This window comes from Vicugna pacos, chromosome 32 (genome assembly GCF_048564905.1).
Source record: "Vicugna pacos chromosome 32, VicPac4, whole genome shotgun sequence".
In the NCBI taxonomy this organism is placed as follows: domain Eukaryota; kingdom Metazoa; phylum Chordata; class Mammalia; order Artiodactyla; family Camelidae; genus Vicugna; species Vicugna pacos.
In genome coordinates, this window is record NC_133018.1 from 16138748 (window position 1) to 16201301 (window position 62554).

General features: G+C 49.6%; 2 protein-coding genes and 2 long non-coding RNA genes across 9 annotated transcripts; 3 read left to right on the top strand and 1 right to left on the bottom strand.

The window, feature by feature from the left end:
- The first annotated feature begins 8301 nt into the window (after positions 1-8301).
- Positions 8302-29926, top strand: CABP1 (calcium binding protein 1). 3 transcript variants are annotated; one of them, XM_006204816.4, is made up of 7 exons: positions 15172-16283; positions 20642-20818; positions 23594-23624; positions 23855-23998; positions 25761-25870; positions 26115-26262; positions 29473-29926. In XM_006204816.4, the coding sequence occupies exons 1-7, from the start codon at positions 16239-16241 to the stop codon at positions 29496-29498; spliced, it is 681 nt and encodes a 226-aa protein (XP_006204878.1). In that variant the 5' UTR covers positions 15172-16238; the 3' UTR covers positions 29499-29926. The 3 variants fall into 3 exon arrangements, with proteins under 3 accessions (XP_072809132.1, XP_006204878.1, XP_072809133.1); XM_072953031.1 differs by lacking the exons at positions 15172-16283; positions 20642-20818 and adding an exon at positions 8302-9027; XM_072953032.1 differs by lacking the exon at positions 15172-16283 and having other exon boundaries at positions 19627-20818.
- A 3258-nt stretch (positions 29927-33184) lies between these two features.
- On the top strand, positions 33185-36570 carry LOC140691025 (uncharacterized). Its single transcript, XR_012066477.1, has 3 exons — positions 33185-33434; positions 33793-33913; positions 36484-36570. It is a non-coding gene; the product is annotated as an uncharacterized lncRNA (long non-coding RNA).
- A 4535-nt stretch (positions 36571-41105) lies between these two features.
- On the bottom strand, positions 41106-43493 carry LOC140691022 (uncharacterized). Its single transcript, XR_012066472.1, has 2 exons — positions 41797-43493; positions 41106-41325 (listed from the first exon to the last, which is right to left on the bottom strand). It is a non-coding gene; the product is annotated as an uncharacterized lncRNA (long non-coding RNA).
- Positions 43247-57557, top strand: MLEC (malectin). 4 transcript variants are annotated; one of them, XM_072953637.1, is made up of 5 exons: positions 43247-43353; positions 49708-49886; positions 50449-50625; positions 50734-50791; positions 51953-57557. In XM_072953637.1, exons 2-5 carry the CDS (start codon positions 49722-49724, stop codon positions 52180-52182), a joined length of 630 nt encoding a protein of 209 aa, XP_072809738.1. In that variant the 5' UTR covers positions 43247-43353; positions 49708-49721; the 3' UTR covers positions 52183-57557. The 4 variants fall into 4 exon arrangements, with proteins under 4 accessions (XP_072809738.1, XP_072809739.1, XP_015095188.2 ...); XM_072953638.1 differs by lacking the exon at positions 43247-43353 and adding an exon at positions 43634-43654; XM_015239702.3 differs by lacking the exon at positions 43247-43353 and adding an exon at positions 43716-44126.
- Positions 57558-62554: the final 4997 nt, after the last annotated feature.

Consider the following 62554-nt stretch of genomic DNA (forward strand, 5'->3'; position numbering starts at 1 on the left):
ACAAACGCTACTGCACAATTATGTTGTAAGGAGGAATTAGGCCTTATCTCTGAGTTGTTATTATAGCCTTGTGAAAAGGTGAACAGTGAGAGTAACTATAAAGTAGTAGCATATTGTATTATTAATTTTGCTACTTTTTTTTTTTAACTGTGGTGCAGAGCCTGGAACAGACTGACACGTGGTAGGTGTATCAGTCAGGTTCTGTATAAGAAGCAGATGGCACATTCAAATTAGATCATGAGAGGAGGGTTTAATAAAGGGGCTTTTTACAAAGGTTTGGGTAGAGTGCAGGGAAACCACAGGGGGAGTGCCACACCAGGGGGCTGGGGATAGCTGGGGTCTTTACCATTCCTAGATCTGAAAGTTGAAGAGAGGGAGAAATTCCAGAACCCAGAGAATTGTGTGGAAAGGGCTGCTTGGAGAGGGAGCAGTGACCTTTTATTAAAAGACACAACCAACCTGAGGCAATCCGGCAGGGAGGGAGCCGGGGAATCAGTACTTCACCCTCACTCTCCTTCTGCCCTCCAATCTGCTGCTGCTGCCTCCCATGCGCGGTCCCCAAATGGAAGGGCCATGCATACAGGTGAGTGTCCCAGGCCAGAGAAGAAGGGCAAATGGAAACTAGCTGGTACCGTGGGCTTCCTTCCCAGGCTGAATAGTCAACATTTAAATCTTGGTGTTTTATGCAATGAAACCTTTAGGGATGGCCCTATGGCAGCAGGTTCAAGGTTATTATTCATTCATTCTTCAGATGCACTGAATATATTATAAAAAGTATTGTGCTGGGCATTTTGAGAGAAGTCCAGCGATGGCAAAGGAATTCCGGAAATGTAATGAATTCTCCTTCCTGATGTGAGTATTTTTAAGAACCCATCTGTCAAAGAAGCCCTTGTTTAGAGCTCTGAATAGTAAATATGACCCCACTGGTCTCAAAATTGGATGCTGCTTCCCCAGAAGCAAGAGGGTTCAATTCAGGCAAAGCACTGAGATTTAGAATCTTGTGGCTGGCAAGTGGCAGTTTTGATCCTTGTCATATTGGTACCTTTTAGGTAGTGGCTGAATGGTCATTTATCAGGCCAGGGGACCAGAAGAGGATGGATCAGTGCAACTCTGGACATTGGACTTGCTCTTATGAATGGAGTCGATTGTGGTCTCGCATTTTCTGAATCTGTGAAATCATCCCCCTCTTTAATGATGTCTTCTTGGAAGAGGAGGGAACGGGTCTCCTTTAGTGACATGACTCTGACAAGCAAATCAATTCGTTCCATTTGTTTCCTCTTTGAAAACAGCAATCCTCGAGCGTTACATAATCTAATCTTCATGCCTCGCTGGTTTGTTCTGTCCTCCCGAGGAATTGGCAGATGGTGCCAACGCTGAGACCCGCACACGCGCCTCGCAAGCCTCACGGTAGCAGGAGAGTTGCTCACGGTCTCTGTCCCTCTGCTGTGGGGTCCCTCGCTGGCATTTGTTTCCCTGGCTCCGTCTGCTCTTTAGCATTCCTCAGGCACCGCTGGCTTCTTGCCTCGGGCTCTCATTCCAAGATTAATTGGAAATACTGAAAGCAGATAAAAAGGGAACAGAAAGTGAAGTTGAAAGGGCAAAGAATTTGCCAGATCTCTCCTAAAAGCCCTCCTCCGTTAAACACTGAGCATCTTTGGTGATTTTAGTCCTGGACCTTCTTCATCCAGCCCGGTCCCCGTGTCCGTCCTTGTTGCTGGGTTACACAGAGCCTAGGGACAGGGCTGGCTGTGTCAGAGCTGGGAGAGAAGGGATCTGCTTGATAAGGTCTCTGAATTTCTCTCTCTCTCCTGTGAGTCACATACCTGCAGGAATGATTGTTCCCCAGATAGGGCAGTTGCCTGGAATCCACCTTCAGGTCAGTGATGTCATCCTTGCTTAAGGAAAATTATCTTAGCACTCTGTAAGGGGAGAAGCCTCCAGCAAGGCCCTGTCAGCCAGAACTGCAGTGTTTAGTTGTCCAGGCAAAGATGTTGCCTCTACATCTCAGCTAAAAACCCGAAAACAGCAGCTTCCAAGGAAGCGAAGGCTTCTTGGGCATCCTGTAGTGGGTAGAGCCCTACGGTTACTTAGGGCCGGAAATCAGCTGACATGCTCTGGTTGTGGAAATACTGAAATCCTTCCATATCAGCTGGTAAATAGTTACATCTTTGTGCTCCCAAGTGCCTCCCATCCTTCTGCTAATACAGACGTCAGCTGAGAGGCTCTTATTTTGAAGTAATTCCATGAGTAACTCTACCTCTCCCTGCAGCAGCGTAAACCTTCTTTGCCACTTCGTTTCCAGCCATGAGGTACCAGGAGGTCCGCATGGTGTAGGGCCAGGCACAACTCCAAGTGCCACAGATGTAACCGTCCTGCTCACAGCCTGCACTGTTGGCTGACTCTGATTTTGGATGGAAACTCCAGGCAATTAAAGCATAGAACCCTCCTGCCTGTGGCAAAAAACATGCCTGGTCCTTAAAGGTCACATGTACCTTGATGCTAGCTGGTCACTCAGGATTCAAGTTGTACATACATACGATGGAAACCAGCTGTCTGAAGGAGGAAAGCAAACCAAACCATGTAGAACCTTCTGTCAATTCCATTTCCCTTCAATGAGCACAAGCATAGGGGACTAATAGCTATAAAAACATTTAACGTTTTCTTCTTGCAATCTGTTACTAGTTCCCTAAATGTTAGGGTAGCACCTGCTGTGCTGTTATGTGTCAGTCACCTTGCTGGATGCTGGATATCCAGGGGTGAGTTAAACCCTGCTCTGCGTTCAAGGAACATACAGTCTAAGGGGGAAACAGATAATAAAGGAGGCTGTTGTGGTTTGGGCATCCTTAGGTCAACTGAACATGGGTTGCATTTCAGCTAATGGAAACTGTACGGATGTAGTGGTGACTTTCGGTGCGTGGTATACAGACTGTCTACATTGCCAGAGTCACAGGGGTGTGTGGCACTAGTATTAAAGGAGTAATACATGGCGGGGGGTTGGGGGGAGGAGAGGGGAGGGGTGACCACTTCCTGTATCCAGTCAAGATCTCACAGAGGCTGAGAACTGCTTTGGACGAACAGATGTATGTATGTGCATGACGGGGACATTGTGCTGTACACCAGAAACTGACACATTGTAACTGACTGTACTTCAAAAAAAAAAAAACAAAACAAAACCACGGGAAGGATGGTGATGATATGTTCTAATATTTGGATATCTGATATGTTTGTTTGTTTGTTTGTTTTATGAGGGGGAGGTAATTAGGTTTACTTATTTACTTATATTTGGAGGAGGTACAGGGGATTGAACCCAGGACGTCGTGCATGCTAGGCATGCGCTCTACCACTTGAGCTATACCCCTACCTCAAAACAGAGAAGTGCTGTTCTTAAAAGAAGATGGTAACTTCTGACCCATCAGTCATCTGTGGGGAATAGAATTTCCCTTATCTACGCTTTTTCTCTCCTTTGCCCCTGAAACCAGGGAACAAATAAATACAGAACTTTAAAAAAATAAATTAAAAAAAGTTTTTTTAAAAGAGCGGCAGGATATAGCTCAGGGTTAGAGTGCATGCTTAGCATGCACCAGGTCCTGGGTTCAATCTCCAGGACCTCCATTAAAAGTAAATAGATAACTAGAAACCTAATTACTTCCCCCCAAAATAAAAAAATGAATAAATAAAATTTTTTTTTAAATACAGAACTTGCTGGCTAGGAGGAGGGGTACAAACTGCACCCACAAAACCACAGGTGGCTAATAGCCTACATAGGAATCAGCTCGTGACAACCTTGGCCTCACTATCAGAGCCTCGTAGCAACTGAATTCAGTCGCCACTATTTTGAAAATCATAATTCATGTCCTCAAGACAGTCCAGTAGTTGGTTCTCCTTGGCGGTACTAATTATTTTTTGTTCTATCTGTCCTGCTTGTTTGATTTTTCTTTTTACTGAGTCTTAATTTATACACAGCAGGACATCCAGGCTCCAGGGTACAGTTCAGTTTTGACGCATGCATATATATTCTTGTAACCTACATCCCTTTTCATTTTATTTTAAAAATCTTAGAATCCTCTTAAAGTGATGAACATTCATGTCCAAAGGCAGACTTCTGGAAAAGAATCCCCTATTCAGTCCACTGACTGTACCCTCCCCGACCCTCAAAAAAAATTCTCATCCAATCCTTTCCTGAGTTCTCCAATCACCACAGAGGACTTAAAGCCTTAAGAACATTCTGTAATCCCAGCTTTCTGAAACCTAACAGAGAGATTTTGTCATCAGAAAACAAAGGGAGAGATTAAGTAAGGAATTTGATTCCGACAATGGCAGAAAGGAATCAACTAGACAAGAAACAACACGGAGAATTAATTCAAGCACCACGGTCCAAATGCTCCGCAACCTCTTCCGTGTCTCTAAGCATGACGTACAGTTCTGGTCAGGACAGAACACTTTTTAAAGGAGTTTGCTGCAGGGACATGACATCATCAGACTGAGATATTTTAAATGAGAGATCCGTGTACATTTTAAGAATTTTGCCCTTAACCCTGCCTTCTTCCTTCTGAATGGATGCTCTTAGAAATAAGACACAAAGACAGCTAAACACACTGTTCTCTCTGGACGAATGTCGCGGTCCCAGACCCGTCTTCTCTATTTAACTGCCCTTGTATGCCAGGGTGTCCTTCCAGCGTTCCAAAACAGCTCTTCTTTTGCATAACTTTCACCAAGGGTTATGCAGTCAAAAAGTATAACAACATGTAATTATTTAATAGTTACAATTTATATAATATTTAAAGGCAAGTGAGAGGCTTTATGTGAAAAGGCTTTTGAAGCTATAAAAGTATGTATGATCCAAAAGGATTATTTTAAAAATTATTTCTATGTGGCAGGATACTCTGCAGTAATATATACTCCCATGATAACTCACAGTCAGAGAGGCAAGCCAGTCTCATTTTCCCCATTCAGAACTTTCCATGTCTTACAGTTCCCATAATTTTTCTGAAATATTTCCTGAATCTGACCCAGCCTCTACGTCTGGTCATTACTACCTCCCCATCAGACTTAACAATTCATAAAAAGAGGCATGATGTTCATGTATTGACTGATCCCGAGGCCTAGCACATGGCGGGTGATCGAGCACGTTTGTTAAATGAATGAACCTAATTTCCCAGTTAGTCCTGCCTTCAGTGTGCTTTTAGACTACTCCGCAATGCATCAGCCTTCTCGTTAAAGACACAGTTCTACTTCTGTCCTGTATACACTCATAAAACCTTCAAGGACTCTCTATTGTCTATGGAATAAAGGACAGGCTCCTATCACATTCAAGCGCCTTTACAGACTGGTTCCAACCACCTTCCCAGGCCTGTCTTGCCGCCCTTATCCCCCGCCCCCTAATCCACTAGACAGTTCCCAGGCACCCTATGCAGGTGCAGAACTCTAAGCCTTCACCGAAGCTGTCCCCCCACCTGGAATGACCTTCCCTTTACCTGCCTTATTCACCTGCTGGACTTTCACTTCTTTAAAATAGAACTTAAAAGTCACTTTCTCTAATGCCTTCCCCAGCTGCCCTAATGGCTCTGCCTCCGTGCTCCCATATAACCTAGCTTCTCATTCCCTTACTGCGTCTTTCTCATTATATTACAGCGGGTTTTATCCTCTCTTTTTTATTTTTGTATTTTTTACAAATTCCTTGAGAGCAGGAACTGAATCTTACCGTGATTCTTTACACATCTCCCAAACCTGACCGCTCCTTCCCGCCTCCCCCACTGTCAGGCTAGTCCAAGCCACCATCCTCGCTCACCTGCTCCTGCGACAGCACCTGCGCCTAACCCGCTCCATGTTGCCACGGCGGACTTGCTGCAAAGCCGCCAGTCTCTCTGAGTGATGTAAACAACCATATGCTTCTCCTCTACCACAAACCTGCTAGAGGCTTCCCTTGACACCTAGAAAAAACCCAAAGCCCTGGACTCTCTGGCCCCCTGCCTTCCTCCCCGTTTCATCTCTCCCCCTCGCCCCCTTGCTCACCCAGCCCCACTTGTCTCTGTGCTTCTCCATGAAGGTGCCAAGCTGTCCCCTCCTCCAGACTTTCCAACTGTCTCCCCTCTGCCAGAAAAGCGCATCCCCCGGATACATGCATGGCTTGCTTCCTACTTCATTGTGATCTCTGCTCACACGTCCCCCACTCAGAAAGGCCCTCCCTCATCACTGTCTCAAATTAAGCCCTCCTCTCCTACCTGCTTTATATCCCTTCACGGCACAGAACGCAAGCATTTAGTCACCGTTAGTTATCTGTGCATCTATAGCTGTTCATTTGTTGCTGGGGATACATTCTTTGTTTTGTTCACTACCATGTCCCTGGTACCTAACAGACCGCCTGGCAAACGACAGGCACTCAAGTGTTTGTTGAACGAATAAATAAATCTTTGTACCCCTGGTATCTAACTCAGTGCCTGGTTCTGGAAGTATTTGTAAAGTAAATGACCAAATTAATAAATTTTACAAATGAAATGGAATCTTGGCGTACATCCAGGATTATCCAGGATCTGAATGCAAGTGTTTCATCTATTTTTTCCGTGAACATCATCTTTTTTTTCCTTCCATGAACATAATCTTGATTTGTTTTGTGGACTCTGACAGCATAAGTGATATAACCAAGTTCTTCACTTTTTCAGAAATGAGTCGCTGACAGAGGTCTTGCCCAAGAATATTTAGGGACGTGTAGAAAGCTGACCAAGAGTGGCACGGCAGGGCTTTAGAATACCGTTCAGCCCACGTCATACCTTCATCGGCTCCAGAGGGATTTGATAAGGTACTTTATCTCCTGTGATTTATCCAGAATGTACGTTTGTTGTTAATCCTGCCTAACACTGATTATGCTGAGGTTTGGAACAGGTGAGATGCTAGTGGACCTCAGACTCCGAGAGAGTGGACCCTTTACATCTTCCTATCCGAGTGGACATGGCAATGAGGTTTCAGGGCTGCTGCACCCCAGGCTGCCTCAGTATTTGTACTTTAGGAGGCCATTCAGGTCCTTTAGATGAGGTGAGCTGGGGACCAATTTGCTGGAGAACAAGGGGAACCTACCTGGTTCTCTTTGGCCTCTGGGCAGTTATTTTCCCCACCCATCCTGTTTTTCTTAATTCCTTGCATATGGAATTGTATGTCTGCATATGCAGACAATGCAGAGAAGGATGAACCCTTGGCATGACGGACGTGTAGCATACTGGCAATCTGTCCATCTGTCCTTCTATGGAAGCTAAGTGGTGACCAGACTTGCCCTATTCTCATGCATAGATAGCATCAGGCCAGAAACCAGGACAGGGAGAGCCTGGGAGGGTCACACCCCACCCTCTTCCAATCTCAAGTATCCTGTTAACTCGAGAGTGGTGAGTGGGGCCTTATGAGATGCAGAGGGAAGGGAAATGGCTAAACGGCACGAGTGCCCTATTGCCACCACTGGGCTAGGCCTCTTACGTGACGGTGTCCTCGGATGTTACCAAGAAGTTAGTTATGATTATAATCTGCATTTTACAGAAGAGGAAAACAAGGTTCAGAGAGGCTGATGACACTTGCCCAAGTTACCCAGATAATAAGTGGCAGAGCTGGGATTTGAGATTCAAACCAGGCCTGTGTGGCTCTCTGGCTGCCTACCAAGAGGAGGCATTTCTCTAACATCTTAGATGGGCATGAGGGTGAGGGGGGGACGAAAGGTGGAGGGGCAGCTAATGGGTCCTACCTGAGACTTGAGCATCGCCAGACCCTGCAATATCCAGGTTATGCCGATGCCACCTGGCTTCTCTTCTGTTCTGAGAACAGAAAATTCTGTGGCTGCTTTACTAGGGTCATCCTGGCCTCACTCCAGGGTACTGGGAGTGGATGAAGGGAGTGGAGCCTTTCCTTCCTTCAGTGTCCTGCCACGCCGTTTCGGCTCCGGCGTTTGTAATGACGGTGGCGTACGTAGCTTGCCTTCATCTGCTTTGGGTCTGAGTTTACTGCACCTCTCTCTCGTCCTCATTTCCAAAGTTGTACCCCCTAGGCAGTGTACCCCGCCAGCCTTTCTGGAGGTACCGGCTGTTCCGGGTCATTGGGAGCCTCCGGGCGTGTTAAGGGGTCACTGCCGGTGTCACCGAGGTCTGGGCATCTTTGGGGCCCTTCGCCAAGCCCCTTTACTTGCACTCGCGTCTCCGCGCCGCAGCGCCCCCTCGGCCGCCAGGGGCCGCCCGGAAGCGGGGCTCCTTGAGCGCGGGGCGGGGCAAGAGGCGGGGCGCCGCGGTACCTGGGCTGCCCGGGAGCCGGGGGTGGGCTCTTCGGGGACAGCCGGCGGCCCCCCCAGATCCGCACCGCCAGCCGCCGGGGAGCTCGGGGCTCCGGGCGTAGAAGCTGCGCTGTCACATGGGCGGCGGCGACGGGGCCGCATTTAAGCGGCCGGGGGACGGCGCCCGCCTCCAGCGCGTCCTCGGGCTCGGCTCCCGCCGGGCGCCCCGCTCTCTGCCCGCCGGGGGCCCCGCGCCGCGCCGCACCGCGCCGCCCCCGCCGGGCCATGCGAGCGCGGGCCCCGCCGCGATGAGCTCGCACATCGCCAAAAGCGAGTCCAAGACGTCGCTGCTGAAGGCGGCGGCGGCGAGCGGGGGCAGCCGGGCTCCCCGCCACGGCCCTGCCCGGGAGCCAGTGCTGCCCAGCCGCCGGCTGCCCGGCCCCTGTCCGGGCACGCCGCCGCCGTCCGGGGACCCCAGTTCGCGAAGGCCCCTGTGCCGGCCGGCGCCGCGAGAGGAGGGCGCGCGGGGGAGCCGGCGCGGGCTCCCCCAGGCGCACTGCAGGCCCCGGGAGGCGCCGCCGGCCGCGGCGTCCCGACCTTCGCCGCCGTCGCCGCTGCCGCCGGCCCGCGGGCGGGATGGGGAGGAACGGGGGCTGTCCCCGGCGCTCGGCCTCCGGGGCTCGCTGCGAGCCCCGGGTCGCGGGGACTCGTCTCCAGCCGCCGCGTCCGAGGCAGACCCGTTCCTCCACCAGCTGCGCCCCATGCTCAGCTCCGCCTTCGGCCAGGTAAGGGCCGCGCCTCCCGCCCGCTCCCGGAGAGGCGCTCGGGACCCTGCCGCGGCTGCGCGCCCACAGCCCTCCTCCCGCTGCCCGCGGCTCCCGGGGTCATGCTCCTCTGGTCCTTCGGCAGCCCGGCGCCCCGGCCCGCGCTCCTCCTCCCCCGTGCCTGATTCAGCACCCTGTGCGCTGTCCACGCTCCGGGCCTCTTCTGGGCAGGCACCGCCTAGCCTCCCTCCATGGGCCAGTATGGGCCAGCCCTGGAAGGGAGCGACCTCCACAAACCGCCAGAAGATTCGCAAGGGTCAAGGAGGGGTGCTCCGAGCAGGTGGCGCCAAACCCACTCCTCTGGCCTCCGGCCAAGACGGCCAGTGAGCGATCCCAAGAGAGCAATGGGTTTGGAGTCTAGGGGTCAAGAGTGGAGACCTCGGGGTACACGGCCTTACCTGGGGATTAGGAACCCTAGCCATTTCCTGTGTTGGTCCTAAAGACCTGGGAAAAGTTAGGCGAGCTAAAAATATGAGAAAAGAGAAGTAATGTCTGGACAGACATGGAAGGCTATGTGGAGCTGTGGTTCAACCTGGAACTTCGGGATGTTTGAAGGAGCTTGTCACTCCAGGGATGATGTTAGGATGGCAGTGGGCAGCTGTTGAGTTGTAGGACGTGCAATAACACCCAGAGACCTGAGTTGGTGTACATTCTAGGGTCAGAAAGGTCACTAAGGGTTCGCTAGTGGCTCATTTTGTTTCCTTTCTCTCAAGAGCCGCAGGCAGCTGAGTAGCTGCCCTTTAAAAATAGCCACATGGTGTGTAAGCCAGGTCTACAGTTTGGGAATGTGCTGCTGGGGAGAGAGGCTCAGCAGAAAGGAACCTGTGAACTTCTGAGCAAAGCTAAGATTTCCTCTAGTTCTGAGTCCATAATTAAGTCAAGCTCTTTGGCACAGCATGGAGACGGTTCTGCGGCAGCTGAGGAGGGATGTAATGCAGAGGTCTGATCAGAGTGTTTGCGTGATGTGTGGAAAAAGAGGGGGGGCCTGTGTGTATCTGCTAGGATATAGCGTAAAGAAGCCGTTTCAGGCTCCTGGCTTGCCATGCTGGATCAGAACTCCAAGGAGGCCGTGTGTGTTTTGCTTCAGATCTGCACGTTCCTTTTCAAAATACTACGCCGCAGCGGCTGATGCCTGTGGAGGTCTGACATGAAGGCAGCTGCACGTAGACTCGGGTTGCACGGGGCAGCTGTGGTGGTGTGATGGGGCAGCAGAGTGGCTTTGTTCCTGCGGGGAGCCCTCGTTAGCCGAGTTCACTGGAAACAGTTCTCCAGAGTCGAGATTTGGATGCAGAGCTGTGAGAGTTAGTGCGATGATGTGCTGAGGGACTTCACTGCAGTGGCTTCTGTATTAGTGAGGGGGTGTCGGGTGTCAGGGCAGGGGTGGTTTGTGAAGTAAGTGGGTTTGGGTTGCAAAAGGGATACTGTGTTGTTGAGTTGGTTACAGCTATTCGTCTGCTTAGCAAATATTTTTTGGTTGCCTACTTTGCCCGGGCATTTGCTGGGCACTACAGAGATGAAAGTGAACAGGGTAACCAGGATTCTGGCTACTTTGGAGCCTTCGGTCTAGCCATTTGGAAGGGTACAATCACATACTTTCTCATTACTGAGTTGGCTGGTGATCTGACTCGGTTGCTGGAAAAAGAGCCCGTTCTCTCTAGTCTTGTAGAATTTGCCTGCCTGGGCCCTTGGTGAGTTCAGGGCGTTTCAGCTCATGTGCGTCCTCCTTCTACCTTCTCAGTCATGAAATAAAGGCTGTTCTCCAGCCCCATGTTCTGAAATGTCACCAGGGTCACCTGATTCAGGAAGACCTAGAAGGTCCCATCAAATATTTACTCCCTCTGGACGCTCTTGCCTCTGGAGCAGCAGACTTTCTCTGTAAAGCTCGGTGCGCGCGGTTTGGGCTTCCCACTGACAGCTCGAAGGCATCTGCTCCAACCACAGTAAAGACAACCAGAGCCGGCCTGGGACTTCTGTGTCAGAGTCTCCAGGCTCCTCTGAGAATTAATCTTTCCATCCCTTCTCTCTGCATGGAGATTTCTGTCCTTGGAGACAGGGTCAAGACCAAGAGAAGGGAAATGAGGTTCTGAATATAGAAACTTCCAGATAGGATCTGCTTAGGGCAAAATATAGCCCTGGGGAAGTGTATTTTTCTTGTCTCCCAAGTTCCTATTTTTTTTTTTTTAGCCTTCGGTAAATCATTTAATCTCAGTAAGCCTGTGTTTCTTTATCTGCAAAATAGAATCATAGTATTTCAGTGGGTTGGGGGAAATTCAATGGGATATAGAGATATGTATAGAAACTAGCCCTGTGAGTGGCCCAGAGCAAGGGTCCATGGATGTTAGTTATTACTACTGATGTTGTTATTGTTTGTTAACCACCAAGGGCTGTGTCAGGACTTCTTTCCATTCATAATAGAGTCAGGGAGGGCCAGAGGCCGAAGTGACATTGAGGGTACCAAGACAGACTCCTGTGTGAGGGAGACAGAAATTAGGATTCTTCCAGTGACCTCACAGAGCAACCTTACTGCCTGCAGGGAGATGGTGTGGTTTCGAGGCTACAGCAGGGAATGGTGGCTTGGAAGAGAAGGAAGCTGCAGGTTCCAGTCCCAGCAATGTCACTTCCTATTGCTGTCACCGCAGGTCTGCTATTTCCTCTCTCTGGTCGGGTTTCTTCATCCAGAAATGAGATTGACAAAATATACCTTGCAGAGCTATTATGAGGGTTATACAGGATTAAGGATGTCAAATGGCCTGGCTCCAAGTAAGTGCTATAAAAAGGTTCAGCCTTCATTAATGTTGTTATTATTATTATTATTATTATTATTATTATTAATAGATTAATTGTCAGAATGAGGGCCTATGTAAGATGCTTTGAAAGCTATTTCTGAGCCAAGTGAGGAAGGCCATTAAAGGACGATGCTAAATGACAAAGGACCTCCCCTAGTACCCTCTGTGGCCAGCTAAGGTCAATCCACCCAGCTGCCTAGAAAGAAGATGTGGTATCAGAAATTAAATCAGAATAGGCATGACTTGGGGGCAACTCTTGGAAGACCCTTTTAAGAACAGTCTTCCCATTCCTTACCCCGAGCTTGGGAAGAAACACCTCTTGGATGGAGGCAAATGTGAATAAAACCCATAGCTCCACCCCATCCTTTCCCTTTCTCTAGCTATAGAGACATCTGTTCTGATTTGAGTAGGCTAGCCCAGTTCCCAAACTGCTTTGCACATAACAGAATTCAAGGTATGTAATGCATGAAAAACTGAATGACTGGTTATGTCCAGTCTTTGGACTTCAGAGTTTCTTAGTTCCTGTAGTTTAGATGAGAGAGGGAGACCACGATGGTTTGCCTCCTAGCAGCTAGAACGAGGGCTTCGATATGTTACCCATCCTGCCAGCCAAGGCGCTCCCTACTGCTCCCCGGGAGGGCTGGGAGCCCCTGTGGCTTTTCTCTGGGGCCTGGGGAAGGGGAAGAGAAGGTCAGTTGTGGTTAACATCAGTCACAGGTGATAGGAGTGACTTTGTATCAGTTCGTAGGTTTTGTGGAAGCAACACTGGTACTTGAGACCTCTGTCCAGAGCCCAGTAAGCGATGGACCAAATGTCATCTCATTACCTTATCTTCATAGCAACCTGTGAAAGTTAGCATTATGTTCTCCTATTTTAGAGATGAGGAAACAGGCTCAAGAGAGGGGCAGTGGCTTGTTCAAAGGTCATGGAGGAAGTAAATGGCAGGACTGTGATGTGGTGTGTCTCTCTCCAACCAACCTACCTGCCAGGGTCACGCCATGTCGGCTGGTGGAAAGTCACATACGTGTGTTTCCTATTTGTCAGAAGCATCCACAAAGCACCTCTCAGGTTACGACCCAGCTTTCCCAGAGTGCCTTAACGCTGGGCCACCATTCAAGTTCAAATGCTGGCGAGAGGACTGGTCAGGGCCCAAAGCCAGCCTGCCCCCTAATCAGGAATCATCAGCAATGGGTTTATCCTTCTCATCCCTCTGATCCTATTATCCCATTCCAGAACTCTTAAGTGTGGCTTCTGGAGGCCTGGGGGCTGCTGCCGCAGTGCATAGGGTTGGGGAGGTAGGGCCATGCGATGTGCTTTGCTCCTTAGGGAAACCCCCACCATTCAACCCTTCATAAAATTCCTGCTGAAGGTCGGGCCATCTGCCTGCTCAAGGTCAGTATTTACTCTGGTCCCTCAGAACGACCACCGCCCTATCTGACCAGCCCAAAACAGCGTAGGCAAGCTCTGGGTTTGAATCCCAAATCCCCTGCTGCCCTTAAGCCTCCAGCTAGTGTCAGAACCCTCTCCCTAAATAAGGGTGGGCTTTCTTCAAAGTGCATGACTTCTCCATAGGGGCCTGGTTTTGCTGTCTCCCGTTTCCAAGAACAGAGGCAAATCCAAGGTCGACAAATGGGTACTGTGCTCTGAGCTGGCCTGCAGGGGGCGGGAGTCACCAGGGCTGACCCAGTGGGTGTGCCCTGCTGTGTGAAAGGAGGCTCCTGCCAGGGCCTTTAAGACCAAGGCCAGGCAGAGGAGGAGCATCTTCTTGGTGCTCGGCACTGTACCAAGCCTTTAGAGTGCATTATCTCATTAACCCCTCACAAGAGTCCCATGAGGGAAGGGTTATTCGAGTACACATTTTATAAATAAAGAAACTGAGGCTCAGAAAGCTGAACAAGTCCTCGAGGTCACATAATTGGTAGGCAGCAGGACAAGATTTGAACCCAAGTCTGTCAAATTCTGCGCTTAAGCTCTTTACCTCTATATCAGTAGTTCTCAACACTGGCTGCAGATTAGAATTACCTGCACTATTAAACAACACCAATATGCAGGGCTCACCTACACCCACTCCATCAGCATCCCCATGGATTCTGGTCTGCAGCCAGCACCGAGGACCTCTGCTTTACACCGTGCTGCCTTTTTGTGTGTTCACCCATTTAGTTAATATGCACTGGGTTTGTACCTGGAGCCTAACTCATCTCCCCTCTGGGGTCCATGGTGGGTTCTAGCTTTTCAAAAGAGTTTGCAGATGGTCAATGTTCTAGATTTCATCTACAAGTCTTTCCTGATCCCCTCAGACCAAGTCAGATCCCTCTGTCTCATATTTTCAGAGTTTTTGTGTTTCTCCTTCATAGCATTTCCCTGAAATGTAATTAAGTACGTTGTTAGCTCTTTAATATCTCCTGCCCTCCTGTTAGAATATAGGCTCCCTGAAAGCAAGGACCATGTTTATCTTGTTCCCACAATGTTCCTGGAGCCAAGCATATGGGACAAGTGAAACTTCTTTCTTCCATTTTAATAATTACTTACCAAGTACCTGTTATGTGCTACACACTCTTCCTATGGACACCTTATAACCAAGTGTGGAAACAGAGCTCAGAAGCCGGCAGAGCCAGGACTCAATTCCAGGCTTCCAGAGCCTTCCCATTCATCTGAGTCCATTGCTCTTCCCGTGACCCTGCCTTGCCACTCTGGTCTCTGGTTTGGAGGAACAGGTGTTTGAAGAAAGCATTTTGGTTACCTATTAGCTCCTCCCATGCCAGCCCTCAACAGCGTCTTCGCCTCTTTTCCTGCCCTGGAGGTGTCAGCAACCCTCCCCCAGCCCCCTCCTCCTGTCCTCAGGGGCTGCCCCTCCCTCTCCTTATCTCCTCCCGGAGGTTTGCCTGCTGAATGACTCCCCTGATTAAACTATTCCATTGTCGTCAGCAGTCCCGTCACAAGAGCTATCCAGGGACTTCCTTCCCCAGCCCTTTGGGAGCGGACCTGTGGCACCTGGGCAGCGCCCCCACCCATCTTCCCTCGGGGGGGTTCTGACTAGTCCCCGGAAACTGGACCGAAAGTCCCTCTGAGAGGAGCCTCTCTGAACTGAAACTTACAAACGGTGCCTGTAAAGGTTTTTGCATCCTGAGAAGAGTTCAGCCTCCCAGCCTAACTCTGGTGCCCCCTACTGGGAGAAGCTGGGTGCAGGGAAAAGGGGACACTTCCTCTTCTGGCTCCCCTGGCTCGGGCTATAGGTCTCGAAGGTGACAAGTGAGGCTTTCGATGAATTCCCATCAAAGCTGGAGCCTGGAGGGACCAGGAATTGTCAGTTACCTAAAAAGTTCTACCCGTGAGACCTTGAAGACCGGTTTGCAAAGGGTGGCCTCTCTGCTCTGCACCCTGAGGAAGCTGGGGACAGATCCTTGCTCAGGATCAGACAGAGGATTAGAAGGTTCATAACCCTGGCTTGCTCCCGCCTGCTGTGCCAGCACTGCCTCCATCAGGACCCGCTCAGGGCTGGCTCTCAATTTCCCTTGGGTGGGAGAGACAGCACACTGCGAAGGGAGCAGAAGGAGCTGCCGTTGGCTCAGCTGTGCGTCCAGCCTTGGAGCCTCATCCCATTTCAATGACGAGGCAAGTGTGAAAAATGGAGCGTGATGGAGAGTCGTCACAAGATCTCCCAGAGCCTCAACTGGAGCTGCCGGCTCTCAATCCAGCTTCAATTACCGGGGGGCAATTAAGATGCGTGTTTGTTCCTGGGTACTTGCGTATGCGTGTGTGTGTGTGTGTGTTTGTGTGTGTGTGTGTGTGTGTTTGCATGTGTGTCTATGAATGCACACAGAAGGCTGGAAACTGAGAGGCACCCTGGCTTTGGGGGCCCAAAGTAGCCTGCTTCCCCTTCTGGGTCTGCTGGCCTATTTCCCAGCCGCAGCTGCCATTCTGGGCTCCCCTCCCCGAGGCAATCTCCCTGCAGATTTGACAGCGGGAGAGGAGGGGCCGAGGGAAGGGGAGTGAACCGGGGAGCGGACTCAGCTCTAATCTGATGTAGATGATCCGGCTGTCTTCTCCAGCTTGGCTGCCCTCTGCCATCCGCTCTCCAGGCGATTTTCTCTGTGCCTGCACTCTCCCCTCCTGCCTTCATCTCCTTAAGAAAGTGTCCAGAAAGTTAAACCTCCACACACAAACACACACACAATCCACCACAAAAAAAAAAAAATCAGGGAGCAGGAGCAGGCAGACGAGTAAGAGAGCACGCGCGCAAGAGAGAGGGCTCAGATCGGTCTTGGAGGAAGAGCGGCGCAGGCAGAGGGAGGCTGGGGTTGGCGGTGACTGGGACTAAGATCTCTTAGACCCCAGGAGCCTCCTTCATGGACCCGGGGATCCTGAGAGGGGCTGTCTCAGCTTAGGATGGGCAACTGTGTCAAGTCTCCACTGAGAAATCTCTCAAGGAAGGTATGTTTCTTGGAGTTCCCAAGATGGGGTGAGGGGGGCGGTTGGGCATCTTGCCATCTGCCCTAGAGGCTGGGTGCGGAGACGGTGGGCATCTGAAGCTTGCTACCCTTCCCGTGGGTTCTGTCTAGAGCCGCTTCCCTGTTCCTACCTCCAGATTCCCTCCCCTCACAGTTTTCTATGTCCCAGGCTCTGAGCTGAAGTTGGGACTTAGAGTTGCACGGGGAGCTGCGTTTGGGAATTTGCACGAGATTTAGGAAAGAAACCGCTAGCTCCTGGGCTGTAAAGTGAAAAGCCCAGATCCTTAGGATGTGACTGGACAGACCTCACCTTGGAGCTAGTGGGATCAGAAGAGGGTTTTGACCGTGCTGCTGCTGTGGTTCCATCCCAGCAGTGGGACGGGGGCTGATTCATCTCCTTTGAGGGTCTCTGATCCTCTCTAGTGGTCTGTAAGCCTTCAGAGTTGTGGGTTTTGAAATAGATCCTACTACTACTGAAAGGAACCAAGGCGGGTGTCCCTTCTAGCCTTGATAATTCTTGAGTCAGGTCAGAGAATTGCAACTAGGACTAGACCCAGGGTTGTTTCCACTGAGAAATAGGATATAGAGCAAAGGCAGATGTAAGTTGCTCTCTGTAGTAGATGTATTGCTTATACACCAGGATAATATCCTTTTGCAAGAATTCCTGTCGGAAAGCAAATAATCACCTCCAAAGCATCTTTCCTGCAAGCCTGGGCTTACGTGTGTAGGGTCTTTCTTGAGGAGGGCTCTGCCTGTATTTCCAGCCCTCTGTAGTCAGAGAAGAAACTCATAGATATTATTTAAAGGAAGAAGAAACGGTAAGGATGTTTTCCTCCCATTCTTTCATTTTCCAGACAAAGAACTTGATTGCCACTCAGGTTAAGTGACTTACCCAAGGTCTCAGGTTAGCTGATGGCACCTCTGCCCCCAACCCCATCCTACCTCCTCGGTTAGTTTGACAGCCTCTCGATTTAGGACATTTTGGGCTTTTCTGCTCATCGTCTTCCTCACTTAGCTAAGCTGCTCACATCAAATTCCTCTTAATCTTCACTGTTCCTTGGATCCTTCTGAGGGCTGACTGTTTCTTCTGTGCACACCCCCCGCCATCATCTGTCATCTTAAAGGAGAGTCGTTTGCATCAGAAGTGGCCTCCACACTGTTGCAGAGAAGCAGAGATGGATCTGAATTAGTCCAGAGGACCGCTTCTCCTGGGTTCTGTCCAGAGCTTAATTAAAGAGGTGAACTTAAGAACAAGAGTTGTCCTTCTGTCCCATCCCACCTGTCTTCCCTTACACAGGAGAGCCCCTAAGAGTCAGACTCCTCAGGCCTCCTCTTTCTAGCCATATGACCTTGGATAAATTACTTGACCTCTCTGGGTCTCAGTTCCCTAGTCCATCAAGTGGAAATCCTAACATCTACCACCTAAGGTGATCTAAAGGGCTAAATTGCTGTGAACACTGCCTGGAATACAGTACTCAGTAAGTGCTAGTTAGTATTATCATCATAATCATAATTTTTCCACTCTGGGTTTTCTGAGAAGGGGGATGGAGGAAAAAAGGAAAACAGGTGAGGTTTTGAGTCTCCGGCACAAGATCATAAAATTTGTTGCATTCAATTTCATGGGGTTTTTTTCATAGTAATAATTGCTTTTTTCCTGAATAGCTACAATATCTTCAATATTGGTTATCTCATTTGCTCTTTTCTGCCAAGTAGTTCTCTTGGCTATTTTATCAAGAAAGGAGCTAGACTCAGAGATAAGAGCTTTCCTGAGATCCCACAGCCCCCTGGAAGCGAGGCTGGGATGTAAACCTAGTCTGTGTGAATCCAAGGCTGGTATTTTGTTTTTATTTTTGCCTCTAAAAGAGGCTGCCTCTCTCTTTTTCCTGCAGAGAAGGTATTCTTGGAGATGGTGTTCATAGAGTCCCTGCGGCAATGCCCTAGGGAACACTGTCAGCTGTTGCCCACTTGGCTTCCTAAATGGTAGCCGGGATTTGATCACAGACAGAGAGAGGCAAACTCTTACAGGCTCTGAGCAGGGCAGGACCAGCTGTCAGGTACCATCAGTGGCCGGGGAAGAACAGCAACCTCCCGGGGCAACCTGGTGCCAGGCAGGGTTATGACCAAGAGATGCAGTGGAAATTCCCCAGTCGTCACTGCTTCATCCTTTGTGGGAGAAAATTTTTCTCTACCCTTCTCACTTCTTTCCTGATTGGCAAATATTCTCCCACTTCCTCTGCAGCCAGAAGTAAATGCCTTCTGGCACCCAGTATCTCTTAAGTTGCATCATCATCATCATTGTCATCATCGTTTTCATCGTCATTGTCATCACCATGGCAACTCCACGTAGTCTGCTCTTACCACGCTCTAGGCACAATGAAATAGCTCATTTACCTCTCACAGAATCCTGTGACGAGCCTTGATTATCCCCGTCATACAGAGCAGGAAGCCAGAGCACAGAGAGGTGAAGTGGCCTGCCAAAGGTCACACAGCAAGCAAGCAGCAGAGCCAGAATTTGTCCCCAAGACTGAGTCCAAAGCCAGTTATACTAAAGCTCCTCCCGGAGTTCTGTGCCGCCTGCTGCCTCCTCCTCCTGGGTGCGCTGATCTGAGCCAAGGGAGTGAGAGTCAGCCAGAACCGAAGAAAAGGCATCTCCTGGGATTACTTCCTGGGGTTAAGCCACTGTCAACTCCCAGGCTTCCTCTGAGCCACCCTCCCAGTCGGGAAAGTCTCTCTGGTCCTGCCCTTGCTCTAGCCTGGTCCCTGAAGCTTGCATGAGTGTGGCTGAGGTGCTGAACCTCTGCTGGCCATTAAACCAGAGTGGATCCCTGGTCATGTCTGACACCCTCAAGTTCTAAGATGACCTGGAGTGACCCTTATGGCACTCTGAACTTGGGCCTTGGACTGAGGTCCTGCACCTCGGGTCTGAGTTGCTGCTTACCTTTTGAGGAACCAGAATATTGTTCCTTCTTCTCTGGAAGAAGCTTAGGAAGTTGGAAGGGAGTCTAGACTGTAGCCCCCAGTGTGGGGCTTTGGGGAGAAGGAGCATGAAGGGACAAGGTGAGATGGGGAAGTGGCTCTGCTTCTCCGCCTGGGAGGGCAGCCTACCCTTTAGATCTTAGGATCTTCTGCTGGACGTGGCCTTCTTTGAGCTGGAGGAACCTGGCAGCCGAGGGTGCAGCCGGATGGATGGGCAGGGTGTGCAGAACCCCAGAGCTCTAAGTTTCCACTGCTCTCTCTTTCCTTGGAAGGTTTGGCTTCAAATCCGCATGTAGGGGGGAGGAATCCAAGCTCAGGGCTGAAGGCAGTCTGCCCTGACCTGGGTTCCGGGGGGACACTGGGCATCCTGGTTGAGGGGGCTGGGGGGAATAGAATGTTATGTCTGGGCGCTGCTGTGGTCCTAAGGGGACAGTCTGTGGGCAGTGCTGACTTTTTATAGCTGCGTGGGAACCATCAGGGAGGAGGATGGGTTGACCGGGGCCTGGGAGCACAGCTATATTCGGTAAGCAGAGAGGGCCCCTGCCTCAGCCTCTGGAGGTCCTGCGGGCTGGGCCAGGCAGGGAGCCAGGGAGGGCAGGAGGGGCTAGGAGGAGGCTTGCTGGTGGTAGACAGCGTCCAGGCTCAAGGCCACAAACTGGGTGGAATCTGTCCCACAGATGCGCTTTGTTTAGCCACTCGATGCTTTAAATCAGAAGGTCTGGCAACACCAGGCTGGAGTTATGTAATGCTGTCCCTTCAGAAGGGACACACGGCATCCATTTTGCCCCAGGCCCCACCTCTCACACCTGCCTGCTTCATTTCCATTCGCTATAGCACCTGCGTCTGCAACTTCTGGTCTAGCAGACTAGCTGAGCCTGCTCTCTGGGGCCAGCTCTGATAGTCCTCACTGACTTCCAGTGGGTTCCAGAGGGAGTAGGGTCAAAAGTCAGTGGAGGGCTTAGCCCCAGGAATTGTATGGGGCTGTTGGGAGCATCCTGGGAAAGGACATTATTCCCTGAATGCGCAGGAGCCTCCCTCTGCCTGTTTCTCTCTCTGAGCTTCTGCATGCGCACGAGCGTGTGGTTCTGTGCACGTGTGTGTGTGTGTGTGAGTGCCCGCATGTGTGCCACACAGTGGGTATCACACCCAGTTCTCCTTGGAGCATCGTTTTGGTCAAGGATTGGTGACTCCATCCGCTGGACCAGTTTGATGCCTGCCCCCATACATCTTGAGGGCTCTCTGCACCCAGCTGTTTGCCTCTCAGAGGTCTTCTCTTAAGAAGGGCCCCTTCTGGGGGCAGGAGGACCCAGTTGGGCAGAGAGGTGATGCTCTGCCTCTTTTGTATTTGCTGGGTGCCGGCTGAAGATGCGCCAGGAGGAGACCAGCTACACGGTGGTACAGACGAGCGAGGAGGGGCTGGCAGCCAGCAGCGAGCTCCCCGGACCACTCCTGATGCTGGCCCAGAACTGTGCCGTCATGCACAACCTGCTGGGCCCGGCCTGCATTTTCCTGCGTAAGGGCTTCGCGGAGAACAGGCAGCCTGTACGTAAGTTGGGCCCGATGGAGCTGTGCTCGACTAGGCTTCACAGGGCATGAGGAGGTGCTGGGAAGAAGAGGGTGCTCTGTGCACAGCAATGCGCATCCCCCAACAGACACACCTCAAACCCTCAGCTTATGAATCTGACCCCCAAACTTTCCTGCTCGTGGCTACAAAGTACTGGGGAGTCTGTATCCACCAGCCAGAAATAATAGCAGCTAATATTGTTCGGATTTTTTTTTTATGACTTATTATGTGCCGGGCACTGTGCTAAGGGCATTGGTGCATTGCCTCAGAGCAACTCCAAGAGGTAGGTACAATTATCACCTCCATTTTACAGATGAAAAAACTGAGTTGGAGGGGTAACATGCTCAAGGTAATGGCTGGTAGGCAACAGAGGTAGGATTCAGACTTGGGGAGTCTGACTCAAGGGCCTCCTGTGCTCTGGACCACAGTACTGAATACGTGGTACCATCGAGCAGAACTTTCTATGATGATGGAAACATTCTACAATCTTCACTGCCCTGTGTGGCTCTGAGCCCTTGACTTGTGGCTAGTGCAACTGAGGAAGTGTTATTAATTTTCTTTGATTCCAGTTCAGATTTAAATAGTCACCGGTGGCCAATGCACTGGACGGCCTCCTAGAAGTATCTGAACTGTCATGGAGAGGAGGGGGTTAATGATGATCTTACAGATTCAAACACTGGTAGGTTCTGTTTATTGAATACCACCCGCTGAACACTTTATACATCTCGCCTCAGAAAAGGCCCAGTAGGGTGGATATTAACCCATTTTACAGATGAGGAGAGTATGACTCACACAGTTGAAGGGGTCTGCTCAAGGCCTTATAGCTAGGAAGTCAAGAGGCCAAGTTCTTCTCCCCAGCCGCATAAGTGAGGGAGCGAGGAGTGTGGTGGGCTCCATTCCCACCTGACCCCCTGGATTGGTCCTCATGGTTTCTCTGCCACATTGGTGGGCATCTTCGGCTCCACACACCACCCCCTGCTCGGGGACTGTATGATTCAGGGACCAGCCAGACCAGCTCTGGCCACAGGCACACTGCCAAGGGGTACCCAGGTTTTCTGCTCCCTGGCTCCAGGTTTACAAGAAGTATAGAGGGGGCTGCAGAGCTGGGTCCTGGAGAAGTGAGGCCTGTGGGGTGGGAAAGGACTTGTCCCTTGTCCCAATGAGCTTTCTCTGCACATGTGTGTACACGCATAGACACGCTGACACTTTAACTTACTGGGGGTACGGGGCATTGGGTAAAACCTCCTTTTTGGTTACCCAGGATTCCAGGTTGCTAGGAACAGCCAGTGGGTGACAGACTTAGGAAGAGGTAGGTGTTAAAGGCAGTCACCACCCCTGCCCTGGGCATCGTGACAGGCTTTTTAAGTGGCAGTCCTTCCAATCATCCCACAGAGACACACACCTTCAGGTGAATCCTCCCCGCAGCTAGAAGCGTCACCGGCAGGACCTGGCAGGCTGCAGCCTGCTCGTTCCAAGCTCGCGTACGCTCTCGGCACAGTCCTGCCATGTATGGCCACTTCTGAGTGCTGGGTCCTTCTTGTGCAGATGTTTGTCCCAAAAGATGTTGTTCAGCCGCCCCTTTCTAGAAGATTCTCAGATTTCCCAGTGCTGGGGGCCCTTGCCCCGGGGGGCCACTTTGGAGCAGGTGAGTGAGCAGCAGCCTCTCCTTCCGCCCTGGCCCTGCTGGCTAGAGTGGCCCATGTGCACAGCTGAGATGCCCCACACTCACTGTGGCACACTCGTGTTGTCTGTGTTTCGCAATCGGTGTGCCCACACCTGGAGTGCGCTTCCTCAGGGCGGGCACACCCTGCCCCATTCTCTCCCTGCCCAAAGGCAGGGAGCTGTGACATATGGGGAGGATGAGCCCCGTGGACCAGTTCGGAGCCTGCAAAGCGTGTCCAGCTGGGCACCGCATCCATTTCATGTCAGTCTGTCTCCCTCCTGGGCAGACCTGGGGCGACTGGCACCTCACCAGCCGGAGCCTGCCCCCTGCTTCCTCCGGGCCTGCTCTTTGGAGATGTCTCTGCCATCTGTTCGGATGCCTCGCCCCAGGGCTGCCTTGACTCCCCAAGGAGACCTGGGCCCTGCATGAGGCTGGAGACTTGTACTTTGGACCCTGGTGGCCACCACCGCCAGAGGCACTGGCTGCCCCCAGGGTCCTATGCTGTGTCTTGTGACAGGGCGAGGTTAGGGTTGGGGGTCCAATGGGAGAAGGTGGGGCGGTGCCCAGGAAGCAGGGCACAGCCCTCATCCTCCCTCCACACCCTCAGCTCCTCCTCCTCCTCTTCCTCGCTCTGGGTGCCTATCTGGTCCCCGCTTTCTCTCCCCACTGCCCCTCGCTTCTCCCATTGCCTTGCAGGCCGCTTCTCCTCTGCTCTTCTTGGTTTCGTCGTGGGGAGGGGGAGCCCTCCTCTTTCTGTCGTGACCTCCTGCTAACCCTGTTTTATTTACAGGCTTTTGCCTCCAGGCCAGCTCTGTTCCCTGACACATTCTTGTGTCTGGAATCAGGAGCCGGGGGCGCAGGGGTTCTGTGCCCAGGATGGATGGGGATCCTGGGCCCCTGGGCATCTCCTGTGTCTGCGGGAGATGTGGGGCTGCATCTTTTCCCTTCCAGGACGTGGTCCAGGCACGCCTCTGCTGCTGCCCCATCACTTCCCCCAAGAGCCTGCTGCCACTCGGACGGCCCTCGGCTGGGCATGGTATGACTGCTGGGCCCCTTGCAGCTGCTAATAGGGTATGTTCTTCTGTTTCAGGACAGATCACTGCGGCCGGAGGAGATTGAAGGTAAGGCCAGCCCCTTAGGGGCCATCCAGGAAGGTGAGGGAAGGGAGGTGGGTGAGAAGAGAGGCAGAGACACCTGGGCCTCCTGCCAGTGGCGCCTGGTACAGAGCCGGGCATCCTCCGCGGGGCCAGGCATTGGAAGAATGCGCCAGTCAGTGGGCCCTCGGGCTGCCTCTGCCCCAGAGGCTCTGAGCACCCCACCCCGCCACGTCCACCTTCATTCTCCTCCCCAGAGCTCCGGGAGGCCTTCAGAGAATTTGACAAGGACAAGGACGGCTACATCAACTGCCGGGACCTGGGCAACTGCATGCGAACCATGGGCTACATGCCCACCGAGATGGAGCTTATCGAGCTGTCCCAGCAGATCAACATGAACCGTGAGTCCCTCCACCGGGCGCCTCCTTCCGCCCCCGTCCTCACCCCTGCTGCCCTCTGCCCGGACCCAAGTTCTGGGCCCACCTCTTCCCAGCTCCGTGACCCAGGGCAAACCACTGACCCTCTCTGTGCCTCAGCTTCCTCACCTGTAAAATGAGGGGTGGAATACAGGGAGCAGAGCACTGGCAGTCAATCAGGGGCTATATTTATTTATTTATTTTTCTTGTTTATTTATTTATTTATTTTTTGGCAACAGCTTTATTGAGCTGTAATTCATATACCATTCAATTTATTCGTTTATTTTATTTTTGTGGTTTGGGGGGGACTAAATTCAGTTTATTTGTATATTTATTTATTTATTATGATTGTTATTTTTTATTTAACGGACGTACTGGGGATCGAGCCCATGACCCCGTGCGTGCTAGGCTCCACCACTGAGCTATACCCTCCCCCTCAATTTACTCATTTAAAACATACGCTTCAGTGGCTTTTAGTATACTGTTGTGCAACCATCACTGCCATCTATTGTAAAATATTTTCACTGCCTCCCAAGGAAACCCTGTACCACTTTGCCATCACCCCGAAGTCCCTCCGCAGCCCTCAGCAACCACTAATCTACTTTCTGTCTATACAGATTTAGCTGTTCTGGAAATTTCTTTCTTTTTTTTAATTGAAGTATAGCTGATTTACAATATTATATTAGTTTCAGGTGTACAACAGTGATTCAAAGTTTTTATAGATTATACTCTGTTTAATGTTATCATAAAATATTGGCTATATTCCCCGTGCTGTACAATAGATCCTTGCAGCTTGTTTATTTTATACGTAATATAAAATATAAAATTGTACTTCTTCATCCCCTGCCCGTATCTTGCCTCTCCCCCTCCCCCCTCCCCCCTGGGAACCACTAGTTTGTTCTCTACTTCTGTGAGTCTGTCTCTCTTTAGGGGACATGTTTAAAACAGCCTCAAACCTGGCAGGCAGTAAGAGCTGAACAGAGGGGGGCTATCATTATTATTATGTTTCTCTGTCTTTGTGTGGCTTCTCCCAGAAGCAGAGCTGGAGGCAAGGGTTTGAGTGCACGGGGTTTACTCTGTAGGGAAGGACAGTGTCGGTAGGGAGTAGGAGAGTGAGGGAGCCAGGACAAGGAGCCAGTGAAGGAGGCTCTCAAGCAACTGCCACTGTGGGCGGCGGCGGCTAGTTCTGCTGGGAGCGCAGGGAGTTCGTGTAGCAGGCTAGCCCCAGAGTTGTCCCCCCAGCCCTCCCCTCTCCGACTGGGTACTTATCCCCGAAGCTGCCATCAGCCACTGGCTGATAGTGTTGTGAGCAGGCCCCCAGGGGCAGCTCTCCAGTACTTCTAACTCCTGAGAGAGCCTGCTGGAAGGTGAGCTCCATGTGCACAGCGAGGGTAAGGGCTGCGGCCCGTGGGCCCGTGACTTCTCTCTCTGCTTTTCTGCACCGTGTCTCTGTCTCTCCTTCTCTGAAATTTTTTGCCTGTCTCTGTGACCTCATGTCTCTTTCTCCCATCTGTATCTACCCCGATCCACTTCCTGACTTGGCCCCTTAGTCAAGCCCTGGCCACTCCCATGGGCCACTCTGTGACAACACCCCATCCATGGTCACCTCTCTGTCCTCATTTAGCCTTTGCTTATCCCCTGGACCTGGTGTGGGGCAGGTCAAGGAGGGCTTGGCAGTTCTGTCGGTTGCCTGGTCGGAGACGGACAATGGTTAGATGGATGACCCAGCCCTTTCCTCTGTCCCCAGTGGGTGGCCATGTGGATTTTGATGACTTCGTGGAGTTAATGGGACCTAAACTCCTGGCGGAGACGGCAGATATGATTGGAGTAAAGGAGCTGCGAGATGCTTTCCGAGAGGTGAGTGGTGGGCAGTGGACAGGCAGAGGGTGGGTAGTGTGTTAGAATTCCAGTCCCTGGATGACTACTGTAAAGGAAACTTGCGCTCTGGATCCTAGACCAGGAGAAGCAGCTTGGGTAGAGAAGGGCTCTGGGAAGGGTCTGGGAAAGGCACAGTGATGCTGGAGAAGGGTCTCAACCTTGGGATCTGCTTCTGACAGTCTCCGTATTGTAGCTGCCTCTCCCTCCATCCTGCCCTCTCTAGTTTGACACCAATGGTGATGGAGAGATAAGCACCAGTGAGTTACGGGAGGCCATGAGGAAACTCCTGGGTCACCAGGTGGGACATCGAGACATAGAGGAAATTATCCGAGATGTTGACCTCAATGGGGATGGACGAGTGGACTTTGAAGGTAGGTGGGTCTTGAGAGTGGAAGAGAAACCAAGGCAGGAGTGGGCATCCATAGAGCCCTCCATGTGTGTATCCATCATGCAACCATCAGTCCACTTCAACTTTTCACCTCCCTGCCCTTCCATCCTGCCACCTCTCTAATCCGCCTTCCATCCCTGAGCTCATCCTTCCATCTATCTTTCTATCTGTTCATCCATCCATCTCTTTATCTGTCCAGGTGCCCATTTATCCACTCATCCATCTCTAAACAATTAACCATAGAACCACTTATATATGCCCTTATCTATCCATCCACGCATCTATTCATTCTTCTACACATTCATCCATGCATCCATCTACCCATGTACTTCTCCCCATCTATCCATGCATCTGTGCCTCTTGACATTTATTCATACATTTATAAATCTCTACCCATCTGCCTATACTTCTTCCTATACGTCCATTGATCTGTCCATCAGTCTGTATAGTGATTTCCCCATCTGTATCCATCTACTCATTTATCCACCCATCCATCTATCCCTGTGTCCATCTGCCCCAGCATTCTCTGTCCATCTATCTGTCCACCTACTCTGGCATCCATCCATGTGGGTATTTTCTGAATGCCACATTCCTCAACCTGACACTCAGGCCCCCTGAGATCTGCCCACAGCTCACCTGTCTGGTCACAGTTCCTACCATTCCTTCACTCACACTCCGCCTTAAAACCGTCTCACAATACTTGTGGTCCATGAACCCGCAAAGCTCTCATTTGAATATACTAGTCTTTTTGTCAGGATGCCTTTTATTCTGTTCTTCATTTGGGCTAAATTCTGTTCATCCTTCAAGACCCAGCAGTGGGACCACTTCCTCCAGCATTGCTTGCTTGATTCCCCACGTTGACTTTCCTCCTTTCTGCGCTTTCACAGCACCTCAGGCTCCCTCTTATTCTTCACACTGGCCCCTAAATACTAGTTATAGCTCTGCTTGACTCTGAACTCTGGGAGAAGAGGAACCCCATTTTCTTTCTCTCTGTAATTCCCACAGAACTCAGTACCTGACAGATAGTGAATGCTCAGTGTTTTAAAAATAATAGTAATCATACTAGTGATCATCTGTTACAGCACACTTATTATCTACCAGTCACTCTACTGAGTAGCTTTACATGTATTGTCTCATTTAATTTTTTTCTTTTTTATTGAAGTATAGTTAATTTACCGTGTTTCCGGTGTACAGCAAAGTGATTCAGCTATACATATATATATATCTGATAAATAATAGATTTATATATATATGTAAATCTATATATATAAGTATATATATATAAAAATCTATTATTTATCAGATTCTTTGTAGGTTACTAAAAGCTATTGAATACAGTTCCCTGTGCTGTATAGCCAGCCCTTGTTGGTTATCTATATGTTAATCTCACACTCCTAATGTAACTCATTTAATTTTCACAATGACTCTAGGGGTTGTACCATTACTAACTCGTATTGCAGATGAGGAAACTGAGGTTCAGAGAAGTAATATCACTTCCTAACTAGTAAGAGGCAGAGCTGGCTTCATAAACCCAATCCTGGAATTTCAACCACTACGTACATTACACTGTGCATGACATTGTTCGAGGCCCATGGGATACAGGGCAAAAAACACAGCAAAACATTGTCTCTGCAATCCAGGAAGTTGCATTTTGAGCAGTCTTCTGAATGTGTGCTAGACCATGGATGTGCCCAGAACACAAAGACTGGGAGGCCTTTTCTGGGGAGTAGCTGGTCTTCAAGGTTGAGGGGAGTGTGGCTGGGTTGAGAGAAGGCTCTGCTCCACCAGATCTGAACATTTTGGGCCACCCCGTGTCCAGGTAGGGATCCCCGCAGATGACAGCCCTTCCCTGGAAGCCCAGCACCCCCATTCACTCTACCAGCATATACTGTATGCCCATGGTGTGCCGAGACCCGATCCCTGCCTTGAGGAGCTCAAGACCAGCAAGGAAAACAGAAGCCAATAGTATAGTCCATGCTGTTTGGGGGGAAGTACAGCGGCTGTGGGGTACAGTGGGGGCACCTTTGCCAAGCTGGAGGGGGATTAGGGAAGGCTTCCTGGAGGAGGCTACAAGTAAGTAGGGTCCTAAGAGATGAGTAGGAGCCACCAGGTGAAAAAGGAAGGGGTATTTACCCAAAGGAACCGAAAACTTATGTCCGTACAAAAACCTGCAAGCAGATGTCTGTAGCAGCTTTACTTATAATTGACAAAACTTGAAAGCAACCAAAATGCCCTTCTGTATGTGAATGGGTAAATAAACTCTGGTACATCCAGACAGTGGAATATTATTCGTCACTGAAAAGAAACAAGCTATCTAGCCATGAAAAGACATAGGGAAACTTACATGCATTCATAGTAAGTAAAAGAAGCTAATCTGAAAAGGCTACAAACTGTGTGATTCCAACTTACGACATTCTGGAAAGGGCAAAACTGTGGAGACAGTGAAGAGATCAGTGGTGGTCAGGGGTTAGGGGGAGGGAAGGATGGACAGGCAGAACACAGAGGATTTTGAGGGCAGTAAAACTCTCCTGTGTGATACTATGATAGTGGACACATGTCGTTACACATTTGTCAAAGCCCGTAGAATGTACAGCACCAAGATTCAGCCTGAATGTCACCGTGAACCTGGAGCCATGATGCCGTGTCAACGTAGGTTCCTTGACTGTAACGAACGTCCTGCTCTGGTGGGGGTGTCGATGATGGAGGAGGCAGGGGGTATATGGGACGTCTATACTTCCTGCTCAGTTTTGCCGTGAACCTAAAACTGCTCTAAAAACTAAAGTCTAGTTAAAAGAAAAAAGAAGGGAGAGGGGACAGGTTGCAGGAAAGCTGAGGGGTGAGAGGGAGGGAAGGCGTGCCAGCTGAGATGCTGACAAGGAGATTTGTGTGGTCGCAGCTCAGAGGCTGGGGCTGAGTGATGAGAGGTGAGGCTGGAGATGTCAGCGGGAGCTGGAACAGGGAGGGCACTGCGGTTACACGTTATCCAGTGGGGACCATGAGAGGTTTAAGAAGGGTCAGATATGCAGGTTAGAACACTCCTGCCAGCTGCTGTGTGGGATGGATTGGAAGAGGTTGAGTGGATGTGGGGGACCAGCACCGGTAGGGACAGTGACAGTAGAGAGAGGCCACTGATCTGAGAGAGGTTTGGGCCCTGACTGCTGCTTTCTCCCCACCCCGCGCTGTGCCCTCCCAGAGTTTGTCCGGATGATGTCCCGCTGAGGCCACCAGGGCCCCTCCAGGACCGCCAAGCTCCAGCGGCGGGGAGAAGAGGAGCGGAGCCCACCTCAGCCCGCCGTAGCCGCCAGGGGCCCAGGACGGACAGGCGGATGGGGACTGCCTGCATCCCGGGGAGGTGCCCACCCCGGACCCCCACCCCTCCGCACTGTGAAAGACTCACGACTCCTGCAACTGGAAAGGGGGGCGCCGGCCGTCCAGGAGGCCACGGCGCCAAGCCGGCAGAGGTCAGGCCAGGCGCCGAGTGCCATGGACCCGGCCGCTGCTGGCTGGGTGGGCCCGGGAGCCCGCCAGCAGGCCCCACACAGCATGTCCGACCCGGGGCAAAGCCTCTGCCGCCCTCCTTAGCTCTGTGCCCATCCCGGCTCGCCTCAGACCTGTTATCTCAGAACCAATAAAAATATTTCCAAGAGAAAGGCCACTGTAGGGGTCTCTGCTTCTCAGGTCTGGTTAGATGACAGACACATTGCCCGAGTAACAGCTGCACGCCCAGAACTGGCTGAGCATCCCTGCCTCCAATATGGAGCTCTCATTAGGTCCCCAGCCTCTTCCCGGCTCATCTCAGAAGCTGGTACTTTTCATTGAAAGGGAGACCAGGGCATGGAGTAATGTCGCTGGGTACACAGCTTTCCCCAGCAAAGTCGGGTTCTCTAAGGAAAGGAGACGGGCTATGGCTTGGGTCTGCCTCACTTCCTGCCGCCCTGGGGCTTTCACACTAGTCAGGGAGACAGACATGAAATAATTACATCCATATGTGCTTACAGATTGTGATCCTGCTTTTAAGGGAAAATGCAGGGACCTCCGGTGGGGTAGAATAAGGCCTGGCCTCCTCTGAGGAGGTCAGGACAGGCTTTCCTGAGGAAGTGATGACAAGGTTTTTGCCCTGGAGGAAATCCCAGTGTGAGTTGAGGAGATGGACTGAGAAACAGCTGCCGTCCTCTCTGCTGAGTGGGAAACAGGAGGGGATGGTAGTTAGGCCCTGGGTTTACTTGCTGTGTGACTTGGGGCCAGTCACTTCCCCTCTCTGAACCTCAGTTTCCTCATATGCAACAAGGGGACAATAAAGTGTACTGAAGTCCACAGTAAACGCTCTCAGGGCATTGCATTGTCCACCTCCAGGGGCCACTATTCCCATGATGGCCGTGGAACTGTGCAACGTGGCATTATTAAACAGGACCCATTGTAATCATTGTACTTCATTTCTATAAGTGAAGGGCTGAAGTAGCCCAAAGGAGACGTTTGAGGGTAGAAGTGGCCCAGAATCTTTGACAGGTTTGCGGCCTAATCGGACAGGTATGTGGGGTGGACCTATAGACTCTGAGCCAACGGTTCTCAAACTTGAACTCATTCATCAGAATCACCTAGGGGCGGGGGAAGAGTCTAGCTCAGTGGTAGAGTGCGTGCTTAGCAGGCACAAGGTTCGGGGTTCAATCCTCAGTCCCTCCATTTAAATAAATAAACAGATAGATCAATAAATAAACCTAATTACCTCTCCTCCACACACTGGAAGATTTATTTTGATTTGTTCAGCCACAGATCTGGGCCCACCCCAGTGATTCTGATTCAGTGTTTGGAGAATTTGCATCTCTAACAAGCTCCCAGGGATGCTGATGCCGCCAGGACCTCAATGCTATAAATCCCAGACACGTGGGAGGCAGGTGTAGCTGGGAGAGGCTGTGCGCTAAAGGCTGGAAGCGGGAAGTAAGCGGAGAATCCCCTGCCTGTGTGCTGCGGCAGAGGGGGATCCGTGTCCTCAGATCTGGTGGGGACTGTCAGGGAAGGACTGTGGGCCCCCAGCCAGAGGCCTGGGTAATCCTCGTGTCCCTGAGGCCAGGGGGCCTGGGAGCTCCAAATTCACTTGAATAATCCAATTCTGAGATTAGCCCTTGGCTCTGTGCCCAGCCTGCAGCCCTGCTTGCTCCTGTACGTCGCTCTGCTCAGAGACCCCAGACTTGCACTGTTTCTGAAATCCAGTGGCCTTGAAGGGCCAGAGGAGCCATCTGTAGGAAGGGGGCTTCTGTGGACATCTCTCTCAGCTGACAGAATGAGCCACTGGGGGCACCACAGGGAGAGGGTGGAGTTAGACTGTCAGCTAGGACATTTTCTGTCCTCAGTATTGTGGCCTCCTAAAATCATAGACGTGGTGGCTGTGATAAAAGACTTGAGAAGATGCCAGGCTACTTCTTGGAGGAGGCCACCTGCTCAGGACAAAGGGAGGCCTCTCTAATGCTGAAACCAGAACTCCTCCCCTTGGTCACGTCTTATATTTAAGCATTCCTGATTAGATCATTTATATTTACTTTCATGTGATCATGTATTATTTGATCTCACACTTTCCAAGAACTGAGACTCATTTTCCTAGATGGACCCTATCTCAGGCAGGAATTCTATCTGCAAACTGCACCCCCAAATCTTCTCCCCTCCAGGGGCTGGGGGTTGGGGGAAAGCTTGGTGTGTGTCATCTTAGAAAGGCTTTCACTGTTCAGGTCTTCTTTATTTTTTACAATAGTCGTAAGTACTCCTTATTTAATGTACTGCTGGTGATGTGTACATATTGCATTGAAAGAGCAAGATGAGATTTTTTTTAACATTTTTTATTGATTTATAATCACTTTACAATGTTGTGTCAAATTCCAGTGTTCAGCACAATTTTTCAGTCATTCATGGACATAAACACACTCATTGTCCCATTTTTTTCTCTGTGAGTTATCGTAACATTTTGTGTATATTTCCCTGTACTATACAGTGTAATCTTGTTTATCTATTCTACAATTTTGAAATCCCAGTCTATCCCTTCCCACCCGCAAGATGAGATTTTTGCAAAAGAAAAAAGTCTGTGTTTTGAAACACTCTGGGACTAGAATGTTGGCAGCTAAAGACATTTCGATGTCAGCTCATGGTACAATCTATTGTCCATGCAATGCCTTTTCAGGTTTTTTTTTGTTTTTAATGAAGTATAGTCGATTACAATGTTGTATTAGCTTCTGGTGTTCGTTGTCTGTAAGGTCTTAAAGTGAGCCTAGATTTGCCTCCTTGTGACCTGTAAAGTCCAAGTCATTGACTCATTCATGTATTCATTCAATCAGTGTTTATTGAACACCTAGTCTGTGCCAGGGTCCCTGTCTTCCAGGAGCTCAGATTCTAACAGAGGAAACAAATAAGAAATCAGACAAGCCTAATGTAGTAGTACAAACGCTATTTATCCAGTTACTTCTGAAGTAAGCCTGGGAGAAGTGAACGTACTGATGTGGAAAAAATATGTTACAGCTCGGTGTTACAGCTCAGCTGTGGCAGCAACCTGGATCTGGGTGAGAAACCGAACAGCACTCGCAGAGTAGGAGAACTCATGTTTATTACGTCAGCTCGCCCAGGGGAGTTAACGCTTCAAGCTCTTTTTATAGGCTGCCAGTTTTACACTTTGCAACATCATATGCAAATAAAGTATAACAGAAGTTGACCAACCAGGAACAAGCTTTGTAGAAATAGACCAATCAGGAGTGAGAGAAATAACCAATCAGGAGTGAGCTCCATGCAAATGAAGTGCTACACAGGGACCAATCAGAAGTGAGAGTAATACCCAATTAGGAGTGAAGGAAATAACCAATCAGAAATGAGCTCAGGGAACCAATAGAATTTTAGGTGTAAGTTAGCCGCTTTAGAGGCAGAAAGTGAGATAGAGCTTCCCGGCCAGGGAACCCGACGGTGCTGGGAGGAGAGCAGCGGCCCTGCCTAGGGGTTCTGCCGGTCTTTTTATGGGGCTTCCCGCCTCAGTACTAAAAGGCACCCGCCCAATCTGGTGGGGTGGGGGTGGGGTGGAAGGGACAGATTTGCTAAGACCTGAAAGATCAGCCGTGCTTAGTCAGAGGAAGTGAGGGGAAGAGGGTTTCTGGTTGAGGGAACAGGAGAAGCAAAGGCCAGGAGGTAAAGGAGAATGTGGCTCTTTTGGGAAACTAAGCAGAAAGGAACTTGCCTGGTGTGCTGGGCTGGAGGGAGGAGCAGAGATGATGCTGGTCAGAGAGGCAAGGCCCGACCACACCGCAGACCTCGGAGGGTGGAGAGGCTCAGGTGGGACTTCTGAGGGGCTGCCTTCCAGTGTGAGCTGGGCCCACGGGCAACAGAAATTTTGGTGACTATATAAAAGGCTCACCTTTGGAGACAGGAGCAAATCATATGGCAGATGGAGGCAGCTGAGGGCAGCCAGGAAGCATCTCTATAGGAATGTAGCTGAGAACCTGGCTCTGATCAAAAGTGAAAAACAGACATTCTGTGTCCTTGATAGAAGAACACACCCCTCGAGGTTTGGCCAAAAGGAGAAAACCCTGAGTCTGACCACGCCTCTGGATCCAGCGGGCAATTGGGAGGACGTTTAGAGGACAGAGGACAGAGATTCCATCCATCCTGTGAGTATTCCATCAGTAAAATCCCAGACTGAGAAACTTCACAGGTCAAAGGGCTCAAGTTCTTCAACAGATAGATTACAAGAAAAAGAAAGGGGTGGAGAAGACTTGTAGATTGAAAGTTATCATGCTTTTAAAAAACTGGGCCTGAGTGAATGACAGTGTCTAGGGACGTGCACTTGAGTGAAAAAACCCCTAAAGAAACACCAAGAAATTAGTCCTATAAAAGTCTGAACAGTGGTTGCTTTTAGACAGAGGGAGGGGCAGCTGTGATTGGAAGGGCACAGAGAGGGACTTTTGGGGAGTCGGACAGAGCTCTATTTCTTTCCTTTTTCCTCACGCTTCAATCACTTGTTCAACCTGCCTTTTATTTTATTTTATTTTTTACAGTTGACTTACAATGCTGTGTCAGCTTAAAGTTCTATTTCTTGACCTACTCACGTGATCATTACAAGCGTGTTTGCCTCTCACCAAGTCGTACATTTGTTCTGTGTGTTTTTCTGTTTGTCTTGTTTTACAATAAAGAGAGGTTTGTTTTTTTCTTTTAACTGTGAGCTCAGGAGCCAGCCACCTGGTTTCAAATCTCACCTCTGCCACTTTATAAGCAGTGTCATCTTAGATAAATTTATAACACCCTCTAGGTCTTAGTTTCCACATCTGTAAAATGGGGATGATGTTACAGGGTTGTTTTGAAGATTAAACAAGCTGGTACTTGAAACCCTTGGAACAGTGCCTGGCACACAGTAAGCATATACAAGTTTTTGCTATTATTCTTACGATTGCATTGTTTTTTCCCCATTCCTTATCCCTCTTTCCCATGTGTCCTCCTCCTGCTTTCGTGATCCCCTCTCATGGAAAGGGGAAGGGGGAGCCAGCCTTGGCATTCTTTAATAGCAGTGGCTGAACCTCTCATTGACAGTGACAAGATAATCACAGCTTAAATCTGGGATCTGGCTCTATGACCAGGGAGTGATCGTCTGCACAGTATGGTCCTGCAAAGTGGCCCTGACGCTGTTGGCTGTGCCTGTGGCTTAGGCTGCGAGGCCAGAATATCCCTTCATCCCTCTGGAGGTGCCTGCCACCTGCTCTCGTTCTCTTGCTGATGTCTGTCTTTCCTAGAATGAGGACAAAGGGGCTAAGTATTATGATCAAGGCATGGGCTTCGGTGGTTACATGAACCTGCTTTCTAACTCCATTTGGGCCACGTAAGGAAGTTAAGGGATATATGTGTTAAGGGAGTCCTTCTTCCTCTTTGAGCTTTGTTATCCATTGTTAGTGATAATTACACATATGGGATGGTGCTTGTGTAGAAATAATCTGAGCATAATACAGAATAGAGGGCCTAACTCAGGGCCTTCATGCATGTTGTTCCCTCTGCCTGGAATGCTTTTCCCTGCATTCATTGAATAGCTGGATCCTTCTTATTTGCTGGAGCTGGGCTTAAATGTTTCCTTGACTTCCCTATTGAAGGAAGGAAAGAAGCCACTGTCATATCTCATTTACATTCTTTAGAGCATATATGACATTTCTGGCCTGGCATATCGTATTTATTATAATCTATTACAATCTGTTTTTGGTTTTACTGTTTGACGCCCCTTGCCCCTCAGAAGATTGTAAGTTCCATGTTGGCAGAGACCATGTCTACCTTGGGTCATTGGAGTACTTCGGTGTCTAGAAGGTATTCAGCAATTATTTGTTGAAGGAATGAACAAAGTTCACGAATATATAAATATATATATTATTCACTTCTCTGTCAACTGTCTTCCCTGACTGTTCGTAAGTGGCATAAATGCAGGCATCTTGTCTGACTTGTTCTCTGCTGTGTCTCCTGAACCCTTTGCCCTGGCCAGTGTGAACCGCACGCTCAATAAATACTTGTCTGGTGGACGGGAGCCTGGGGTACAGAGGGAGGTGGCCATCTGTGACCACTGCCCGCCAGTGCAGGAAAGGCTCCAGGCCCTGTTCCTAGTGATTTTCTGACCTTAGGTCTCACTCCACTTCAATGCTGGATTTTGGGGTGCCATTTCCTTGTGCTACAGGGCCTCAAAGTCACAGGCTGTGCCATGGAATGGGAAAACAGATAAAGGACTGGGATTTGAGCAGACCTGTCGAGTCTTTGATGATCAGTCATTAACAATCTCTGGGACCTTTAGCCAGTTGCTGAAGCTTCAGTTTTCTCATCTGTAATATGGTAGCCACTAGCTACATGTGGCTATTTAAATTAAGTAAAATTCCAGAAGGGGGGAATGTAACTCAGTGGTAGAGTGCATGCTCAGCATGCACGAGGTCCTCTTCAATCCCCAGTACCTCCACTGAAATAAATTTTAAAAAATAGGAACTGAAATTACAAATTAAAAAAAAATTAATTAAAATTCAGTAAAAATTGAGGTCCCTAGTTGTACCAGACACATTTCACAAGTGGCTGGTAGCTGCTATTTTACTAGATGGAGCAGATTTGATACGTTTCCATCATGGTGGAAAGTTCTAGTCTAAAGGGACAGCTGATGAGTCAACTGGCTATTCACAACCCAATGTGCAAGCGCTGACTGTCGTATCTCTTCTTGCTTCCCTAGTTTGTCCAGCTCTGCGGAAGAGAGTAGAAAAGAAACAGCAGATTCTTTGTTTACTGATGCGGTATTGTTGTACGTGTTAAGCCCTTTTCATTCATCATCTCATTCCGTCCACACAACTGCCCCATTTTACAGTTGAGGAAACTGGGACTCAGAGAAGGGATGTGACTTGCCAAGATTGCCCCTGGTGTTCCCAACTCCAAAAACTTGTGTTCTTAACGCAAGAAGAGTCTGGGAGGTGATAAACATCTAATGCATAAGAAGTGCTGACGATGGCCAGGTAAGGCCGTCTCGGAAGTTTGCTTTATATAATTCTCATCCCAACCCTGGGAGGCTGAAGTTTCTCACCACCTCATTTGCAGGTGAGGAAGCTGAAGCATGCAAAGGAAGTGACTTATCCAAGGCCACCCAGATGGGAAGGCACTTGCTTTTTCTGTCCTCGTCCCAGGCCTGGCTGGCTTCTTCCCTGTGACTCATATCCTCCTGGGGGAAGCGAAGAAAAGCCAAGTCCATTCTCCCTCCTGTGAAGTTGGAGACCCGGCCAGGTTTCTCTTGGTTCAAGTTGCCTACTTGGGGCCAGGACCAGGAGACACTGTGGGCTGGTTCCCTACCTCTCTGGGTGGCTCTGGTCCCCCTGCTGTCTAATTACTAGAGGCCCTGGGCAAGGAAACTTGGCTTTGGGACCAGACCACCCACCTCTAAGACCAAGCGCTGGCTGGGTGGGCTGAGCAGAAGGCAGGGCTGGCCTCAGCCCCCTCTGGGTGTTTACCTTTTGAACTTTTATTGTGAGCTTATCTTTAAAGGGGAAAAATATTCCATAAACTTAAAATAGGCAAGACTTAATTAATAGCATGCTTTGTTCTTCTGATCCTTATCCGTACAGGAAGACACACCCCTTTTTAGTTTTGTGGTTCAAGGTGAAATTGCCCCCAGGGGCTTCCAAAGAGCTGCTCCATTTTCTGCTTTTGAACTCTGGTACCCTTTGGCTTTTTGCTCCCTGGGATGGAAGATTCTTCCCAAATCTTTAGCCTGAGGATTTCACCAAGGCCTTCTCTATTTACCAAATTACCAGAGTTACATGTTATAATTATTTCTTCTTATGTGATTAGTAACCACTGTGCATTGAATAACTACTGTGCATCTGTTAAAGGCTCCCAACACCCTTACATGGTGGGTCCATTTTACAGCTGAGGAAACTGAGGCCCAAAGAGAAGAAATGACTTTCCCAAGGCTGCTCAGCTCTAAGAAGTATAGCTAGGCTTTGAATCTGGGCTTTATGCCTCCACACGCCCACGACTAATATTTATTGAGCACTTAGCTCTAGGCTCCGAGGTCCCATGATGCTAGCTCTTCAAATATATCTGTTTTCTTTTCCTTGTTTAAAATGTGTCTTTTTACTTCTTACAATCCTACAAAGGATGTACAGTTATTCTCTCCATTTCACAGATAAGGAAACTGAGGCTCAGGGAGGTAAATTCGTTTACCCAAAGTCACACAGTGATTAATGGTAGAGCTGGGATGTGCACCAAGCTGTGTTTGATAGGTACCCTGGCTCAGAGGAAACATCGTAGATTAGAAGCCAAAAAAAGCCACAGGTTTTGGCTCCTTATTGTGTAGGCAATTCACTTAACCCTCTGAACTTCAGTGCTTTATCTGCAAAATGGAGACACTCTCTATTCCCAACTTCTAAAGGTGATTGTGAGAATCAAATGGCTGGAAACCAGTGGTTATTGAGAATCTTCTCCCTCAGGGTCTGAGTTTATGCCTGACTCCAGTTTGGGATGGAATTATGGTGAATTTTATCCTTGTAAAATTCTCTTCTGACTTTTCCATAAAACATGAATCCTTCTCCCACAAACAGAGAAAAAATAATTTATGTCCGTTTTTAAACTATCTCCTTTAATCCTTACAACATCCGGGAGACAGATGATCTTATTTGCATTTTAGGAGAGAAGCAATTAGCAAGAAAAGGAGTGACAGTTGGGAGGTCATTGAGAAAGGGACTGAACTCAGTTCTGTCTGACCCTCACATCTCCATTCCTCCCACTCCATGGAGGGCAGCTGCTCCATCCTAAGAGGGTTCTGGAGGGACTGAAGTTAATTTTTTAAGATAGACGTTATATTTTAGAGCAGTGTTAGGTTCACAGGAAAACTGAGTGGAAAGTACATAGAGTTCTTATATTACCGCCACCTCCCCCTGCACAACTACCGCCTCCATCAACATCCCCCATCAGAGTGGTACAGCTGATGAATCTACATTGACATGTCATTGTCACCTAGAGTCCAGTTTACGTTAAGGTTCATTCTTAGTGTTGTACGTTCTATGGATTTGAGCGAATGTCTAATGACATGGACCTGTCATTACAGTATCATACAGAATAGTTTCATTGCCCTAAAAATTCTCTGTGCTCTGCTTATTCATTCCTCCCTCCTCCCATAACCCCTGGCAACCATTGGTCTTAGTGTCTCCATAGTTTTGCTGTTACCAGGGTGTCACACAGTTGGAATCATACAGTGATAGCCTTTTCAGATTGGCTTCTTTCACTTAGTAACATGCATTTAAGGTTCTTCAATGTCTTTCCGTAGTTTGATAGCTTATTTCTTTTTTAGCACTGAATAATACTATAATATTCCATTGTCGGTTGTACCATAGTTTATTTATTCATTTACCTACCGAAGGGCAACTTGGTTGCCTCCAAGTTTTGGCAATTACAAATACAACTGCTCTAAACATCTGTGTGTGGGTTTTTGTGTGGATATGCATGTTCTACTCCTTTGGATAAATACCCCGGAGTTCAGTTGCTGGACCTCACGGTAAGAACATATTGAGTTTTGTAAGAAGCTACCAAACTGTTTTCCAAAGTGGCTGACCATTCCCACCAGCGATGAATGAGTTTCTGCTCCTCCACAGATTTGAAGCAATTTTTGGAGAAAACCAGCCCGGCTGAAGAAGCAGGAATGCAGCCACTCTAGGGTCCTCAGGCTCTCAGATGGGGCTGACCTTCCACAGCAGGCAGGAGCCACTGGAGGCCGGAGTCCCAAGTTGTCATTGTCTGGAGAGAAATGGCCTGGGCTTGGTGCCCAGGGAGCTGACACTCTTCTCAGCTTTCCTAGAGCTCATACTCCCTGCCTGTGGACCGCCAGCCCCGGGAGCAGGCCTGGGGCTATTTGGGAACTCTTCTAGGTCAGCAACTTTGGATGTAATCCTGCCTTGGGGTCAGGCCCTCCAGTCTGGCTTGGCAGCTGGGACCCAGCCCTTTTGTTTCCTGCCCTCACCCCCATCCCAGCCCTAAGTCCCACCCCTAATATCCCCTCAGCTCCTAGAAACTTGACTCCCCCCACCTCAGTCCCCTCTTGCCCCCCAGGAGACTGCCCCTGAGCCAGACTCTCTCTGATGAGACCCCATTTTGTAGGCACTAACTTCTACTTGCAGGAAGAATGCCTCCCATTTGAAAACTGCCAGCCCCTATCCCTGTGGGCTCGTTTCCTCAGTTACATGTGGGGATAGTAAGTTATGGGCCTTTTATATAGTGCAAGAATCTCATGAGATAAGACAAGAGAAAGAGCTGGGTGAATTGAGGGGTCCAATTTCTGTTAGGAAATCTCTTGTTAAATGGTACCACCAATTTCACTAGCCCCAGGATAATGGGGTACCACTCTCCAGAAGTGATCATCACCCCCAAGGGGCACAGGGTACCCTTGCACAGCAAGGAGTCTGAGGAGGCTGCAATGTCAGTGATTATATTTATCACAAGTTCTGGGCTTTCCAAAAAAGGCCTAACTCTGGCAGCCTTTCACAGTGCAGGGTGAAGGTACAAGCTGTAAAAAGCAAGAATCAGGGACCCTTCCATTCCAGGATAACTGGTTGAGTAGTTGCCTATTCTAATATAGAATCTGTTCGAATGTACATCACCTCCTCCTCTTCTCCCCCTCCTCCCCCTCCCTCTTCCCTTCCTTCCTCCTCCTCCCCCTCCTCCTCTTTTGCTTCCTCCTCCTCCCTTTCCTCTTCTGCCTCCTCCTCCTTCTTCTCTTTGGTAACAGTTTTATTTAGATATAATTCACACACCATACAACTCACCCTTTTAACATGTACAATTAAACGGGTTTTAGTATATTCCCAGTGTTGTGCAACCCTACCACCATCGATGTGAGATATTTTTCATTATCCCCAGAAGGACACCCCACACCTTTTAGTTATCATCCTTCAATCTTCTTGCTCCCCCAGTCCCAGGCAACCACTAATCTACTTTCTGTCTCTACAAATTTGCCTCTTCTGGACATTTTCTATAAATGCAGTAATACACCTTGTGGCCTTCTGTCTGGCTTCTTTCACTCAGCATAATGTTTTCAAGGTTCATCCATGTTGTAGCACGGAGCAGTACTTCATTCCTTTTTCTGGCTGAATAGTCTGTTGGATAGATACACCGTAACATTTTAAAATCCATTCACTAGTTGTTGGACATTTGGGTTGCTTCCGCTTTTTGGCCATTATGAATAATGTTGCCACGAACCTTCATGCACAAGTGTTTGTGTGAACATGATTTTACTTCTCTTGGATGAAATTGTTGCCAAGTCCAAACTCATTCTGCTCACTGCACCACAGGCCAATAAATCAGGAGACGAGGTGTTGGGGCAAGGAATAGCAACTTTATTTGGAAAGCCTGCAGACCGAGAAGATGGCAGACTCATGTCTTGGAGAACCATCTTCCTCAAGTCAGAATTCAGGCTCCTTGTGTACTAAAAAGGGGAGGGGGTGTGGTTGGTTGTTGCAAACTTCTTGCTGTAGGAATTCTTTGTTCTTGTAGCTGTCCACGTGGGTCAGGTCATGGTGCCCCTGTAAAACCTCTAACAAAACAAATGTTATTTTTATTCTGCAACTTGTCATCTTTATATAAATGCAGAAGTGTTAATATCCTTAAAGGCCAGAACCTTGAGAATAGGCTCTCCTGTATATTTCAGGCTAAAGGCAACATTTTTTTACAAAAGGTGCAGAGCTAGCAAGACTAAGACTAGAAAACAGGGCACAGGGTTAAAGCCAAAGAAACAGATCTTATATGGAGTCAGATTTGTTCTTTTCTGTTACAAAATGGACTGAAATTGCTGAGTCAAATGGTTGCATTACCTTCTCTAATTCTCAAATCTACCCTTTGAAGTAGGAGCTATTATTATGTCTTCCACAGCTGAGAAAACTGAAATACAGAGGGGTTGCCCAAGGCCATATGGTGATGGAACGGTGGAGCCAGGCTTGGAACCTAGGCAGTTAAACTCAGATTCCACACTCATCCTGCCTCCAGAGCCTCAGAACTTTTGTTTTACCTAAGAGGTAGCCTGATCCACAAGCATCCGAATCTCAAAAATGGTGCCAGGCTCCTCTATAGCCTAGCCAGGAATGTAATCTGAAGAGCCTAGTGTCCAGGGGGAGGGACCAGCCAAGTATCTTCTTCACCTTCTGGGGTGACCAAGGATCTGGGGGACTGAGAGAAGGCTTAAGGTTAGGCTTTTTGAGTCCTCTTCAAAAGTTTAATTGTTTTGTAATAGTTTCTCCTGGACTAGACTGCTTTGAGGATAAAATAAACATGGGGTCCCGGAGGCCATGTAGTATATGGCCAGAATGTGGACTCTGCAGGTCCACTGCCTGGGAGGGAGGAAGCCCCCCATTACCTGTTTGTGCCTGTGTTCCCCAATGCACCACGCCCCTGCTCTGAGGGCTCTTTGAGCTCTGACTTGCCAGGTTCCTCCAAAGATGGCAATTTTCAGAGGAGAGGAGGATTAGACACCCCAGGGCAGGGCCCCAAAGTGGCCTTGGGAGGGAAAACATGTCTGTGGGAGGAAGCAGGTCCAGATCCTTGCAAAATAGGGGGAAAAAGTGAGACTCCAGGTTACCTCTGTGGGATCTGCTCTTGGGGGCTGGGGAAGGAATTCAGGTGCATTTAACCCCCCAACCTATACTCTGTATCGGTACCCCACTTTGTTCCTTTAGCGACCTCATCATTGTTCTAACTACATAATTGAGTCGTGGGGCTGTGATTCTCGTGTGAGACCCTGGGTGTGTTTTTGTTCACTGCTGCACAACACTCATTGCCTAGCAGGTAGTAGGTAGAGTTGTCAGATAAAATGCAAGAGGCTCAGTTAAATTTGAATTTTAGACAAGCAATGAACTATTTTTAGTGTAAGTATATCCCATTTATTTGAAATTCAAATTTAACTGGGCTTCCTGTATTTTAGCTGCAAAATCTGACAACCCTAGTGGTAAGGTTTAGATTTTTGTCTGGCTCTGCCCTAAACTTGCGGCTTGATCCTTTGGGCCACGCTCAGCCCCTCTCTGGGTCTCAGTTGCTCCACCTGAGAGGTGTGAGTACGAACAGCGACCATAGCGCAGGGATCGCCAAAATAGGACAGCGCTGGGTGAACTGCCAAAGAGCAAGGAGGGAGCTAGGGTCAAGCCTGTGTGGGAAAGCCTGGACCTCCAGACTGGGCACCGCCCTCGACCCATTTTGCCAGGGCTGGGGAAGCCACGGCCCCGCCCCTTCATAGCTGGGGCTGGCCGGAGGCTGTTGCCATGGAGACACGAGTAGCCTGGAGCCCCTCCCCATCAAGGCCACGCGTTTCCGCTGCGTTGGAGCCTTCTGATTGGGCGGCCGTCTGGACGCTACCACGAGCCCCGAGTCCGCTAAGGGGTGGGGGCGGGATCTTGCCCTAGTGGGACCCTTGCCTTGAGAACCTGTGCACGTGGCCTCTCTAGGGGAGATGGGTTTTCTGCCTAATGCAGGGAAAAAGACTGAGTCTCAGGTCGGAAGAGTGTTCACTGCTTCTCTTACTAGAGCTTATGCTTATACCTCTCCCTGAGAAAAGAAGAGGAGGGCAGGAAAATAGGTAACGCCCCCTCTCGAGCCTATTCAGTCCCCCAAATCTGGAGCACCGGAAGTATTGGCGACGTGTCTGTGCGCCCTACCCTAAACCTTCCCCCCTAGGCCACCTTTCCTATTCATCTGCGGGATTCCGGGGCCGCTTGGGTGCTGCACTCCGCCACTTCCGCATCAAACCGCCGCTTCAACCGAACTCCAAACCTCTGCGCGCGCTCCCTCTTGTGCCTGATGGTTGGGCCGGCGCCTGAGTGTGGCCACGCCCCTTCCCGCGCCTGGCAGCCAGTGGGAGGGCGCCTCCCGGCGAGGTGGTGGGTAATTAATGAGGGCCGGGCGCTGATTGGCTACAGGGTTGTGACCGGGGGCTGGGCGGTAGGGTAGGTTGTTCCTGAGGTGGGAGGCGGCACCCGTGGCTGAGAAGGAGGCTTGGGAGCGACATGTCCCCGGCGGCTGAAGCACAGCGGCCCGTGGCGCTGTTTTTCTGAGTCCGGGGCGGCCTGGCGGCAGGCTGAAGACGAGACTTGGCGGAGGCTGCCCCCGCGGTGGTGGCCGCCATGCTGGGCTCCCGGGCGGTGGAGGGAGCCGCCTTGGCGCTTCTGCGACTGCTGCTGCCGCTACTACTGCTGCCGGCGCTCCGGGGACCGGGGCTCGGCGTGGTCGGCTTGGCGGGGGCCGGGCTGCCCGAGAGCGTGATTTGGGCCGTCAACGCGGGCGGGGAGGCGCATGTGGACGTGCACGGGATCCACTTCCGCAAGGACCCTTTGGAAGGCCGGGTGGGTCGAGGTGAGAGCCCCTCGGCTGAGCCGCGGGATCCTGGGCCTTCAGTGTTAGGCGCAGCGCGCCGAGGTCTGCGGGCCCCGAGCCCCTTCCTCGACCCTGGGGCTCTGTCTCTGGAGCGAAGTTTCTCTCTACAGTTCCTTTGGGGACCCGATCAGAGCCCAGAGCCTGGCACAGGCTCGAAGCTACCAGGAGCCATCGAGGCAGAGAATTGACCAGAAGTTGTATTTGGACTTCGCATCCTGCGTTTTTTTAAGCCCTCACCTCCACCCGAGCTGGGAAAGTAAAGACACGGGCGGCCTATTGCCACCTCAAGGCCTCACGGTTTTTAGGTTATCGGTGTCCCTGGCCCGGTGATTCTGCTCTCCTATCAAGTCTGTTCCTGGTAGATTCCTGCCGATCTAGAAATCGGCCGCTTTCCATACCCCTTCTGCAAGAGCAGGACTTGATTCTTAGCCAGAATAGAAAGGAATCTTCAAAGAGGATGGGCCAGGAAAGTTTGGTTGTAACCTCCTCCCCCGCCCCACTTTGGAGGGAGGAATTTGTGTGCTTTAAAGTAGAAGCTGCAGGCCTCCCCAGAGGGTGGTTATATCAGAACTATACTGCACATGGGACTGGTGGTGTGTCAACTGGGTCAGCCAGTGTAAGATTGGATTATTCTGTCTGCAAGTGCCGAGAACCTAGCCTAAGTGCCTCTGAGAGGTGTGATTCCAACTGATGGGAAAAATGACTTTGGCTTAACTGATTGAGCAACAGGAGTTTTTACTGAGCTGGCTGGTTCTCAAAGTTAGTGTACGAATTGCCAGGGAAGCTGGTTAAAAATGCATATTCCAGTCCTGTAGATTAAAGCCAGGTTTCTGCACCAGGGCCCTCTGATGGAGGTCATCTGCAGACCACTGTTTGGGAAAATCTGCCCTTGACTCTGTTTCTTCTGTCAGTAGGTTTGGAAAATAGGTTTAAGAAGGAAGTTCCTTGCTTCATGTGTTGGAAGGAGATGTATGCTATATCTTGGGTTCAGAGGCTGCCAAATTGGCAACACGCCATCTCCAGAAAACTGGGAAGCAGACTTCTTTCACTCTTTTTTTCCACGATGCCCAGATTTGGCTCTTGCCTTTCCTAAAGGGTTTAACTTAGTTCTTCCAAATTAATTGCAGCATTCTGGAGTTTGTTATATTAGGGAGTTTATTGCTTCCAACCATGTGAGGGTGTTGGGACACAGGACTGTTTTCTAAAGCCCCAAGTTTGTCTTTAGTTTAGAGCTGGTATTTATTTAGTGCTGGCATGTAGGTCTCAGTAGCCTGGGTTCAGCTGAGTCAGGGCCCTGGTCTTTAGCAACTGGAACAGCAGCCAAAGCCAGACTTAATAGAAGGAGAACATTGCTGTTATCTCCATCCTGGACCCTTCCTCTTTCTTCAGGGGTGTGGACGGGGAGGAAGGAGCCCTTGAGGAAATTAGAGACCGTTTGTGGACTTTGCATCTTGAGATAGCTGTGGTGAGACAATGCAGATGGTTCCTTCCACTTAACAGATACCAGGCTTACGGAGGTTACATTCTCCTGCGAGGTCCATTGTGCAGGGGAGGGAGCTAAGACCACGCAGGTTTAGTCCCTAGCTGCTCTCCGTATTCAGAAATCCTGTTTTAATTTGCTGGTGCTGGTGGGTTTGATTTTGTTTTCTTCTTCTCCTTCTTGGCCTGGTCAGCAGTCAGCCAGGCTCTCTGTCCTCAGGTTATTGGCTCATGGTGGCAGTTCCTTCCCAAGAGTTTAGCAACTTATCAAATGACCAAAGCTCACGTGTGCCGGAGTCCCGTGTGGGACCCTGGCACTCTGTAAACGGGGGGTTCCCTGCTCTGCCCTGGCGGTCCCTTTGGGTATACATTGTAGCAGTATTTATGCATGGTTGGGGAAGGGAAGGTGGTTTACTGCTTGGAGGTGGTTGAAGCTCGGACCAGCCAGTTCCAACACTGCACTCAGCGGGCTCCCGAGAGGAGCGTTTTGCTGGCATTAGTTCTGGGGCTGAGGAGGGATTAATCTTCCTCTCTCAGAAGGCAGCTCTCTGGTTTCTTTTCTGTGCTAAGGAGTCGGCGCCACAAGCGGGGTGCAGCTGTTCACGCTGCCTTCCCTTGCCTGGCGCTGTCTGGATGAGGGTGTGTGCCGGGTGTTTGGAGACCCGTCTCCTACAGCTGTTTACACTAATTGCAGTAGGAGCTGTATGCCTTTATTTCTTTTCCCACATACCCGCGATATTGTTTCCAGCACACGAGGAAAGTCCATTTTTATGCTGAATGAATTCAGGTAGTCATTGCCAAGTTAATCCAGATAAGAGTTTGGCCTGCTTTTGAACTTGCTGTTTCTCTGCAGCGTCTTTGTAGTTCAGCGTTCTCGCAGCTGAGTGGCCCCAGGCACCTAGGGGCTTTTGCTTTCAAAGGCACTTCGTAATGTTTATATTGAATTTCATTTCTGCCTGGCGGATAACTCTTGCTCATAGAAGATGCTGACAGCCTGGGAAAGGCTTTTCTGCTTGTGTGCTTTGGCAGACTGAAGCCGACCGAAGCACCATTACAGAGAGTGACTCGGGAGCGCTCGGCTTGGAATTCTGGCCTGTTGCACATTCAAGGTTCTTTTAAACTTGCACTTTCTGGGTTCCTCTTGACTCTTGAGGAGGGAAAGACCTGGTTATTTGGCCGGAGGGCATAGAACTTGGCTTGATTTTAGCATGGAGGCGATGTCCTAAAGGAAAGGTGCCTGCTAGTTCTCTGTATGACCTGGAAGAACTGGCTTTACCTCCCTGAGCCTTGTTTGCCTTCTTCATAAAACTTGTTTTGCTTTAGAAATCAGTGACATGAGTCTGAAAATTCTCCTGTCCAGAGTAGGTTAAAGTGTCCCCTACCTTTTTCTTTGCTTGATCACCTTTCACATGGAATTAAAAGGCCAGAATGGGGCTCTGAAGGGGAGGAAAGCTGGTGAGGGGCCTGAGTCTGTTGGATGACAAATTCCGGAGGCCTAAGGAAGACCCTTTCCTTTGGGCTGGGAAAGGGTTTGGCCTCGGGGAGATAAGAGCTTGAAAGATAGCCTGAGAGTCCTGCCTCTGATTTGCTTAAGGCCAAGAGATTTGTATAGAATTCTCTCCCTGAACTGCCATGTCAGGGGTAGGCTTCACTTGCAGGCCCTCCGAGGGGCAGAAGTTCACACGTGGAGCATTTAGGTGGGTGATATTCCCATTTTACAGGTGAGAAAAATGTAGAGAAGACAGCTTGCTCTGCATTGCATAAGAGGTGGCAGGGTCAGGATTCAAATCCAGGCCTCGCTCACTCTCACACCTGGGCTGATTTTCCAGGTAGCCTGGCGACTCCATCGTTCAGAATAAGACAAGCAGTGGACGTAGCATAAGCCCTTTGGCCTCTTCCCTCCCCCCACAGTCTGAGCTCTGTTGTGCCAACTTCAGTCATGTGCCGACTGTCTACACTTCACTGTATCTTAGAGAAATCTGTTAGCTGTGACTGTATCAAGGTTAAGGGCAGAAGAAAAAGTCCTTTTTGCTATTGTCTCTCCTGGGACTTGGGCAGATTCCACTTTGCACGTGGCATATCTCGTGGGAAAGCCACTTGGGCTCTAAAGGGAAAACACTGAGAGGCTCTTCCAAAGTTAAGTCCTTTTTGCTCAAAGGGATGAGTTTTCTTAGTTGTGTGTCTGAGGCTGCCGTGGATTGCATCACCATCAGTTTCTCACTTTCTCCACGCTGCGAGGGGAACAAAAAAGATTCTCCACACATGCACAACGTTTTCTGTGTATCTGAAGAGCAAGTCTAGTTCCCGTTCCAGATCTGTAAGGATCACGGTCCTCATGGAAGAAGGGGATTCTCGGAACTCAGTTGGAAAGCGGGTAGCAGTCCTTTAATCTGTCTAGGTTTGTGTCCCGGTGTAGTGGTCTGAGCCCCGGGAAGCCTGCTGGCAGCACATCCTTTGAGTCCTACTCAGCTGCCCGTCTTTGATATCTTGAGGAGAAACAGGCAGAAGAAAAGTCTGGAGACAAAAGTGCAATGAGTTTCCTGTTCATTGTCTCATGTGTTCATCTAATCTCGTGGCTCCTGTTCACTTACAGGAACTGTTAACAGTTCTGTTTATTTTTCTGAGCGCTTGACCTTAATCACTAAGTCTTTTAGTTACTCTTTTGCCTTCCTTTGGAGAGGAGAGATCCCCTCCCCGGGAGTTCCAGAGGAGAATGCTCCCCAGATGGCAGCTCTCAAAAATCTCTTGAAGAAACTGGGTGTCAAATGTCTTCAGAGTCACCGTGTGTGATTGGAAGGTGGCTTTGAAATCTGAATTCCAAGATTTCTCCTCCAAAGTGGAGGAGAGACGAGGCCCGTGTACTGAATCACTACCAAGTCTGCAGTTTGGAAAGTAGATTTATGGAGCAGTAGCTAGCATGAGTACTCATCTCTGGGGCCGGAGTCTGGAATCTTATATTTGAGGAAAGACCTGGGTTTAGTTGGTTATATGGGGGAAAGAAAAACACGTGCAGACCTGTCTCCTACTAAGGTTGTGCACAGTAGAGGTTTTTGGCTCTTCTGATAGCCACCCGAGTAAGTAAGAACTTCTTGCTGTTACCCCGCTTCATTCCTAGTCTGTCTGAAAGGGGTAGAGTAGCTCCCTCTGGACTTGGGCATCTCAAGCCAGAGGTGCCAGTAGGACCGGGACACATTTCCCTTCCCCACTAGGCTGGCTCCCGCCCTGTGGAGAGGACGGTGAGGCGTCACTGTGCTGCACGCACTTTCATTGTTGCTATATGTTCATTCAGCGAATCACATCAGGTGCCTCCTTTTGAGTCAGGGACTGTGTTAGGGGCTGGGGACACAGTAGGAAACTTCTCCTTTTGGTTTGACTCAAGGAATGTTCAAAGCTTGGATGAGGTTGAGTTTTGTGAGGGTGGGAAGTAAGGCGCTTGGACCCAAAGGAAGTTCAAGAGCATCAGATCCTTCTTTTTATGAGCATGTTTCTTTTGACCAGCCTCGGGACTTTTTGAATGAAAAAAAGGTGGTAAAAAGCCACTAAAGCTGGTATCTTATTTGTAGCAAAGACAATGAAGAAAGACTCTCCTAACAGATATCCTGTTTTTCATTTAGACTGAGCTTTTCTGAATGAGGAAAAAAACACTCTTTGAACTGAATCTAGTGCTCCTGGCTGCCCCCCTTGTTTTATGAGGTTTCTGTGCAGCTCTCCCTCACTGGGGAGCCGGCAGCTGGAGCCCCGTGCTTTGTTCTCATAATGAGTTAGACTTGCTCCCTTCCCAGCACTCTGGTTGTAGTTAGGGGAAGTCGGTTTCACGTGCTTTCAAAAAGTTCCACCATGAGAGTTACAGGAGCTGTTGGGGTGATTAGTGTTTGGTTTCTTTCATTTTCCTCTTCCTAGGTGTTGGCTGGCTGATTCTGGCCTTTGTGTCTGATCTCTTTGGAGCCAGGTGCAGTGGGGCCCCTTCCACTGGGGAGGGTTATTAGCTTTGCCCTGGAAATGCCTCTGGCGTTTCTGGGGTCTCTGCTCTTCTTTGTGTGTTTTGCCTCTGATGTGGTTTCTCTTTGTCTTTTGTCCGCAGCCTCTGACTATGGCATGAAACTGCCAATCCTGCGTTCCAACCCCGAGGACCAGATCCTGTATCAAACGGAGCGGTACAACGAGGAGACCTTTGGCTACGAAGTGCCCATCAAGGAGGAGGGGGACTATGTGCTGGTGTTGAAATTTGCCGAAGTCTACTTTGCACAGTCCCAGCAGAAGGTGAGGCCTGTTTGGACCCCTGCTTAACCAGCGGACGTTGCCACTTTTCCATAGCCCTCCGCTGAGAGCTTCCCCAGAAGGGAGGAACAGAGGAGCTTTGAGGAAAGGCTGGATTCCTTTTGCCCCCTAAGATGCGGTGCCCCTTTACTCACAAGGCTGCACTTGCCTTGGGGATGGTGACAGAAGGAAATGCCAGAATCCTCGTTCTTGGCAACTAACTGATCCTCTTAAGGCTCTCTTGGTTATAATCTCTCCCTCCTTGTCAGCATGTTCTTGTTTTCAGCCCTGTTGGTTTCTTGTCCCTGTGAATTTCCTTCTATCCATGTTGAACTTTTTGTTTGTATTCTTTGTTCCCTAAGGCCAGTATGAGACCGTGACAGTGAAAAAAAAGTGGCTTTGATTTGGCTCAGGTAAAGGACTCTAGCCGCCCTGGAAGAGATCCAGCCCTGTCATTCCTTAAATTACTTTTGAACTTGAAGCCTGGGCAGGGCCATGATGTCCAGCTGCTGAAGGAGTGTGACGTAGGTGATTTTGACCTTGTCTCCCTTTCTTCTCTTGGAAGGTATTTGATGTGCGACTGAACGGCCACGTGGTGGTGAAGGACTTGGATATCTTTGATCGCGTGGGGCACAGCACAGCTCATGATGAAATCATCCCGATGAGCATCAGGAAGGGGAAGCTGAGCGTCCAGGGGGAGGTGTCCACCTTCACCGGGAAGCTCTACATCGAGTTCGTCAAGGTGAAGCTGCTGCTCTGCCCTCGCAGCGGGGGAGGAGCTCGAAGGTGTGGGTGCAGGGGGTGGGGTGTTTGCTGCCACGTGGGGCTGACCGCTGTTCCTGTCTCCTAGGGGTACTACGACAATCCCAAGGTCTGTGCTCTCTACATCATGGCCGGGACCGTGGACGGTGAGTTGTGTTTCTGATCTGCTTTTTTGACGTGGGCTGAAGGACATGATTGAGGAAACCCCTGGGGGATGATTTAGCTGGCTGCTGTTTTGAAAACCCTAATACTTAAAGCCAGATTGTGGGGAGTGCAGAGTCAGTTGACTGGGGATTGAAGGGTAGTGGGGTGCTAGCTTTGGAGATAGATCTGTGTTCCCATCTTGCTGTCGCCTTTTAATCAGTGTTTGGTTTTGGCCCAAATGCTTTAACCTCACTGTAAGTTGGGATTAATAATGGTGCCGATTGGTGTGCCCTGATCTTCGCAGTCTTTTGGAATTGCCCGAAACTTATCCTTGTACTGTTTCTTTGACATCTACGTCCTGGGGGCAGAAAGAGGAAAAGGCAACAGGAAAGGTCCTTGCGTGTTTGGTATGCTCCGAGAGGATGCAGTGTTGCTGGGCTGCACTGAGCAAAAGTTCATTTATTACTGTCCCTTGTCCTTGGGATCTGTTCTTAGAGGATTTCTCCTTCTCATGGTTGAGGTGATCCTGGCTGCCAGCTTTCCCAGGCTGATTTTTGCAGAGAAAGCTTATTTATGTCTTAGTGACTTTTCTCCCCCATCCCACCTCCATGCCTTTCCCCAGCTCATCCTGGATACACTGAGGCTCTCATCCTGTTGTCTCGATGTCCCCCCACACGCTGATGTTGTGACATCCCAGAGGATGTCTTGCCACCAAACTGATTTGTAGCCCGAGTCCCTCAGGAGGGGACAGTGTGTGCTGAGAACCCGGAACTCTATGGATCAGCTTTTCCTCGGTTGCTGTGTGATCAGAAGGGAACATGGGATTGTGGGAGGGGGGAGAAGGGGTTTGAAAAGGTTAAGTTCTGGGTGTCGGGTCATTGTCCTCGTGCGATCTGATTCCCTCTGGGCTCTGAAGTAGGACAGGAAGGGGAGACAGTGAGCCTCTCAGTGTGCAGGGCTTTGGCTATGTTTTCATTAAATCTAAAGAAGGCACGTGTCTGCAGCAGTCTGCCGTTCTCTGAGTGGGAGGCTGTTTCTGCTCCTTCCTGTGGGACCTGCTTAGGTTGTAGGGTCTCTTTATTGTGGCTCATTTACTGCTCTTAAGGGTCTCCTGTAAGTGCTGTGGGTCTCTGGCTTAAAAAGTGTCCTCTGTCATGTGTCAGATGTACCAAAGCTGCAGCCCCATCCAGGACTGGAGAAGAAAGAGGAGGAGGAGGAGGAGGAGGAGTACGACGAAGGGTCTAATCTCAAAAGACAGACCAACAAGAACCGGGTGCAGTCGGGCCCACGCACGCCCAACCCCTACGCCTCGGACAACAGCAGCCTCATGTTTCCCATCCTGGTGGCCTTCGGAGTCTTCATTCCAACCCTCTTCTGCCTCTGCCGGTTGTGAGAACAAAGTACCGTCCTGAACAGGGTGGAGGGGTGTGGGAAAGAAACCAAACGCGTTTTGGGTTTCTGTATTTTTCACAGTGATTAACAAAAACAGACAAAGACATACACACACACACATAAACACACACACACACACACACACACACACACACACTTAAAGGAGATGAAAAGAGGCAGAGTGAGGAGAGAGTGGCCCTCATCCACCGCCTGGTTGCAGACCTGCTCGGGTCTTAGCTCTCTGTGTAGCAGTCTCCTGCTGCCTCTTCCTCTCTAGGGTACGTAGGGTAGACCGGCTCCTCCCTGGTCAGGGGTCCTTGTCTGTACACCCAGTGGAAAGGACTCTGGACTCAGAGCAGACACGGTTCCTTTTCTTTAGGTTAGAAATTAACAGCAGGGCAATGTCATCTTCTTACCCGCAAAGACCAGTGCTGGGAGTTGGGTGTGTTCTGAAGTTTTGTCCAGATAAGTTTTCAGATGTCCTGGGATTGAGAGTGGAGTGTGTGTGTGTGTTTGTGTAAAGGTGTGTAACTTGTATGATAAATTTTAAGACAGAAGGGGGATTAAAAACAAGAAAAGTAGGCGCCTCCTCACTTGGAAGCCTTTCTGGTTTTAACCCAGCGATGGTTCCACCTTAAGTGTCGAGCTTTGTCGTTGCTCGTCTCCCTGACGTGTGCTAGTGAGAGGACTGTCTGGTATCCGAGACAATTAGTTTATGTCAGGTCCTCAAGTTGCCTCTGACTTCTTACCGCAACAGATCATTTTGATTTCAGTGCCTGTTGGGGACTTGATTTCCTCTCTCTCTCTCTCTTTTTTCTTTTTGTCTTAATCTGGCTCAGTTGAAATCTCTTTTCTCACTCAACCATCCTGCTAAGTTATTGCCAAGAAGGGAAGGAGACTTGGGGATTTGGGGTTCCCTCTGCTTGAATGTCTTACCCTCCACCACCTCACCTTACTGGTACCTCCCTCCCTGGATCTCTGAGCCAGCAGCCAGGAGGAACTGACCCAGCAGTTCTTTTACTGGCCCCTCCGTAGGGTCTTGCTGCCAGGGGACAGGGATGCTTTCCAGCCTGCAGCAACAGAACACTTGACCTTAAAAGTCTCTTCTAGTCTTTGGATTAGAAAAGGCTTATGTTAGCATAACTTAAGAGCAACCTCAGAGACTTGAGCCCTACTAAGTGACTGACCACTGTTGAGAGTACCTAGTATCTGACGTTCATTTATTCCCATGCCCCTCTGCATCACAGCCAACCGGTTTTGGTTTATGCAGAGAGCTGCCCCCAGGAGCTAGACTGACTGTCTGTATCTGGCCCAGTGATGCCTCTCCCTGACCTTAATGGTGTGCCCCCTGGTCCTCTCATTTACCTGTCCAGGGCACAGCCATGTTCTTGGGGTGACAGGGCTGAAAGATTGCCAGTCAGCCGTAGTTCTGGCAGCTCTGAAGCCACCCTTAGCATCTCGGTGTCTGTCTTGAATTCCCTGAGAACATCTCTGCAGGAAATGAAGCTTCCTTGTTCCCTTCCTTTCTGGTCCCCGCCATCCTTTTCCCAAGTAGGGTAGCAATGAGGGAGGACCCCACTGAGCTACAAGGAATTATGTGGATGGAAGGATTAGCTTATGCTTGGGCCAGAGCAGCCCAGAGTCTCAGGCCAGGCCCATCTTTTTGAAATGTGTTTGATTTTGAGTTTTGTCTTTTTAAATATGTTTTCCAAGAACTCCATATATTTGAACTGCTCATTATGTGACAAAGTAAATAGCTCTTAGGCTCATGTCCTGGGTTTCGGTTCTTAATGAGTTCCTCCAGGTCATTATTTAGTCCTTTTGAGTTGTTCTCCTTTATTTTGGCTGTGACTTTGGGCCTCAGTATTCAGGTATTGAGTCAGGCAGCTGGACGGCTGCAGCGTGAAACTGTAACCAGAGGAACACTCCTGGAGTGCTTCACACAGCTCCCTGCGTTAAAGGATGACGTGCTGTGGCCTGGATCCTGGGGACCACCTGCCTGGGGCAGTGGACGTCCTATTAATTGGGCTTCTGACAGTGGCTTCGATTCCTGTTCCATCACAGCTCCCCAAAGCTGTAGGCCACTGCCAGCAGAGTGGACAGGGTGAGGAAGGTGGACTCACTGCCTCCACTTTGCCTTGCTCATTAGTTTGCTTGGGTCTCTCTGAGGGTGGGGTCCCCGCCTCCTCACCTCAGCCATCCCCTCAGTGACTCAGAGTCTCAGAAGGAAACCCTGGCTCCTGGGGCCATTTCCTAACGGTACTGTAAGCCAAGCAGCTTTGCTTCTGCCTCTGTTTCCAAGTCCGCCCCCTCCCCCTGAGTTCAGGGATAGGGATGGGCACTTTCCTCTTTGGTTGTGTCGGAAGGAAGGGACCTCTTTCTATGGCTCAAAAACTAAAGGGGAAGTGAGGAAACAGGAAGAATTATGGTGGGGGCTGGGGTAGAGTCCCCTGGAGCCAAGCCCACCCAGCTCCCAGTGCTGCCCAGGGCTGGTCACAGTTGGCTTGTGATACTGAACTTGAAAGCTTTTTTTTTTTTTTTTTTTGGTTCCTTCACAATGATATAGGTACATGAAGTTTAGGTTAAAGGGGTGGGATGGGGTACACTTTATTTTTATTTTCGTATTGTGTGTGTCAAAAATTACTCTGTTGTTCATCTTTTGCTTTTTGCACTGTTTGTCCCCACGTCTGTTTGAGCCGGTGCTAGGACTGAGAGGCTGCGCTGTAAGGGAGTCTTACTGGGGTTGGGGAGGTGATGAGTGATGCACATTAGGGGTGGGGAAGGAGAGGCCTGGGCTCTTCTGCTGGATCCATGCTCTGTCCTAGGTTTTTAGATCCTCCTGAGCCCAACAGACCAAGCCAAGAACAGACAGCCAAGGTGAAACTCCTTTTGCCAGAAGCGTGGCTTGGGTTCACTTTCCAGGTGGACCGGGCAAAGTGTCTGCCGGACTTGGGCTGAGCGTCTGCAATGTAGCCTTAACTTGGCTCGGAGACCAGCTGGCCTCTGATCAGACTTTTTCTGGGCTTCCCTCATGCTGACAGAAACACGCCAGGAAATAGTCATTGGGACCCACGTCCCCTAAACCAGATACGTTTTTCTGAAAAATCTCCACCATTGCGGAGAAGCTGCTCAGTGTTAACCTAGAGTTCTGGTGACTTGAAAGATGGTTCTCTTCAAGTGTCAGTGGCGTCAGACTCGCAGGAGGACCACAGAGCCCACAGGCCCACAGATCCACCTGTTGGTTTGAGAGCATGACCTTGTTTTCTTGTTCCCACTATTTGCCTAAGAAATACTGGCCTGAAATTGGGGGATCACATTAGAGGTCACTTAGGCTTTGAACAGATGGAGTGAAGTTTGAGTTAAGTTTACCTCCCCCTTTCTGTGCCTGGGAACTGTTTAATCCAGTTTTAGAATCATGATTTAACTTCTTTTTGGAGAAGCTTCTGTTTTAAGGAATTTCTCTTCGTCCTTACCCTGCCTCTACCCTCTCCTGGGAAGGCCTGGTCGTGGCTTCTAGAATCTCAGTTGAACTTCAGAAAACAGCAGCAGTATTTTCCCTTTCCTAGCACTCATATTCCTTTCCCTAGAAATCGGCTCATCTTGGGAAGCCCAGGGGGAGAATCCACAAGTTCTTGACCCTCCCTGGGGGTTGGGGAAGGACCCACCCGGTCAGCACAGTGCCTTTTCCTCTCCTGCTCTGAGCCAGGGTGGGCATTCCCTCCAGATTCAGGTCTGGGCAGCGGGTCTTATAGTCCCTGCCGTGGGGCTGCTTCCCCATCCCTTCCTCCCCCTCCCCTTGGCTGGCCAGCTCTGACCTAATTCAAATATCTCCTTGCCTCGAGGAGCCTTAAATGGCATCAAGTGGCAATGTGTAATACTGTCCTCCGTGCCTCTCCAAAAGGACTCTTGAGAGCAGGTGAGCGTTCTAGAGTGAGAGATTAACAGATGCTCCTGTTTTAAAAAAAGAAAAAAAAAAGATTGAGGTGGGAGCAAGGGTGAGCTTTGGGCCTCCTTCTGCTGTGGCCTTGGGGGTAGGAGCCTAGGGGGAGGCTAAGTGATGGTGCAGAAGTAGAACCAGAAATACCCAGGATCAGTTCGGAAACCTTAGAAGAAAGCTGCTTATCTTCTATGGAAAGATGTAATTAGGGATCAAAAAGCTCTAAAGAAATTGCGAAGAAGCCTTAATGTTCAAGCTTTGGAGAGATCAGAGTAAAATTTCCCTTTCAGTCTGAGCTAGGACTCTCTGTATTTAGACCTCTCCTGAGGCAAGAGGGCGAGATTTCCTCATTTTGTTACAAGACTTCGATTGGCACTACTGGGTCAGCTGCCCGGCGAGGGCGGGTTTCTTCTCTGGACACGGGTGACTTGCTGCTGATTGGGTTTGTCCTTGCCCAGCTGCCTGTGCCTAGCCTGCTTTAGGTGGCCAACGCATTCTGATACGGGCAGGTGATCTGGGGACTGTCTGGGTTGGCAGGAAGAGAGCAGGCTGGATCTCTTGGGACGGGTCCCCCCTCCCCTGAGTATAAAAACAAGGAGCCAGGATGGTGCTGGCTGCCAGGGAAACAGTAGAGCCTGTTGGAGTTGGCAGAGAGGCCTTGGCACCTCTCGCATCCAGGCAGTCTTTTGAGAGGGGGGCACGGAGCACCGGGAGAAGCAGAACTCCATTCTCACCTCTATTTTGAGCTTCAGGGCTTTATTTCAGTACGAGGAACAACAACAACAAACTGGAGTGCGCTTTCCGCCCTTTCAAAGGACAACTGTTGGGAACGGAGGGCTGAGTTGCCAGGCGGGAGGGGAGAGCTGGCGGGATCGGCGTTGCAGCAAACCAGGAATGAGGCGCGCTCGACTCCTCTCTTCCCTGGTGTGTCATGATCCAGGGAATGAAAAGAAATTTGACCCTGGATTAGTTCCCTCCTTGGATTTTCCTTCCACCAAGTTCTCCCACGCTCAGACCAGCGGCCCCTTCAGCCATTATTGGCCTAACCGGCTTGTCAGGAAACCAGCAAGCCCCGCGCCCCCCAGACTGGGCCTGGCTGCCCTATTCTGTACCAAGTACTGGAGAATAGTGTCAAGTTCATGGTAGCCCCTGTAGCTGCTACTCTAGGTTCCCACCCTCTCCCTGCAGAGGCCAAACCTTACTACTATGTCTGTAGCCACAGCGCATTTACGGTGACACAGTGAGACGTGATTGAGGGGCTTTGAACCTGGCTGGCCCGGGCAAGCCGTAGGGGTGGATCGAGCTGTCTTTCCTTCTGGGCTGTCTCCATCTGTCCCTACCCCTTCCATGCCCCACCCTGCTCCCACCAAAAAGTTACAAAATCAGGATGTTTTTCACTGTCCATTGCTTTGTGTTTTAATAAACAATTTGCAGTGACACTCTGTGTCGGGATTGAGTTTGACCACAAAGAGGGGAGGTGATGGGGTGGGAAAAGGGAGACCCTGAGGTTGCCTGAGGATTCTCTCTGATGAATTGGGGAGCTTTTGTCCATTTAACCACGTGTCTTGCTTTTCTTTTCACTGGGATGTTTGGTTAAGGGAATGACGTTCTGTAAAACGCTGCCTGGCCATTTCACCCAGCAGCGCATTCAAGGGAAAATAAACAGTTATTTTGTTTCCACTTTCACTGGAGCACTAGGCCATGACTCTCACTTCCAAGGCACACAGAGCCCGTAGCTGCCTCCCCTCCTGTTTTCCCCTCAGCTTCCACGATAGCTTGTGGACAGGCTAAGCCATGGGACGGTTTTCTCTGCTTTTTCCTTTTCTGGTGTGTTGTCAGTGTTGACAAGGGAAGGGGCAGAAAGAGCAGGAAGGATTTTTCCCCCTATAATTCATCCGTCACATTTTACAACTGAGGAACAAAAACTTCAGTCATTTAGCTAGTCAGTAAATGGTCAAGCCCAAGGTGCAAACCCAGTCTGTCTGCAAAGCCCGCGTTCTCTCTAAGGCTACAAGAATAGTAATGACAGATACCGCTTATTGAGCCTTTGAAATGGGCCAGGCACAGTGTCAAGCACTTTGACAGTTGTTATCTGTTTAATCTCCAATAGACCAGTTGGTATTAGCCTTTAAGAGGCCAGGTGACTTGCCCAAGGCCACACAGCCAGCAAAAGGCAGAGCTGAGATTTTTACGCCAGGACTCGATCTTAAATCATTACTCTCTACTGCTTTCCATTCCCCTCTGATGCCACGCGACATGGCTCCAGTGCCTACTGCTGGATTTCTCCAAGCAGGAATGGAGGCTGCTGGTTTGGGGAGTGGGAGGGAGAGCTTGGCCTCCTCCCTCCCTCCCTCAGTTACCCTTGAAGGGTAGAATTCAGTGCTCAGCCCCAATAATGGAGCCAGTGTTGATGGAGTCTGTTCTCAGGGCCCAAATAAGCCAGGAGGCCCACAGAGCCTCTTTCTTAGTTTGAGCCCACCCATAACTGGAGTTCTTTACTAATTTAGACTTGGCTGTTACTATTTGAAGTAGCTTCGCATGAGCTGCCAAATGGGGAAGAGACCTGAAGAAGCCCTGCTCTAGGGACTCATAGGCAGGGAAATCGTCTGACAGAAGGTCTCGGGCCAAGAGCCGGGGTTGGGTTAAACCACTCATGGGTCCAGATCTTAATCTCTCTAAGGAAATCAGGCTCCCGGTTGGCTGGAGCCGAAGTGTCGGACCTTTCTCCATACTTAGTACCCCACGCCCCTCCACCCGCCATAGAGGAAGAGAGATGAGTTTCTTCATTTACTGGAAAGCCTGTTGCCATGGCAGTGGCAAGGGGTCACGGCAGAACGGAGGTGGAGCGGGAGGTCTGGAGTGGGTACGTCTTTGTTCTCCAGCAACCTGCAGTGGTAGGCACCTCACTGTCTGCTCTGGCCCTAGAGTCTTAGTTGTGTCTGTTGCTAACCACTTACATTAGTAAAAAATAGACCACTTGCTTCTTGGCTGGGGCCTCATCCTAAGACTCTCTTTCCTGGGTTTCTTTTCACGGCTTCTACTGGAATCTGTTGCTTCCTTCAGCCTTGGTCCCCAGCTCATTTCCTGTCCGCTCTGACTTGACTGTTCTTTTCAGTCACTGCACTCACCCATCCAGCTCCGTGGCTTCTCCCTGCCCAGGGTGCCTGTCCGCCCTTAGCAGAGGGTTCCTGGGGAAAGAGGCCACTTAAACGTATGGCCACAGTGACCCTTCACAGGATGCTCTCCCTGGCGCCAGCAGAGGGCTTTTCACTGCCGTGTTCGTCTCTTCACCACAACCCGAGGAAAGACTAGCCTGACTTACAAATAAGAAAACGAAGGCCCAGAGGGCATAAATGACCTGCCCAAGGTCACCTAGAGTGAGGACCGGAACTCAGCTCTAACCACAAAGCCCATGCTCTTAACGTCATGATGTGCTATTTTTAAGAGGGAACCTTTTATAACGTAGATAACTGAGGAAGCTGGGTGATGGTTACATGGAGGTTTATCATATTATTCTTTCTCTGAAAAACCAAGTAACCTTTTAAGACGTAGTGATACAAAATGCATAAGTACATGTAAAAAAATTATATGGGCTGCAAAATGGGAAAATTCATCTTTCTTAGTCCTAGCTCTTTAATCCCAAGAGGATAATGCAAGTGACAGTTTGTTGTGTATCTTGAGTTTTATGTGTATGTATAGATAGGTTCATATACACATATCTACATATATATTTATTGTGCACATGTGCAAGTGTTCCTTTGGAATTCCATTAAGGAATTACTGAATCAAACAGTATATGCCTTTAAAAATTTTGAAAGTTCTGCCTTCAGCAAGATTACATGCACTTCCATTCCGCTCAGCAGTCTTGTGCTGTATGACTTTGGAATGTAACAGGAATCCTTCATGGAAACAGGTGGGATATAAATAACAAATTAATGCTTAAAAAAAACCAAAAAAACCAAACAGCCCTCAGCCAGGGAGAGAAGTGACTGGGTACTAGGGAAATGACTAGTTCTCAGTTTCCCGGACCACAAAGCCTGCCGGCAGTCCCAGCCACGACTCACTGATCCAGCGGATGCCACCTTTAGGGAGGCAGCAGGAAGGAGGACTGAACTTCCCCATCTCAGCAGAAAAAAGCCCTCTGAGGGGGAGGGCATAGCTCAGTGGCAGAGCACATGAACAAGGTCCTGGGTTCAATCCCCAGTCCCTCCATTAAAAACAAAACAAAAAAAACCAATAAAAATAATAAAACTAATTACCCCCCCAAAAAAAGTTAAAAAAATTTTTTTAAATTAAAATTAAAAAGAAAAAAGCCTTCTGATGTCCTTCTTACCTTGGCTGCACCAGGTCCAGGCCCTACCTGCCTGGCCTGATTTGAGGCAGACTGCCTGGCTACTGTGGGACTGCCCTGGAAAACGGCCAGCGTCGCACCTCTCACAGTGAGGGAAAGACCCAGCTGAAGGAGAGGAACTGTAAAGCCCCGAGCTGGTTAAAAGGGAGGCCAGGCTTTCTACTCCAGTCTTCCCATGTCTGGCCCCAGGAAACCTTGGGGTTGCCATTTAATGCAGTAAATCTCTATTTTCCTTTTTCCACCAAACAGGCTACTAGTATATGTCCTTTCCAAAAAAAGAGCCTTTTAAAAAGAGCCTTTTAACATACCTTAGGAAGATTTGGTGTGGGGCGGCAGAGGCAGATTGGTGGTTTCAGCCCTAATTTTTCCTACTCCTTTCTAAAAAGGAATATTTATATATAGATTTTTCTTTTTGGTGTGTTTTCTATTCTCCAAAAGATAGCGTTTTTTTCCTTTTTATCCACAGTTTGTAGGTAGTGACCAGAGAGTATAGGCCTCAACTCCCATATGAGGCAGTATTTAAAATTCTTTGAATGGAAAAAAGTGATCAAGTTTGAGGTTACCTTTTTTTTTTTGAGGTTGCTTTTAAACCTTAAGAGATAATAAAGCTACTTTGATTTAGAGTCTGCCTTCCAGACACAGGTCCTAAGATAGATAGATAAAATATTTAAAAAATACCCCTTCCTTCACAATTACAAATACAAATATTCATTTTCTTTTAAATTTTAAACAAATGGAATTATGTGCCTTGTCCCCCGCCCTTTAGTGTACCTATCTTTGTGATCTCTCCACACCAGTACATAGAGCTGGATCTCATTCTTCGTAACAGCTGCATAACATGAATGGATGCAACTGTAATTTATTGTCATTTTTCAATGTTATGAATGGTCTTGCAGTAAATCTTAGTTCATATATATAGGCTAAATTCCTGGATATGGAATTGCAGGTAAAGAGGTTAATAACGTTTGTTATCATCCCTAGTAAGAGAAAAGCTCAGGTCCAGGTAACTCTCGTCCTCATGCTCTGAGAACATGGTTCAGTGAGCAAGTGAGTGTGGAAAATGGCTGTATGCTAAAGCCCCCTCTTGGGGATTCACAATCAAATATCTGGAAATTCTTCAATATCCACTCACTGCTGAGTAGTTTAAAAAGAATTGTTTGCAAAGGGAAAGACTTTAATTCTTTGTACACATCTTAAAATTTCCCTGAACAGTTTGGTAAGTCCCACCTAAGTGGTAATCTCTCAAAGACAGGATAGCATTTAGATAGGAACTTGACCATATACTGTTCCACCAGGCTGGGCAGCTGAGGTAGAGTCAGGCTTGGATTTTGTCCAGGAACCAGGCAAGGCCTGTTAGCCCCTCCCAAACCCCTCATGTCAAGTGAGGGGGATCCAGCAAGGCCTGCATAAATCATATCTTGAGTCTGACCATGGGGAGGGGCTGGAGTTTCACTTTGGCCTAAATCCAGCTAAGAGGTGACATCAGACCTAGCAGACACACTTTACATCATTCAGGCCCAGGCCTCCAACACATAAGAGCATGCATCCACAATTTCCAGAGAAGGAGCCACTTAGGGGTAGGAGGGCAGCATCCTCCCCGCTCCCACCCACCTCCTCCAATTGGTGAAATCATAATTAATTTCCAAGGCTCAGTGCAGATGTCACCCCTATGAAGCCTCTCCCTGATCCCTCAGGCCCCTCCTGTGTACAGCAGTTAGCAGTGTGGTTTGTCTTCTAGTTCATTCGTACTTACTAGGCTGGTCAAGAGGAAGGGCCACGTGATGGATTAGGTACTTCACCGTCTTTCCCAACAAAGTGGGAACTCCTGCGTAGCGCGGTGCTCTTCAGGCCTGTCTTCACTCATTCATTCAGTCATTATTGAGAGCCTACCACGTGTCAAGCATTAGCTAGACTGCCGGAATACAGTGGTGAATAAAGTGGACCCAATTCCTGCCCTCTTTTGTATTCTTATATTCCCAGGAGCCCAGCCCAGCGTCTAGTCCAAAGCTCGCACCGTAGGGTTTAGGAATGGCAATCTAATTGGAAAGCTGCCTTTTCACAAGCAGTGTCTTCACTTTCCTTCTA

Bases quoted from the DNA above. Each gene is read 5' to 3' on its own strand.
- CABP1 (XM_072953031.1), top strand. From the start codon at position 8,380: ATGGGCGGCGGCGACGGGGCCGCATTTAAGCGGCCGGGGGACGGCGCC. The intron at 23,999-25,760 runs GTGAGTCCCTCC...CTCTGTCCCCAG, and splicing joins CCAGCAGATCAACATGAACC to TGGGTGGCCATGTGGATTTT. The intron at 26,263-29,472 runs GTAGGTGGGTCT...GTGCCCTCCCAG, and splicing joins TGGACGAGTGGACTTTGAAG to AGTTTGTCCGGATGATGTCC.
- MLEC (XM_015239702.3), top strand. From the start codon at position 43,898: ATGCTGGGCTCCCGGGCGGTGGAGGGAGCCGCCTTGGCGCTTCTGCGA. The intron at 44,127-49,707 runs GTGAGAGCCCCT...TTTTGTCCGCAG, and splicing joins GGAAGGCCGGGTGGGTCGAG to CCTCTGACTATGGCATGAAA. The intron at 50,792-51,952 runs GTGAGTTGTGTT...GTCATGTGTCAG, and splicing joins CATGGCCGGGACCGTGGACG to ATGTACCAAAGCTGCAGCCC.